Here is a 72089-nt window from a genome sequence, read left to right as displayed (position 1 = left end):
TCATTGTGGCCAAAAGTCTGTGTATTTTGTGCCTTTATGGTCATTAAATTCTAGGAAGTCTTTAATTTCTTTATCTCTGCCTTGACCCAGTAGTCATTCAGTAGAGAGTTGTTCAATTTCCAATTGTTTGAAGGTTTTGCTAATCTGCGAATTGCCAATTGTTTGAAGGCTTTAATCTGTGTTGGTCTGATAGAAAATGAGATTATTTCAATTTTTGTGTATCTGTTGGGACTTACTTTGTTCCCTAGTATATGATCAATTTGGAGAAGGGATTGTGTGCTGCTGGGGAGGTATATCCTTTTACGTTTGGGTGAAAAGTTCTGTAAATATGTAAATATGTTAGGTCCATTTGAGTCGTAAAGTCTACTACCACCATTATTTCTCTGTTTGCTTTTAGTCTGGATGACATGGACGTTGGTGAGAGTAGGTTATTGAAGTCTTCCACTATTAATGTGTGGGGTTCATTGTGTAATTTAAGCTTTAGTAATTTTTTATACAAATTTGGATGTCCTTGCATTTGGGACATAGATATTGAGAATATAGATCTCATATTGGCGGATTTTTTTTCTTTGATGTCTATAAAGCATCCTTTACATTAATCTCTTTTTATTAATTTTGTTTGGAAATTTCTTTTGTTAAATGTTAGAATGGCCACACCAGCTTGCTTCTTGTGTCCATTTTCTTGGAAAATCATTTCCAATGCTTTACTCTGAGGCAATGTCTATCTTTGATGTTAGAGTGCATTTCTTATATTCAGCAGAATAATGGATTCTGTTTTCATATTCATTCTGTTAGTCTGCATCATTTTTATTAGAGTATTGAGCTCATGATACTGAAAAATAGAAATTACCAATAACAGTTAATTTTTGTTGTTTTAGTGGTAATGGAGAGAGAGAGAGAGCGAGAGAGAGAGAGAGAGAGAGAGAGAGAGAGAGAGAGAGAGAGAATGTATGTGCACAGATGCATATTGTACTTCCCTTCTTTTGCTTTTGCTGGTATGAGATTATTTCTTTTGCTTTCATGGATATAGTTAGCCCCCTAGGGATGGAGTTTTCCTTCTAGTATCTTCTGTAGGGCTGTATGTGTAGATAAATATTGTTTAAATTTGACTTTGAGGTGGAATATCTTGTTTTCTTCATCTGTGGTGATTGAAATGTTTGCTGAGCCTAGTCATCTAGGCTGGCATCAGTGATCTCTAAGACTCTGCAAGACATCTGCCCAGGGCCTTCTGGGTTTTAGAGTCTGTTGAGAAGTTGAGTGTCATTCTAAAAGGTCTGCCTTCATATGTTTTTTAGGTTAGAAAAATTTTTCTTCTATAATATTGTTTAAAAAATATTTTCTGCATCTTTGAGCTGAGATTCTTCTCTTTCTTCTATTCCTACTATTCTTAGATATGTTGCTTCTTTCTGTCCCAGATTTCCTGGATGTTTTGCCTCAAGGATGTTCTTAGATTTAATATCATCTTTGGTTGATGTATTACTTTGTTTCTACAGTAGCTTCTAAGCCTGAGATTCTCTCTTCTATCTCTTGTATTGTTAGTAATTCTTGTGTCTATAGTTCTTGTTCATTTACCTAGACTTTGCATCTCCAGGATTTCCTCCCTTTGAGTTTTATTTATTGCTGCTATTTCCATTTTCAGTCTTAAACAGTTTTATTTCCTTCAACTGTTTGTGATTTGGGGGATAGGAAGACTTTCTTTAAGAGATATATTCATTTCCTCCCACTGTTTTCCTGGATTTCTTTAAGTGATTTTTGTCCATCTTAAAGGGTTCTATCACCTTTCTAAAATTGGTTTTAAGATCTTCCCTTGAGCTCCCAGCTGTGTTGGAATATCCAGGACTTCCTGAAATTGGAAAGCTAGGCTCTCATGGTGCCATTTTACCCTGGCTATTGATTGTGTTCTTATATGGGTTTAGAATAATTGTAAGTTTATGATGGTTTCTGAATTGATCTTGTTGGATGGAAAATTTCCCCTTGGTTTCTGGTTCCTTTCTTATCTTATGACCTGAGTGGCTTGTGGTTCTGATGACTGGCATATCCTGTGTCTAATACTATGTCTTTGCTGGTGTTTTGCTGGCCTATGTGACCTCTGGGTAATGATGTGGCCTCTAGCATGGCAGTAGGTTTCTGTCAGAGTTGTGGGCCTGGATATGGAAATGAGGAGAAAAGGTGCTGTTGGGGAAGCTGGGCAAGTTCTCCCAACATCGGATTTATATATCTTCTGAATCACTTGTGAGCATACAAGCATGCTGTATGATTTGAAACATGAAGTGGCTATTTTCCTTAATCTTATGTGTCCATTAATTATTGTGTTTGAAATAAAATCCAGAAGTTGACTGTACCCACTCTCTCCATTGATTCCTTTTCTATATACTATTGGCTTAGACAGGCTCTCACTGATGCACATGCACCAATACTGCTGTTCTAAATGTGTCAGGGCTTGTCTTCATTACTAACACAGCCTTCATATGCCAACCTACCTGGTATTTAATACTTTACCCGACTCCCTTTGCCAAATTACTTCCTTCTTCACTTTTGGGGCATGAGGTAGTAATGTTGACTACTGGAAATTCTTCTTAAGATCCTTCTTTGCATGTTTACTACTGTTCCCACAGCCAAGGATCAGAATGCCTGCCAACTCAGTCTTCATTCTTTTTTAATGTGACTTACTTATCTTTATTTTATGTGTACAAGTGGTTTTCTTTCATGTTTGTATGTGCACTACATGCCTACCAGATGCCTGAGAAGGTAAGAAAAGGATATTGACTCCCCTTTGATTATAGTAATGTTGGTCCTAGGAACCAAACCTCGATCTTCTAAAAGACCAACATGTTTTCATAATTGCTGAGCCCTCTCTCTAGTCACCAGCTATGTATATTTTAGATGATTTATATCATCTAGGCTTTCAGTTCTAAAATCATTCCTTTTTTTTTTCATCTTTATTAAATTGGGTATTTCTTATTTACATTTCGATTGTTATTCCCTTTCCCGGTTTCCAGGCCAACATCCCCCTAACCCGTCCCCCTCCCCTTCTCTTTGGTTGTCCCCCTCCCCATCCTCCCCTCATTACCACTCTCACCCCAACAATCATGTTCACTGGGGGTTCAGTCTTGGCAGGACCAATCATTCTTAATGATACCAAAATTGCATTATTTGAATCCTTAATATGTATCTTTAGTCCCACTGTCCACATATATACAAACAGCTCTCCCTCAACACAAACTTCTTAAAATGCTTAAAATCTGTCCTTCACCTTACTGCCAGTCTGATTTCACTGCCAGTATCAGTATTCTCTTCACAGTAAGCCATGTCATTTCCAATTAGCATTCTCTTTCTTCCTCCTTCTCTTTCTCTGCCTCTCTGTGTGTCTCTCTGTGCCTCTCTGTCTCTCTGTGCCTCTCTCTCTCTCTCTCTCTCTCTCTCTCTCTCTCTCTCTCTCTCTCTCTCTCTCTCTCTTGTGTGTGCTAGGAATAGAATGTGAGCTCTCAGGTACTGCTCCAAGGCCATGTCTGCTTCCTTGCTATCATGCTCCCCACCATCATGAACATTGACTGACCCTGAAACCATAACCGCCCAAAATCTTTCTTCAAAAATTGTCGTCTACATGTTGTTCTACCACACAATAAAAGAGTAACTAAGATGCAAGCCACTCTCACAGACATCCTTAAAGGTGTACCTCACCAATCTTCAACATGCTTCTGAGTCTAGTCAATTAGACAAACATCATAGCATATGACATCACTTATAGGCAGTGGATGTAGGTCAATGTCAAAATAACTACAGTTAGGAAGACTAGACACAGGAGCTCTATAGTTAACTATAGAAACTATAGTTAATAATGATAGAGTCCAATTGTGAGAACTACAGAGTTGAATAGTTACTCTCGCCATGGTAATGTTAAGTATATAAATTATTTTTATCACTGATCTAGGATTTTACCATTCCAAAATGTTTATATACACCAGAATTTCATGTTATGCATGAGTATATTCATTATCTCTTAATATAAAGATGTTAGTAGACTCAGTCTTAAAACTTATTACATTTTCTTTAACAAAACACTATGATAAAATAATTTATTTTTCTATTTTTCTGAATAAATCAGATGGCTACTAGTTAAATACCTATGAAAGCTAAAATCAAATGAACATGAGGTCAACTATGACCTCCATCTTTGCAACCTAAGGACTAAGCAAGACACAGAATAACATAAAGACAATATACTTAAAATTATCCATAGGGTATGCATTATGATACATTATAATACACTAAATACAACCTCTTAATACTGAAATATCATTCTGAATTGATAGTTTTGTTTCCTTTGCTATATGCACAAAAATTTGCATCACTGATTCATCCATATTAGACGGTCTGATAAAACAGACATCTCATTAAATAATAAAGGTGCAATGTAAAATGTTGTAAGAGCAGATGTTCAATTAATGTTTAATAACTGATTTAGCAAGGGACTGAGTGTGAGGCTTAACTTTTATCATCTCTTCCTAAAGAGGCCAGTGTAATGTTATCCTTTATCACATTCTGGTAAACACAGTTTACATGTATTTATCACACGTAAATATATCACACAATATACTACATTTACATCTGTGGCTAGCATGGGGGAAGAAAATAGAGTATGGATATGAAGACTCAAATCCTAAAATGACACCATGGTTTAGTGCTTAGAAAAGGAAAATAGAGGGTTTCAAAACTAGAAAATTCTTCAGTGACTTTTTTTTTGATAAATATCCAGTTCTATCAATAGTAGCACATTTGAACTGTTATATAAGGAAGTACAATTAGCACAAAATGAAAACAAAAAGGAAACAAAAAACCCATAAGATTTTTAAATCCTCTTCAACTATTTTATCCCCTTAAATTTCCAGTAAGCACTTAATACGGAGATAAGGCACAAGTCCAAAATACCACCCTGTTATTTTTCCAATTTCAAGAAAAATAGACATCATTAAATTTAAGCCTAAAAATATTATACTCACTTATCATCATCCAACATTACTTAAAAAACAAAAGTTAACTATCCAAATAGAGCTCTATTTATTCTAGACTCTCACAACCAGAAGAATGGCTTTAGATAGATGCTTCGTCAATGACAAATTAGTCTTGAGGGAAATACAGCCACCTTGGGGAAAACCATAGACCCAACCACTTTTAGTTGCAGAAACACTTGAAACTGTTTTCTGTTCTTAAATTTCTAAATAAACTTTTGTTAAAATAAATATTAAGAACATTTTAAAATTAAATTTAAATAAATCCACTGGAGGCTAAGATTACAGTTTTAAGTAACCCACTAATCAACTCTCCAATTTTCATGGCAATAAAGTTACTGGCAAGATTTTCGAGTGGTCGATGGCATCAGCCACAAAGCTCTGTTTGTAAGCACACATTATCACATTAGGGGTGCACTGTTTCGATATTTTTTTTTGAGAATTCCATTGAAGTTCCGATCTTGAACTGATCTTATTAATACTTTTGCTAGTAGTAATTTTTTTTTTAAGTAACTCAGTGAAAATCTTTGGTTCTGAGAAAACTCAGAAAGTTGTTCCATCTCAAATTACAGATTCTGCAGCTCTGCAGTAGGCATGGACAGCACCAAGGCATTAATAAGAGCCAAGGTGGGGGGAAGAGATAGAGAGAGGTAAGGTCTCTGCTCAGCAGAAGGAAACTCCCTCTAACTACAGAGCTTTAACCTCAGGTGCTCATGTTGGATACCCTGCAGAGCAGTGGGCTAGCAGAGCAGTGGGCTAGCTGGCCCTCAGAGGTGCTCATGCTGTGTACCCTGCAGGGCAGTAGGCTAGCCTGCCCTCTAGCTATCCCTTCCATCTATCAGTTTTGCTATCTCACTTACTTTGTTGTTCACTACCTTGAGACCTGCCTAAGTGCTGTGTGAAAAAAACAAAATCAATTGAGCAACTCTGAAATAATCAAAAACAAAACAAAAATCCCACAGAACCAATTTGCCTATGCTTCTCTTAACCTTACAAAAGATGTGTTCTTGCACATTCAAACATAAGTGTATACAGCATTCACAGGGTTAAACAGCTGGCTGTTTGAATGCCAAAGAAGACTTAAAAACTCCTAGGGAGTTGACCAAAAATAAACAAATAAAATTTATGTATTTATTACCTTTAATGGAAGAGTCCAATGAGTAAAAGGGGATAAATTATAACAAGATTCTCCACTCTTCCAAATTACCAGTTTATAAATTTTACAGCATAACAAAAAACACTTTTCTGTATGGTCTGTTCTCTCAAGGCATTGAGCAAATCTTCCCTCTCTCTAGCCTTTATAGTTTCTCATCCTCTAGAAATCTCTCATTATTTGACAAGTATCTTAAGGTTTCTTGACCTGGAATCGTTTACACAACTTCTCTGTCCTTCTCTTCATGTCCGAATAGTAACTATTCCTCATCTTCATCCTCTTCTTCATCCTCACAAGTTGAACATGCTTCTGAGGGGTTGGGGGACAAAAACAAACTAAGCAGACTCAGAGATTATACTATTAATATAAGATTATGATTTTAGAAGCATTCTAGCCTCCAGCAGTCTTAACTCAATTAACATACAACTTCCTGGAACAAAGGACACAGTCAGTAGTGGATAAATCAAGGCGATAAAAATTACAATTCATATTTTATATTTATATTTTCTCAATAGCAATCTGTTATTTTTTTTCTAGCTTGGTGTCCTCTGAGCATGTTCTTCTGAATATTTGCAATCACACCACGAAGGGAAACAATGCACCCCAGCCAGAAGTAGGACTTTGTAGTTCTTTGGTCTGTAGTTCTAACCTTTGCTTTAGTAACTTTCTCTTCTTGCTGTGTCAGTCATCTCCATTTCTCCAGCAATTTTTTTGTATCCAGTTCTTATTAATTGCTTTTGTTCTGCTTACCAGTGCTACTCTCTCAGGGTGTTTGCCTTTCTCGAAACTTTAGGCTCTTCATTCAATTATCATTTCAGTTTCGATTTATTTTTAACTTCCCTCAACATTGTCTATTCAAATATCCCAACTGAGTAATCTGACCAAGTTAAATTGGCTCTTGAAGATGGTCTTACCAATATGGATGATTAGTCAATATGCAGATTGGTTAAACCTGAGGCTAAACCTAGTTCTCGGTAAATTCTCATATATGGATTTTATGGTTTCACTATATAAAATGACCAGCCTCAGTTGCTATTTGAACAGTTGCCTGTGAATGCTTTCCTCTTAGCAGATCAGTCAAGAAGCATGAAACTATCAAAATCAATGAGATCTTTGTAATAATAAAGCCTCTTTCCTTGTTGAATGCAATAGTATGGTAGTCCACAGTCCTTATCCCAGTTTACCCATCCACTGATTTCGGTGAGTGTGACTGCTAAAGTCTCCTCCTGTTCATGGAACTAACTGCCTTACCTCATAGCAGACTACTCTTTCACCAATTATCATTTTTTCTACTTATATTTTTCCATTATATTTGTTTTATTCAAATAGCATTACCTTAGTAAATCTGTCCTTCAATGTTGTCTCAAGTTCTCCTTGTAGGAAACATAATGGAAGAAAGCTGTTCAATAAGCCAACCTTCCATTTTGACTCTCTTGGACATAAGTAATCATCTGACTGTGCTTTATAGGAGTAATACTTACCTAGCATTGTATATTTCCAAGTCAAAAATAGTCTCAATTTGATAACAATCACAGTAGAATTCAAGGGTAAGGTATAACAGCAAAAATCACCTAACAAAAGAGAAATATACCACACACAAAAATAACTCTTGTGAGGAAATTAAATGAACTACAACTAGCTTAAAAATTGACTTACACTAAGCACATACTTTAAAATAACTTCTAAGACCAGGCTTTGAATTGCCAATCTAGTTGAAAATAAAATGTAAACATTCTTAAATTAAATCTATAAGACAGCAGGATCACAATATTTTCCATCTAGAAACACTAGACATGGGAGTAAAGGGAACCAAAATAGAAATTTACCTTTCGTATCTAACAGAGTCTAGTATTATATTTAAATTTAATTTAAAACTAAATCGTTCTTCAAGGATTGATAACTAAATATAAAACATGCTGTAGTACACACACACACACACACACACACACACACACACACACACACACAATCTTCTAAAAAGCTGTTTCAGATAACTGTTAACAATTAAAAATATTTTTTCAGAACAAAAATTATTTATGAGTTGAATGCTCCTTTTTATTCTCTAAATAACTTTTCCATCATTACTTGATTAAGGGAAACTGAATTTTCTTTATTTAAAATCATGAAAAGCTTATATGTCAATTTAATACTATTGTCAGTATAGTTTACATCATTAACACTACTGCTTCTGAAACCTCTAAAACTGTTTTCTTTCACTATTTAGTTAGCACACTACTAGTTTGGTTTCTCTATAATAACTATTAAAATAGTCAAATTCTCAATATTTCTGCTGGTTTCCTATAAAATATAGGATAAGTATGGTATTGTCCAACAAGATTCATCTCTCTGCACTGTTCCAACTTCTGTACCATAAAATTCTCTGAAATTCTACTCATTGCTTCCCTCTGCTGGTGTCATCATAGTGATAGCTACATTCCAGGTCACTTGTGACTAATAAAGAAAAATTTTCTCAAACAGTAAAATCAATAAACCAAAAAGAAATACCATAGGCTAAAAGAAATATCATAAGATAAAGTACAGATCATGCAGATAATTGATGAATGCATTTATTATACAAATTCTACATCTGTCTTTGAAAAACTTAAGATTCAATGTTTATTAAACATCCTTTCAGTTGAATATAGAAAATTGATCTACCTACTCCTTCTCACCTCCACCTGCTTTCCTCAGTGAGATTCTGTGAAGTCAACAATGTAAAACTGAAAGGTCGTTGTTCTATGCTGCAGAGAAGATTCTAAGTAGAAGTCAGGTTTTGTCAATAAGCAGGACATGTGAAAAGATCCTGAGGTTGAAAATAGCTTGGAAGCCAATGAACTATTCCATTCCTGTTTTCTGTGGGCATGTTGTCAAGGAAACATATTCTGTCTAGCATCCGTCCTGTTACTCTTCTGTTTCTGGGATCCATGAGGTAAGCAGACTTTTCGTCCTCGTGATCCCACCTCCATCATGTGCTCTCTGCCTTACCACTGGCTCTGAATCAACAGAGCCCAAACTGAACTGAAACGTGTGGCTCTATGAGCCAAGATAAATCTTTACTCCTTGGGTTTTTGTTTGCATATTTGGTCACAGCTTCACCTGACGTGGCGTGGTGATTTCAGTCCCTTAAGTGTGTCTATGGGAGGCGGGTCTTCAAATCCTCAAGTCTGCCTTTGTTCTGTGTGTCGTTCTTGAGAATCCTGTCTAGAGAGACACTCTGTCCTTATTTTACATCTTTTTCAGCTTCAGCAAGGATTTCTAAAACTGTATTCTAGCTAACAGGAAGAGGGGCTTGTGAAAGAACAGCTTAGGAATAGCTGGGGTCAATCAAAAATTTTGAATTGGAAGTTGAAATCATTTCCAAAAAGCACAGTCATTGAAGATCCAACTTTGTCGTAGCTGCTGTGTCTGACTGAGAGGCAATAACTGATTAATAGTACTGATATGGAATGCAGCAGGAAGCAAAGGGCTGAGCCTTTGAAGTTAAGGCAGGAATACACAGTCTAATGGGTCCCTAGTTAGGGAAATAGTTTCCAGACAGTCTAAGGAAAATGCAACTAAATCAAAGAAGAAACTTCTCCTAAGATAAAGATCAAAGGTCCCTGATCACCATTGAGAATTCAGTGTGCCAGGCCTGGGCAGATAGCCCATGCTAAGCTAGAGCAGGTGGACCAATGAGAGTAGACCTTCTCATGATGGCCCTAGAAGGAAGGTGACCATCCAGAACTCTTCTGTTGACTGTGTTAAAAACTGGCTACATAGCATTGGATACTTTCTTTAGTCTCTGAGCCTCGATTGCCATGCTTTTAAAATATGCATGTTCACACTATACATGTAAGGGCTTTTTATTAGAAATACTGTGTGCAAAGTTTCTATGCTAAAACATGCTGTGTGTTCAAAACTCCTTAACTACATCTTCAGCTTTTAATTTAATACCCAGCATAGCCTTTAAAATAAACACAGAAGCAGAAAGAATGAAATACGAGAGTTGAAATATAGGAATGTGAAAAGATAAATAGCTAGAAATAGATCCAGGAGGACTAATGCTGCCTCATGAGCCCTGGGACATGGGGGAAAAGGAAATATTTTCCTATAGTGAGAAGAAAAGAAATAAAGTGGTCTGGGGCCATGTGGGATCTCAGCCATGCCCTCCTGCTGTGTTAACATCAGGTGACTAGACCCCTCAGAAGCTGGGGAGTGTTCAATGGTTCCTATTATAATTCTCTTTTCACTCAAAAGTTGGCAATAATTTTCCTTCTGAGATTTTCTATAGCTCAAATTGTTTCTTTAGGGTACCTTTCTGAGGAAGTATGATTTTGTTACTAGAATACAAGGAGGTAGAAGAGACACAAAATAAAATGATGCCTCCCATAAAAGTTAACCATGCTAAGGAAGAAATCTCAAGGGGACCCACACCTACATAGAAAATGACAGGCAGTGAAGGAATGCTGAGAGAGGGAGAAACACAGCCTGCTCCCCTAACTGTCCAATACCAAGAGGTCAGCCTAAAATTCATATATACACAAGTGACACTGAGTGGGCTACACTGTATACTATATTAATATACATTAATTAATATAATATACCATCAGTTCAAGAAGAAGTAAGTCATAGAAGTATATTAGAAGTAAAAAGGAGTAAAAATGATGTATTATATTTTACTTTTTGAAAATGAAAGCTTTTTTAAAGCCCTGTTAGATTGCCCACACTATTAATTAAAATATATCTGCTTTTTCCATTGAAATTCACCATGGGGAAGAATCCAATGAGAGATTTTATTCTTCTTCTAAAGATTTGAATATAGAAAACACTATCAGACTTAACAATGTGAACTTTCTGGCTACGCCAGCAAATCTCTGTGCTTCTTTTTGCCAGTGTGACTTGATATGTACCATGTTCACAGCCTGAATAGACACAACTTCTGCTGCCAATAACGCATGACGATAACTAATTCACTGAGTTTAATCCATCAAACCATTGGTCAGTTGAGTATAAGAAAACACTACAATGATCCTCCTGTTGCAAATCAAGCTTGTTTGTGTATAGACAGATCTTCAATTTCCTAGATAATTTAATTTCCATCTTTCTAAAAACCATGTCAAAATGGTATAATGCACGTATCCTTGTTATAAACTCTTTAAATGTGGACTCAACCAGAAGTTTAGAATGGCTAGTCATATTCAATGAAGTTTAATCTTCATCCGATGACATTTACCTCCAAGAAAGTTGACATTAATTGGACACAAGGAGATCTGAACAGTGAAACTGTCTGGAGCTTGGCTCGGAACTCCAGGGTTCTCTGGGAAACTTTGACTTCTGGACCCTTCAGCAGATATCAGCAAACAGCGCAATGGAATGGATCTGATTTAGAGGCCTAGCTTACTTTAGTACCATTCCATAAGTCTTCAACAGATTGAGAAGCAGGAAATTAGGTACCCACAGTGAACTACATGGCCTTGAGTACCTACCTGGTTATGGCTACTCCATATCTGTGACCTCCTTGTGACAGCCGGGGGGATTACAAAAGCTCCTCTACTTATACATGCTACATTAGTCACTCTTTGCTTTAGCCAAACATCCAATGAAAAACCGAAGAAAGAGATAGTTTGCTTAGGCTTACAGTTTGAAGGTCTAGTTCATGATGACAGCACAGCCATTGCTGCAGGAGCATGGAGTCACTATCACACAGCAACTTCAGTCAAGAAACAGAGGAAGAGAAATGCTGGTACCCAACTTGCTTACTTTGTGTTCAGCTGGGGACCCCAACCCAAGGGCTGGTGTCTCCTTTATTCATAGTTACTGTTCTCTTCTCAGTTAAACTTCTGTGAAAACATATTTACCAGTAAACAGGCAAGAATGTTTCCATGGAGATTCTAAATCAAATTAAGTTAATGATGGAGATTAATCATCAGGATGCCAACCTTGTCTCTCATCCTATGGTACTCCAAAGAACTTCCAAAAATTGACTTTAACTCATCTCTGCTGAGACAATGCCCTCTTCTCTCCTCAATTCAAGAGTTTTCTCTTACCAACCAGCATGATGGTAGAATGGTTCCCAGTTCCCTAGAAGTCATATCCATGTGGATAAAAATACTTTTGCAAGAGTCCAGAACCATTTGGGGTCCTTATCTTAAGCAACACTGGCCTTTTTGTCTCTCAGAGTTTCTTCCTTGACCTCCTGCCAGGGCTCAGGTAACCAGTATGTCTGATGTGGCATTATATTGTCTTGTAATCAGTGGGCACAGTAAGAGAGATCATGTGGCTGGCAGCATGATCATTTCTTGCTATAAATTCATGTGCCTGAAGTCAGGACCCTGGCAATCTGACCTTCCCAATGCACTGCAAAAGTGTCAAAAATACCAGCATGTGAATAGAAGTGAATAGCACTTCTAATAAGCATGATTATGAGTGATTATGATTATGATTTTGAGTGATTTTAATTATGATTGCTTTGTTTGGCTTTGTTGTTGTTCCTTTTTCATTTGGTAGAATCAAACTCAAGGGTTGGCATGTTGAAGAATATTTGATCACAGTATGAACCCCGTTATTTACTGGAAAAAATCATGTTATTTACTGGAAAAAAATGTTTCTAGCTGTGGTGTGGCTCAGCCCTAGCACAGACCTTTAATCCAAGAGCTTTCTGCTTATTGTAAGGAAGATTATAAATAAAGTCAACCATAAGTCAAGAAGCAGAGAAAGAGGGAGTGAATACGGTGGGGGAGATGGATACTATGAGGAAGGCAGGAGGACAGATAGAGACACACAGAAAATAGAAGGGAAGGACACTGAGTTTGAGGGTTTTTGAGACAGCCGGAAGATAACTTTGCAGGAGAGGGTGTCAGTTGAGGAGGAAGATCAGTTGAGTGCTTCTCTGCCTCTCTGAGCTAGCAGGCTTTCACCCTAGCATCTGTCTTCTGAGTCCTTATTTATAAAATCAAATGATGGAGATTTTGTTTAAAACACTACTGCATAGGCAGGCCAAATTCCTACCAAACTACTTCCCTAACACTTTTATTTTATTTTGTTCATTTAGACCAGGGATTTCCTACATTGTACCATCTGACCTCGACCTTGTGACCTTTGGCTTGAGCAATGATGCTACTTTTATGACCCTCCATTTGCTTCTTCACTCCCTCATCTGCTTTCTTTCTTGATCTTCTTGTCCATTCTGAAATACATGTTGTATCTTAATACTAGATTAAAACTTCAAAAGTATGTCCTCATTCTGATTCAAGCCTGAACAACAGTTTTACTTAAATATCAAGTCCATAAATAGTTCAAGCACATCTGCTGTAGCAATGAAAATGTAATTTGATTTGAGAACAAAGAGGAAAATGATAGAATTACTTTATATTTGGTGTTTACAACATTCCAGGTACCACAATAGGTACTTTGTTTACACAAAAAAGTATAAAATGATGGATAAGAGCATCTGTTTAATATTAGCTAATAAGTATGGGCCTCAGTGTGGGCATTTATGGGTTTTAAAATTAGAAAAAATGACTGAAAAAAATTTCAATTTTCTCTTTAAAACAAAACTGCAATTATTATCTACCCTAAAGCTATTTGAAAAATTAACTGATCCCAGCTATACCACTTTTGGGCATATACCCGCGAGATGCTCTAAAATATAACAAAGACACGTGCTCCACTGTGTTCATAGCAGCCTTATTTATAGTAGTCAGAAGCTGGAAAGAACCCAGATGTCCTTCAACAGAGGAATGGATACAGAAAATGTGGCACATTTACACAATGGAGTACTATTCAGTTATTAAAAACAATGACTTTGTGAAATTCTGAAAGAAATGGATGGAACTAGAAAATATTATCCTAAGTGAGGTAACCCAATCACAAAATAACACACATGGTATGCACTCACCGATTAGTGAATATTAGCTCAAAAGCTTGGGATACCCAAGATACAATTCACAGACCACATGAAGCTCAAGAAGTTGGAAGACCAAAGAGTAGATGTTTCAGTCCTTCTTAAAATGGAGAACATAATTTTCACAGGAGGATATACAGAGACAAAGGGTAGAGCAAAGACTGAGGGAAAGGTCATCCAGAGATGAGCCCACCCGGGGATTTATCCCATATGCTGTCACTAAACCCAGACAGTATTGTGAATGCCAAGAAGTGCATGCTGACAGGAGCCTTATATAGCTGTCTTCTGAGAGGCTCTGCTAGAGCCTGAGAAATACAGAGTCAGAAGCTCTGAACCAACCATTGGACTGAAAATTTGGTCCCCAGTGGAGGAGTTAGAAAAAGAACTGAATGAGCTGAAGGGGTTTTCAAATCCATAAAAAGAACAATAATATCAACCAACCAGACCCCCCCAGAGCTCCCAAAACTAAATCACCAACCAGAAAGTACACATGGAGGGACCCATGACTCCAACCACATATGTAGCAGAGAATGGCCTTGTCAGGCATCAATGAGAGGAGAGAGGCCTTTGGCCCTGGGAAGGCTCAATGCCCCTGTGAATGGGAATACCAGGGTGAGGAGATGGAAGCGAGTGGTTGGGTGGGTATGGGAAGGGGGGAAGGGATAGGGAGATTCCAGAGGGGAAATCAGGAAAGGGGATAACATTTAAAATGTAACTAAAGAAAGTATCTAATAAAAAATTTAAATGAGATGACATATATTAAGTGTTAGCAAACATAGTGCTTTAAACAAAAAATGCCACACAGCATATTAAGTCTTTAAAAACAATTATTTGTATACGCACATGTGTATATGCATGCACACATACACATGTGGAAAACAGAGGACAGCTTATAGAAGTCTAGTCTCTCCAACTTCTACATGGGTTTCATGGATTAACCTAGACTGTCAAACTTAGAAGCAAATGGCTTAACACATGGCCTCATTTTATGGGTTCACCCTATTCCTACTGATGGCAGTTTTTAATCTTCATTGATGAGGACTATCATTGAGCTCTACCATGCAGAAGAAATCAAAGAAAGTCTATGTAATTTCCTAGCTGACTGTACAAGTATAAGTTGGCTGCAAAAAGTATTCTTTCTGGTCTGGTCGCAGGACCTGAATTCTGACACAGCATGTGCATATTTGACCTTTTATGGTCCATACTTGTCCATGGGGCTTCACTGCCATGAGTCTGTAAGAGATAATTGGACTTCATAATTATTATTTAACTTCATGTATAATTTTAATGAGGGTACACAAAGATCCCTGGCTCTCACCTATTTACACAGACACACACACACACACATACACACACACACACACACACACACACCCCCACACACACACACACCCCCACATACACACACACTTCCTTTTCCTGGTATTTGAGGAAGATAAAAATGAGAAAGGCATTTGAAAACAACTTATAAAGTGTTGGCTTCTCTTAACACCAGCTACATGGGAATAGGCATTTTTCTAATTAAAGGATAAATGTGATTCTTAATAGATGCACCACCCCCCCAATACTTATAAACAGTGCGTGAGCAGGGCTGCTTTGTGTGCTGTGTATTCTAACTCCAGAAAGAAAGGTCTTAGAAGATATCAAACGTTTGCTCTCTGGGACATCACAGGAATCTTAATCCCTGGGGTTAGACTCACTGAGACCCCTGCTGACTGCTGCATCAGGAACCAGAGGCTCCCTTCACCCTGATCCCTGGTCCAGCCCATGCTATAGCAGTCGCTGAACTGCTTTATTTCGGGCCAGCTTCTCTGTCCTTTGTCATTGCTCTTAAGTAATGACAAGCAACTGCTCACTTCTCTTTGGGAACAATTTAGGAGTCTGCAACCATGTTATAACTTCCCTACTCAATACCATGGTCCTGCTCTAGCTTCTTTGACTAACTCAGCAAGTCTCCCATTTGACAGTCAAGGAAGTCATAAACAGGTCCCAGCACTAACTTCCCATCTCTTTCCCTGAGTCATATCTCATTGTTTCTCTCAATTGTGCTTTTAAGTATAATACCCCGCCTATCTGCAGATCCTGGCTACATTCCCACACGTTCAAGGTTTTTTTTGTTGTTGTCGTTGTTGTTTTGGTTTTTAGGTTTTTGTTTTTGGTTTTGATTTTTGTTTTCTGGTTTGTTTTGTTTGTTTGGTTGGTTGGTTTTTTGATTTCTACTTTTAATGCTATGTTCTTATACCATACCATTTATTTTTGTATGTGTGTCACAGTGTCTTTTTTTTTTTGTTAGCACTCCAGACTTTATTCCCCTCCCAGTCCACCCTTCAACTGTTCCACATTCCATACCTCCTCCCTGTCCCCTGTGCAACGCCCCTGCATCCCCCCCATCTCCACAAGGCTGTCCCATCAGACCTCTAAAGGTCCTGGGGCCTCCAGTCTCTTGAGGGTTAGGTGCATCTTCTCTGGCTGAAACCAGACCTGGGAGTCCTCTGCTGTATCAGCTCTTGTATGCTGCCTGGTTCTTAGATCAGTTTCTCAGCATTCTCCCTGATTCCAGTAAGCAAGTGTTGTTTCTTTCACCTGAGGAGCTCGTGCCTCCTGTTATTTATTAATTACTAATAACCTCTAGTCTTATAGGAGGGAAGCAATTTTATTTACCCATCTGGATCTTCTAATAGCATCCTAGGGACTGCAGTAGGCATAACCAAAAGGAAAACATGAATACATTTACATCTTCATTAAGCATTAAAGCAAGAGGGCAAGCAGCAGTGAATAGGCTAACAAGGTCTGCAGCATGTGGCCTTAACAAAGGAAAAGGGTTTTAGGAAATATGGCCAAAGGAGGCAATTGTGGGAAAGTTGTAAGAAAGTATGGTAAATAGGTATTATAGATCCCTGGGGAAAAGCATTTTTATACATGGAAACTTTTCTCTACACAGGAAAATATGTGTCCTATTTTGAGAGCTTTGCTCACCTACATGAAATTTCAATGGCATTTAACTTAAAATAATCCTCATATCACAGAGGCATATTTTGGCAAGACATACATTCTGGTGCTGGTACTCTGTGAGATATTCCTACATATGAATTGCCTTGATGGGTCTTGAAGTTCAGATCTCTGGACTTCATTTGGGAAACGATGCTTTAAAGGAATAAAAAAGATGAGGCTCTTCGCCATTCAAAGTGGCTGGGGAGGTGGCTGGGGTTGGAACTACACAATCTAGAAACATCAACACATTTTCCATGTCTTCCAGAGAGAAGCATACTAGTGGTCACTAAATCTTCTTTACTAACTAAAATATTTCTGTGGCTGAGTGGCTCACTGTCCTCTGAAAGACATCACAGACAGCAAAGCTATTTCTACTTCTTAGTTTAACATCAGAATGACAGTTCCAGGGCTGGGAGAGATAGCCTGAAGCTCAGGGATCAGGTGAATGTTAAGCACAGCCCTAACACTTGCCCAGAAGCTGATCTCTAGTTAGAAAACCAGAGGAACTATGAAAGAATGCCAGCCTCTGGATTCATAGGTTCTCAGAACCCTGCAGAAGAGCTTCAGAAGAGCATGTTTTAGAGCTCTTGGAAACTACTAGGTAACTAGTCTTTCCCAAGGTCCATTCAACCATCTAGACATGTGTATGGCTAAGAACCCACATTGATATCCTGGAAGAGTAAAGGGAATAAGAATAAAAAAATAAAACTCTTTCAATGGATGGTTTCTGTCCCATCCTCAGAAGTTTACTAGAACTTGGCATATTAAATATTGATACTAATGGAATAAACATTATCTATCCATGCACCCATACCTATTGGAGGGGAGATATAAGAATGATGGTGATAAACAGTCATAATTCCTGAGCCCAAGAAACTGAAGGCATTCAGACCAGTTCTATCCTGAATACATTGCTAGTTATGATGGTGATTTAAGTTTAAAGGAAAATATTGAGTATTAGCAGATGCTGGTTGGGTTTCTTCCTTGACGTTCCTTCCTTCCTAAAACTCAGATCCATCGAAGATGGACGCAGTTGCCACTACTTTTTAGGCTGGATAGTTTTATGTCCACTTGGCAAAAGCTAACATCATCTGAGAGGAGGAAACCTCAATTAGGAAAATGTGTTCATCATCAACCAAAGTCCATACAAGGGCTGGACCTAGGCCCCCTGCACATATGTGGCAGATGTGCAGCTTGGTTTTCATGCGGGTTCCCTAACAACTACAGTAGGGGCTGTGCCTTACTCTGTTGTCTCCCAGTGGATCCTGTTCCCTGAACTGGATTGCCGTGTCTGGCCTCAGTGGGAAAGGATGTGCCTAGTCCTGCAATCACTTGGTTGGTACCCAGGGGGGGGCCTCTCCCTTCTCAGAGGGGATGCAAAGGAACCATGTGAGGAAAGGGCTAGAAGGGGAGGCAGGAACTGTGGTTGGTATATGAAGTGAATGAATAAATAAATAAATGAACAAACAAACAAACAGAAAAAAAAGAAAATATGTTCATGAGGTTGGGCTGTAAACAAGCCTAATTGTCACATTTTATTAGTGATCAATGAAGGATGAACCAGCCCATTGTAGTTGGTGTTATTCTGGGCTGGTGGTCCTTTTTTTTCCTTTTAGAAATCAGGTTGAGCAAGCAATGATGAGCAGGTTAGTAAGCAGCACTCCTCCATGGACTCTGCATCAGCTCCTGCCTCCAGGTTCCTGCCCTGCATGAGTTTCTGTCCTGACTTCCTTCCATTTGTAGTCTATGATGTGGAAGTATAAGTCAAATAAACCCTTTCCTCCCCAGCTTGCTTTTGGTCATGGTATTTCATCAGAGGAGCAATAACTTTAACCAGGATAGAATTTGTACCAAAAGTGGAATATGGGTATTGCTGTGACAGACATTACCATGTTTGGTCATGTTTAGAGGAGGATTGAGGAAGGACTTTGAAACTTTAGACTAAATGAAACACTGTATATTGAGGCTATTCTGTCAGACTTTAGATAAGAACGTTGAGAGTGGTGTAGATAGTATAGCCCTTCTTGTAAATTTTCAGTGGGAAGTTTGAGAGTCCTTAATTACTTTATCAGGACAATTTGCTATTTTGAGTTGAGAATCTGTGGTTTTCGTTAGCTGGTGCGGAAGAACCATTGAAGTGAAATCATTGATCCGCTGGGGAAATTGATGACGGTCAGCAGTGGTGATTAGCAAGAGAGTGGTGTTATTGAGGTGAGATCTTTTTTCTCAGAGTTAGCACATGCAAACTGTGATCATGGTGGCCAAGCTTGTATCGTGTGCTGGAAACCAAATTTGGTCATTTATACAAGTCTCTGGGGTTACCAGTTTTGAAGGCATGAAGGGATCTTGGACAGTAACTAAGGCTTTGTACTGTGAAAGGCCAGGAGAGGCTTTTGATGAAAATGCATCTCAGTTGCAGCAGATGACTCCAGCATTTTGGAGATGTCAGTACCATGTGACAACCATCAAGAGAAGCAGCAGCTTTGGAGTGGAACTGACCTAAGTCAAATCAAGCTGTGTATGCTGCAGAGGGTGGGGCCTGAGAAGAGGGTCAGGTCATTTTGAGGAGCCCAGAAGATTATAAGTGAATTCCAGATGTTGGACATAGAATGATTGACATAGTCAGAGTTTGATTTCACATTGATCTGATTCTGACAGTGCCCTGTTTCTTTCCTCTGGAAGTAAATAAGTTAAATAATTTCAATTTATAGGAGCCCACAGTTGAGTGACTATCAATTTTAACAGAGACTGGAAGTTTTTATAGGACTGAATATTTTAAGAGACTAAGGTGTTTGTAAGACTGTGAAACATTTTAACTTTGTAAACTGTCCTATGTGATGTTTCTATCAATCTGTGATCTTATGGATGAACAGTAACATAAGGACCATGGCTTTACAGTGACTTCTTTGTGTGTTAAGGTGACAATGGTTTATTTGTGCAGGATAGTTTTATGTCAGTTTGACATAAGCTAAGGTCATCTGACCGGAGAAAACTTCAATTAAAAAATGCCTTCAAAACATCAGGCTGCAGACAAACCTGTGGGTCTTTTTGTTTTAAGTTAATATTGAATAGGGGGCATCCATTTGTGGAGATGCCATTACTGGGCTTGTGAGCATGGATTCTATAGGAAAGCAGGCTGAGCAAACCAGAAGGAGTAAACAGCATTCCTCTGTAGGCTCTGTGTCAGTTTCTGCCTCCGAGTTCCTGTTTTGATTCCCTTCCACAATGGACTACAATGGGTGGGGGCATATAAGACATATAAGCCCTTATCTCCCCAACTTGATTTTGGTCATGGTGTTTTAGCACAGTAACAGTAACCTGAACTATAACACCTTCCCTACTGAAATGTCATTAGCTTAAAATGACTAAAACTCCTGCCACAGAAGGGCATGAAAGACAATTGGCATATCTAGAACCCAGAACACACAGCATAAATTACTACCCTTTCCTTCCAACCATTTGTCTTCCCTAAAACATTCTTTACTTTGTCTCTAAAATTGTATATCTGGCCCACTTCTCACTTCTCTATGAAGACTTGTATGTGAGCTGAAACTCCTTGTGTTACAAAGTACTCTCTTTTCCCCTGAGCCATTATAAATAGGTTCATATGCTTTATTGCTTGTTAATCTTCCCATTGTCAGTTTATTTCCATAGACTTAAGATTTGAGATTCCCTATACAAGGGAAGAAATTCTTGTCATACACACAGATACACACCAGAATGAATGATATATTTAGATGAGCAGTCATTAGCCATTCATGTATGCAACCTTTATCTAGTTAAGCAGACATAATTGAACAACTGTGCATCTCTATCCTTCTACTCAATGTCTGATAAGGATATGAAGGTCATAGCCCTGCTTTTCAACACACCTACTGAATAAGACAAAATTCAGTCTATAGGTATAAGTTATAATGAGTAATGAGAAGAATAAAAGTAACAGAAAATTAAGCACTGGCATGGGGGAAGGAGACCTTCATGAGGAGGGGAGGCTTCAGCTGGGATCTGAGGAAAGAATCAATTGTGAGAATTGTGGTTCTAAGAGAGAGAGAAAAAAAACCAGGGTCCTGAAGACTCTAAAATAAGAATACTCAGGCAAACTTTCTGCAATTTTAAGCTGTCACAATGGTGAAGGTATTTGAATGTATTCTCTTCTCCAGGTACAGAGTGAGTACAGGGAAGTGGACTGCGGGGTGACTATGAATCAAAAGGGCCTCCCATGGATCTCACACTAAGATGAGACCTGGAACATAAAGTTTCACACCATGAGAAACTCATGGTGCTATGACATAAGTGGATGAAGCAACTGGATTAAATAAGCTTAGAAAAAAGTGTAACATACTTCAACCAATCTGGTATCTAAGACAAAAATCTGAAAGCATAAGAAGTCTGAAAGCATAATAAGATTGCTTACAAAGAGAGGAACCACAACCTTCAGATAGACAGTTTTGCATATGTGGATAAGTAAATCCATAATTTCCTGCATGCTCTTTCTTTGAAATTATGGATTTGATATTTGATGGAGACAGAGAGGTTATGATACTGAATATGAAATCAAAGACTGAAATAGGGAAGTAAATAAAAATGGTCAAATATGCAAATGTTTTGTACGAATCAACCAGAATATTCTTGGCTGGCAAAATAATTTGGCAGATAAAGTTGCTTCCCACGCTAATCTGGCAACTCAGGCAGTAATGACTGACTATTATTACTGGAGCTACTCTTCTGTTGCTGTGAGTAGACACTATGACCAAGGCAACTTATAAAGCAAGATATTTAATTTGGAGAATTGCTTACAGTGTTGGAGTGTTAGTGCATGACCACCGTGGTAGGGAATGAGGTGGCAGACAGATAAGCATGGGGTTGGAGTGGCAGTTACAGACCACATCTGATCCACAGTAGCAGGTACAATGTGAGAGCAGAGGAGAAAAGGAGAGGGGGAGGGAAGGAGAGAGGGAAGAAAAGAGAAAGGGACAGAGAGAGATACTTGACATGACATGGTATAGCATGGATGAGCTTTTGAAATATCAAAGCCTATCCCCAGTGACAAACTTTCTCCAACAAGGCCATACCTCTTCCTATCACGTATCATCCCAAAAATGTTTCACCAACTGGGGAACAACCATTCAAATACATGAGTTTATGGGGGCCATTCTTGTCCAAACCAACTACAATATCTAGTAAGGGTAGGAAAAGAAAACAAATTCTACAATTTGTGCTTTACCCTCTACCTCTGAACCATAGTACAGACACGCCCACTCACCAACCCATATGCACACAACATGCACACACATACACACACTCAAGAGTAGTTTAAAGGTTGTTAAAATAATTCGAATTTTACTATCTGTCATTGGCTTAGTTTCTCATGCCTTTGGAAAGAGATATCACAATACATGTTTAATTCTTTAGAAAACTGCTAGCAACAAGACACTTGGGACTTTCTTACTAGGGTACCCTGTTTCTTACTATTATACAAAGTTGATTTCCTAGGGGAAAACATGGATCAAATTTGTAAGACTTAAGTATGTCATAAAGCAACAGTATATTCTTCCCCTATGCTACTAAAATAACTGAATTCATAACACCTCTGATATTCTAGTTACAACAAAGAGCATACATGAAATTAGTTATAGAGATTGCTAAGTTAAATGTGGTCCTCAACTGGGCAGTATGCTTTGAGGGAAGGAATCAAATACTTATTGTCTTTCTAGGAGCTTTACTAAATAAAGCAACATCAGTACGATAATTAGTCTGGTTGTTACCATTATGGCTTTAGATTGGGATGTCCAGATTTCCCCAGCCTCTTTCAATTTTAGGAAATCCTTTAAATGCAGATTTGTGATATGAGAACCATTACATCAATTTTTATAATGTGTTGCATCATATCAGCACAACTATATGCAAGTCATAGAAAGACCAGAAACCTTGAACTCCATGACTCCTCCGTAAAGTCTTCTTGGAAGAGGTGATTCCTTTCTATATGATCACAGCCTACATAACTAATTGTAAACATGTCTCGTATTCCTGCCTTTCACAGTTAACTGAATGATTATCATACTTTTATTTGAATAATATTCATAAAACTTAAAAGGTGATGTTCAATTAGAGACCCCACTCATCCCCCACAATTGAACCAATATCCAAACATCTCCTGGGCCATTTTGAAACTTAGTTCTTTTATATGTTTTCTCTCCTACCATGTCTTCACTCTCATGAACCAGTCTAGTAAGCTCAGCCATGTTTAAACATCTGGGATTCATCATGCTGGTTCTGTTAATCAAAGTTCTGGTAATCAATTCCAGATGCTGACTAAAACTACACAAGCATTGCTCACATTTCTAACTGCAATCAGACCTGACTTCTCTTATCTAGAAAGTAGCTTAATTGTATAGGTAGGAGTTATCCTTTGCAGTATTTTTTAGATTAATTTTCCATACAGAGATAAAACTGATAAGTTGCCCTAGAAATGAGTGAATATCAAATAAAATTTCAAGAAGTATCATTGAAAATTATATCTTTAGTCACATTAATTAAAAGATTGTTGTAAGAAGAGGAAAATAAGTACTTTCCAAGTGTTGACTATGTGTTGCATATCATGATGAGCAATTACATACATGTTATTTTATTGGGCTGATTTAATTCTCACAATGAACTGTGAACTACAAATTATCTCCATCATACACATGAGGCTATACAGGCCCATCAAAGTTAATTGCATCTAGATTTTGGATACTGAAATCACTACTCTTTCCATGGACTGCATTTCCTACAGTTTTAGACAATAGGGTCCAGAAGGATGAATTTGAAAAAAAATTAATGGTGTATAACCTGCTTGAAACTTCTTCTCCAAGGAAGTTTATAAATGTAAAATCTCGTCTCATTTTCATATACAGCTTAGTGTTTTGCTCATATTTTATTAAAATAGGTTAATTATCTGATAACATTATTAAATTTTCTTGGATCCCTCAGAAGTCTGGCATATGAGGGAAAGAAATTGAACCAATCTAATTCCAGTGTTGGAAGCTCTGTAATAAGCACTTTATATTCCAGACATGGTGCAGAGCTCTAAGGAATCCGGTGCTGTAGACAGAGGCACAACTGACTCCTCATGTGAGGAGTGCTGCAGGACACAGTTCCAAACGGTTCAGCCCTGACAAGGTGACCTGACGCTCTACAACTTCACCAAGTATGTCTAAAATAGTGTATGGGACTGTAAAGGGTTGTAGAAAACTTTCAAAGATGAGGAAAAACAAAGACATTCAGGAGCAAAGGGAAGAAGTGTACAAACCAAGAGGAAGGAGGACTAGGACTGTGGGCTAAATCCTGAGTGATACCAGCAAGCCATCTGTTCTACAACAGTCTTGAGTTCAAGACTCTTCTTCAAGGTCCAGATCCCTCACATTAAAGCAGGAGTCTACCCAGGAGCAAGCATGTTTATAGATTACCATCTTTACAGGAAACCATGTGTAGCAGTGAGACATAGAACCTCAAACCTTCAAAATTAACAGAGATTAGATATAATTAAAGTAAAACAAACTCACAATATCGTTAACTCAAACATCAATGAATTAATAGATTGCCATGAAAGACCACAGACAATGAAACAAACCAACCTTCCAAATTGAAGATGCAGTAATTGTCTGGAAGAGAAGAGAATCACATTCTGAAATATTTGAGGAAAGTTAAACTTCCAGTGACAATCAATAAAGATCCTATACTTTAAAAAATAAGAAGCCTCTGATGTTTAAAAGATCAAATATTGGAAGTTTAAAATAGAAAATGAAATATTCATTGGCTATAGTGAACAATACATTTGACACAACCAGAAAAACAGAAACTAAACAGTAGGATCTAAAGACCTCTGACACTTGGATATAAAAGAGAAAGATAACCTAAAGAAAGAGGTCACAGGCTAGGAAAGAAAAAATTGATAAGCTCAAACTTATATCTAATAATAATTCTTACAAACAGCACCAAGAGAATGAAAGGAGATACTGTAAGGTTAAAAATTAAAATGAGAATTGCATCAGTGAGTCCTATGGAAAGAATCTAGTGGCAGAGAATACACAGTATATAGTAAGCAGATCAAGCAAAACACAGCAGTCTTCATTGTCAGCTTGACTGCATTAAGAAAGGCCTAGGACATTCATATATCTCTGGGTGTGTCCGTGATGCACTCATATTGTGAAGGCTCTAACATGGTGGATGTTTTAGTCCTTGATGGAGTCATACTATGATGCACTATTGGGAAATTGGTAAGTGTAGGTGAGGTGTGGTTGGAGAGAATTGAGAATCTTGCCCTTGCCACTTGCCCATGCATCTTCTTGTTTCTCTTCCTTGTCCCACCAAGAAATTGTTAGGTTATTTTTGTTGAGTTTGTTTATTAACTAATTAGTATACTTATTTACATCCCAAATGCTTCTTCCCCTCCCAATCGCTCCCTAATAGAGTCCCTCACCCCACAACTTTCTCCCCTTCTCCTCTGAAGAGGGTACCCTCTCCCCTTTCTGAAGCATCAAGTCATAGCCCGATTCAACAACTAGGCTAAAGAAATGTAGCACTCACACACTCACGCTCACACACAAATTTAGAAAAATCAAAGATAAAGTATCTAAAACATCACAAAGAGGAAACCAGAGCACCTTTAAGGGAGCTGATTCCCTTGAAAGTACATTCTCAACTGCATCTTTGGAAGCCAAGAGTCCTAAGAAACTGAGATTTTTGTTGTTTGAGGATGGGAGATGGCTTAGTGGGTAAGGATATTTGCTGTGCAAGGTTGAAGAGCTGAATTTAAATCTCTAGTACATAAAAGCTCGACATGGTCAGCTGTGATCCCAGCATTAGTGTGGTAGAGAACTGTGGACTCGAAGCTCACTGGCCAGCCAGCCCATCCAAAATGCTGAGCTTTGGTTCAGCAAGAACTTCAGGTACACAGAAAGAGAGTCAGAGCCTGTGAGTGACAAAGGCAGTCACATAATGTCATCTGGTAGCTTTTGCATGCATAGATGCTGAAGCACGTGCCCCTTCCCAAATCCAGGTGCACCATACACACAAAGAATTGTTTAAAAATTTACTTTTCAAGGACTTCATCAAATAATATACTACCAAAGTTATCACAGATAGACCTTCATTATACATTCTAAAAGAAAAGAGGTTTCTAGAAAGTTCTGAAATGTGATCAAGACTGTTGATGAGGTGATTGGTTAAATGTAAACATTACAGAAAAGTGATCAAAATAATAATAAAATGAACTTCTAGGTTCACAAAATCAAACTACATGTTAAGCCTTACACTAAAATACATAGTGTTTACTGGCTGCAAGATGCTATTTAAATATAAGTAAAATTAACCCAAAAGTTCTGTTCTTTAGTAACATTGGACATATTTCTGTCCTTCCTTTATTAGTAGCCACATAAATAAAGACATAAAAAGAAATAGGTATCAAATATTTGTATTGTCACCCATAGTTGTACAATGTTCTTTGAAGGGGATGAATCGGAAGCAGGTTACTTACAGCCCTGTATTCTTTAGAAGACTTGCTGGGAGACTGGCTATCTCTAGATTTTTTTAAATATTTACTAACTATGGCTGGTGAGATTTTATAACTTTTACGTTTAGAATGGCAAAGAAGGCAAACAAAGGAATAAAACTCAACCAAGAAAGCAAATCAAAGCAGACATGAATCAAGAGAAAAAATCCCAAATATATCCGTAACCGTAGCAAAAATGTAAGTGGATCTGGAAGTAAGGAATAAAAATTATTATCCCTTTACATTAAGTTGTTTTGGCTAAAATAAAAGGTTGATCAAGTTTAAGTATGCATTCAAGAATAACTTTATAAACAAAAATTTTTAAACCTATTAAAAATGGAAAGGTTTGAGTAAAGCTCTGGACAACCAAATATTTTCAGAGGAGGGATATTAACAGACTAGTTTTGGATTGTGAATTATTTAAGGCTGAGGAGCGAAGCTCGCCAGAAGTCTGAGGTTTAATATAGCAGCATCTGTGTTGCTCCAGTTTGCTAGTTGGAGCAGGGCTCAGTGGGGACAGCTCCTCTCTGCACTCACTGTTCATCACTGGGAACACTCATTAGCAGGAAGCCAAGAGCCTTCGGAAAGCTCAGTTACTCACACATCTGGCTGATTGAAGTGTGACCTTGGTTGGGGCCAACTGTCAGCTAGAACACCTGCTGTGACTTCTTCATGTGGCTTAGACTCCCTCACAACATGATGGCAAAGAAGCATCCCCAGAAAGACAGCCAAACAAAAGTCACTTGGCGTCTTAGTACTTAGCCACTCAGACACAAGTTCCATTCCAAAGTGGTATTGAAACCAATTTTGGAAAGTACAGTTTGCCACAAATTTCAGTAATATACAAAATCCATCTGACAACTGGAAAAGACTAGATTCCTTTCTGCTTTTTTATTTTAATTTTAACACACACACACACACACACACACACACACACACACATACGTTGCATACACATGCACACATGCATGCACTAACTACAAGTATAGGTCAATTGTAGTTTTAAGCATCAGTCAAAAGCTGGAACTACCCAAGATGCAACCCACAGACCACAGGAAGCTTAAGAAGGATGACCAAAATGCGGATGCCCCCGCTCCTTCTTAAAAGGGGAAAAAGTATCCATAGGAGGGGATATGGAAGCAAAGTTTAGAGCAGTGACTCAAGGAATGGCCATTCAAAGCCTGCCCCACATGTGGTCCATATATACATATATACAGCCACCAAAACTAGATAAGATTGATGAAGCTAAAAAATGCTTACTGAAAGGGACCGGATATGCTAGCAGCAAACCACTGAACTGAGAACAGGACCCCCTTGGGTGGAATTAGAGGAAGTATTGAAGGAGTTGAAGGAGCTTGCAACCCCATATGAACAACAATGCCAACCAACCATAGCTTCCAGGGACTAAACCACTACTGAAAGACTATATATGGACTGATCCAGGGCTCCAAGTGCATATGTAGCAGAGAATAGCCTTGTTGGGGCACCAACAAGGAAGGGTAAGCCCTTGGTTCTGCCAAGGTTGGACCCCCAGTGCAGGGGAATATGGGGAGGGGCAGTAAGGAGGACAGATGGGGGGAATACCTGTATGGGGGAGAGGGAGGGGATGGAGGCTTATGAACAGGAAACTGGGAAAGGGAATAACATTTGAAATGTAAGTAAAGAAATCTATCTAATAAAAAAATCATAAAAGAGAAATACTAGTAGTCCAGGTGCAGCCCCACTGTGAAAATTAAATCAGTGCATCAGAGAGCCATTTACATTTCCAGGTTTATTGCAGAACCACTCAGAAGGGCCCAGATATAGAATCAAACTACGAGGTGTGTAGGTAAAGAAAATGTAGCAGTGCTATACAATGTGATGCTGTTCCTCTTTTAAGAGGGGAATTACGTCATTTGGGACAATGTAGCTGATAGTGGGGGACGTTATGTTTGGACATAGTAAGCCAAGCATAGAATACAAATGCCAGATGATGTGACTTTGATATGAAGACTACAAAAATGAGTTCATGTAATCAGAAATATGGATGTTGGAGACAGGGGACTGGAGATGAAAAGAGTGGGACAGACAATGCTGCTCAGAGAATGTACTTCTGGTGATGTCAAGATCACAAAAGAGTTACTTCCCAATTCAGTCGCTACAGTTAGTAAACGAAATCTGTGTTTTCTACACACACACACACACACACACACACACACACACACACACACACACACACACACACACACAAACACCAAATAGTTGTAAGTTTGAGAGGTGCTACATAAGTTAAGGAGCTCAGGTAAGCCAGTGCACAAGGTATAGCTAGTTCAAGCATTATGTGTGTGTGTGGTGTGTGTGTGTGTGTGTGTGTGTGTGTGTGTGTGTGTGTGTGTGCATGTTGGTTATCATCTTAACACAAACTAGAGTTATCTGGAAAAGGGGAAATTCAGTTGAAAAGTTGCCTTCAGGAAATCAGCCTGTAGCCAAGCCTGCCAGGCATTTCCTTGATTGATGATTGATGTGGAAGGCCCAGTAGATTGTGGTCACTCGCAGGTGCTCATGGGGTGTATGAAAGAGTAGGCTGAGGAAGCCATGGGATGCAAGCTAGTGAGAGCAGTCCCCACCGTGCCTATATCAGCTGCTGTCCCCAGGTTCCTGCCCTGAGGACTGCTACCTTGTAAAGTAAGATAAAATAAACCCTTTCTTCCCCAAGTTTCTTTGAGTCATGGTATTTTTTTTCACAGTAATAGAAACTGTAAGACAATGTGGGAGAAAAAGTACAGTTTCTATATCTGTCAGTTGGTATGTATTGATTCAAATGCAAGAGCGAATTATTTAAAAGTAAAGGAAGGTGATTGAACATTAAAATTTATAAATGTAAATCACAGTATTCGAAGTTAAATGAGAAAATGTATATGATCAGATTATTAAAGTCAGAAAAGTGTTTGAGATAACAGAAAATTCTTTCAAACAGAACTGAACAGCATTCTATATAAAGGAGGGATAGAAGAGAAAGTCTTCCTGATTGGATAATAGATTTGTACAAGGAAAGGTAGCAAGCAATATTACACCATTGACGTGACATTGATAGCATTAATTTACATGTCATGATTAAGAATGAGGGCCATGAATTACTGCTTGATTACAAATTATATTTCAGGCCCTGGCCAGTGTCAAAGAGAAGAATTATGAATATGGAAAGAAGTTAAATTGTCAGTATTAAAAGATACGGTTATTCACATGGACGTGCAAACTGTGCAGATAACTAGAGGAGAGTGCTTAGTTTGGCTAAATAACAACATCCTGAAATTAATGTGCTAATCATAGCTATGAACTTAGAGAATAATTTTAAATAATATTCAATAGCAAACATTACCAGAGTGAGATGTCTATTTTTTAACATTTTATTGATTCTTTGTGAATTTCACGTCACATGCTCCAATCCCACTCACCTCCCTCTCCTTTCGTATCCACCCCCTGCCCTTGCAACGTTCTCCCCAAAAGAAAAAGAACAACTCACTGTGGGAGCTTCAGTGTGTCATGGTGTGTTTCTTCTTTCCTCCTTTAGCCCAAACAGCTTTACTTGCAAACATTCATTGCAGTGAGTCGCGCGTCTGGATAAAGACCTATTTCTAGTGAGGGTATCTAAGAAACACCAGAGAAAAGACGGAAATCAGTGATAGCTGTTTTTAAAAGTTATAAATATAAAAGAAAACATAACATAGTCATGATTGACAGGAATAAATATAAAATGACATTGTAAATAAATTTAGTTTATTTCAGTACCATCATGATCTCAATATCACACTAAAGTGTCTTCTCAAAGGTTTCCAGTCAAGTGAGAACTGAAGTTAATCATCTCAACCTCCTTCTGCCTTACCAGTGGTCACCACAAGAGAATTCATTCCCACCCATTCTCCTTGCCTTTCTCTATAGGTCTCTGCCACAACCGTAATGAGTTTTGGATATGCAACCAGTTCAAAGGTCACTGTGACTGCTGCTCTGAAGGTTTACCAAAAGCCTTCTATGCTCGAAAACATCAGATGTGAAAGGGCGAGTGATGACTTTGACAATAAGGATGTTTATCCTCATCTAACGGTAAGAGCATGGTTTGAGCAAGGAATTTCTCACACAGGCGAATGCATTTGACACCATCATCCTTAGCTGATAGTGCTGCTTCAGAAGGTCGTAGACCCTAGGTCATGGGACCTAGAGGACAAAAGATAACCACCAGAGTGGCCTGGAAGGCTCTGCTCTCTAATTCTGCCTTAGCGTTCTCTGTTTCACATCTGCTAGTCGGTAAATAAGCAGTTGTGTCATCTTCCCGCACCACAAGGACTAGGCTGTTCCCACCGTGTCTTCCTGCCATGAGGAATAGAAACCCATCTTACACTGAGAGCCAAAGCAAACCTGACTCTCTTAAGTCGTTCTGACAGGTACTACTTTTCACTATAGTGAACGGTAACTAATACATCTACAAATTGCTTAAGTAAGATATAATACATTCATAAAGGTAATTTATTAAGAATGTGAAACTAGGGCTGGAGAGATAGCTCAGTGGTTAAGAGCACCTGCCGCTCTTCCAAAACAACTGAGTTTGCATTCCAGAACATGTACCACAACTCCAGTTCTAGGGTATCCAATACCCTTTCTGGCCTCCTCAGACATAAGGCACAAACCCTCATACACATAAAATTTTAACATTTTTAAGAAAATGAAACTTTAAGAAAGTATATTAGTTTTAAGTTTACATGTATTTATTTTATTTATACTAAATACTTATTTATATTTATAGCACATTGTAAATATTATGTTTGTAGATTTCTTTTATATTGTTATATAATTATTATATAATAATGAAATCCATAAAAGCTGGATTTTATAACACAAAACAGGTCAGCCAGAAGCCAAAAATAAACTTCCGGACAAGGGCAAATGAGTGAAATAAATTAAAATATAAAAGAAAAGAATAATTAAATTCTTAGCTTCTGAAACAAGCTTGGTTAAAAAAAAGAGAGAGAGAAACTTTAAATTCAAGAATATTTACACAAGTAAAATTGAGACGTTTCCTCCTGTGATCAAAACAACACAGTGAAGTTTCACCTTATCTTTAGGTCAGTATAGATGGAAAAGAATAGACAAAAGGCGAATCTTGATTTTTTTTTTAATTGACTGGAAAAAGAGGGTAAAAGACAAGATAGCATTCTTTCAGCCAAAAATACTAAGAGGAGACCTTGATCATCTTAATAGTAAAAAAGTAAGTGAACCAAATAATTGAACAACCGGAGGATTTGAAACACTAACAGTTTGGGTTTTCATTACTACTTCTTTGAGCTTTTCATTTGATTATGACTCCTGTGATATCTGAATCTGAAAGAATCCTTGCCCCATAGACCAAACACATAAGCAACTGAACAAACAAATGATTGCTCTGTTCTATCCCACTCTTCCACTCTGAAGCAGTTAGTTAAAGGTTTAATACCAATGCTACTAGATTTATATTCTCAAGTAACTTCTGATTAGCAAGCCAACTGACATTCTGCCACTGTGGTTAGAGCCTTGCATTGCTTCCTTTTATCAAAATAAATTGTTTTGATCATAAGTGAGGTTGAGCGTTCTGGAGAACATGAGATCAAGACAAAATAAAGTGCTTTTTCCAAACATGAAGATGATTTAGCATACAGGGAATTTGCCATCATAATCCTATCTTAACTGTTTTCTCTTGCTATAAATGAACTCCAAAGGCTAGACAGGTATTAGGGCGAGGAAAATGGCTCAACAGGTAAGTGCTTGCTGGTCTACACAAGCTCGGGGAAAAACACTACAAATACACCTAAAGTAACCAAGGACTGCGGAAGCAGAGACAGAGGCAGGATGTTCACAGGGACTTTGGGGCCAGCAACCTTGCTCCAGGCTCATTGAGAGACCCTTCCTCAAAAGAATAGCAGGGAGATTGATAAAGGATACTGACACCAATATCCTCTTCTCGCCTCCATCCATGCATGTGGGTGCTCCCATCTATATATCCCTAGGTACATATGCCACACACAGCATTCACACATTTACACAATATCCACACATTTACACAAGAACACACAGAAAGAAAACCTTGCAATGATTACAGCATAACTACCATCAAATTACAAAGATGAACAAAACCAAACCTCTTGCTGCAGTTTCCATAGCCAAGGCAGAACTGTGAGCTAAATAAATGGGTTTAGCTAGGGTGAAGGCTCTAAGAGTGTGATGCTGATGCCTGCAGGGAACTTGTCCATTTATCTGTGTTCTTAAAAAATGCATTCACGGGTGCCTTATGCTGTCACAGGAACTCTCTGATGAGTTCATATTACAAATGCAGATGTATAAATGATGAATGTGGACATTGCAAAGACTAGAATAAAGCTGTCTTAAAAGTAGAGACTTAAACAAATGAATGAGTCATTGTTAATTGTCAATCTCATTTGAAGGAGGAGATAACAATGAAAATGGGTAAAAAGGGAGATAAGAGACAGACAGACAGACAGACAGACAAGAGAGAAAGAGAGATGAGTTAATGTTAAAAAAAATGCTATATTTCCAAATATAGCAGTAGTATTCTAGTGAATGAATGTTTGTGGGGTAAAAGTATGTATTCTATGGCCCTCTCCCACTACAAAAACTTATATAGTATAGGTAACCTTTTCTAGAAAAGACAAGGAAAGGTTCTGCTATTATGCTTTTGATTTTCTTTCCGTTTAAGTGTCAGAGGGATAGAAGCTCCAGATTAAGAAGCTGTATCTGTTGAGTATGTCTGTTAGTGGGGAACCTATAGAGTACCAGAGCAGCTAGGTCATCAACTGATGAAAAGAGCTTGCTAACGGAAACCGGGAAAGGGAATAACACTCGAAATGTACATAAGAAATACTCAAGTTAATAAAAAAAAAATTTCAGGGTCAAGAACTGTTAAACTAAGAGTAAAGTAGTTAATAGTTATGAGATTTTATTGAGAGTGCCATGTATTCCTAATAAATAAAAAATGTTGTTGATACATACATGAATAAAAGAAGTGATACTGTAAAAAAAAAAAAAAAAAAAAAAGCTTGCTAACTTAGGTCCTCCCTCCGTATATAGCCTCATCTCATGCAATTGTGGCAATCCTACCTTCATATCCTCATGTAAGCCTAATTCCTTCCCAAAGGACTTGTTCCTAACTACCATTGATACATGACACCGAGGAATACATTCAGTGAATTCCTAGAGACACAACCAAGTCAGTGTTTTTCCTTCCAACATTTGGGTTCCAGGAATCAAAGTCAGGCTATCAGGCTTCATGACAAACACCTTTATCCACTAAGTCCTAAATGTATATAGTTGTGTGTGTGTGTGTGTGTGTGTGTGTGTGTGTGTGTGTGTGTGTGTGTGTGTGAGAGAGAGAGAGAGAGAGAGAGAGAGAGAGTGAGTTTAAAGTGGCCAACTTTTGCTTATGAGTAAAATGAATTCTGTGTTAGTATATTCCATTATCTTGACATGCTCTTTTCCATGGAGGTAGGACTAAGTGATATCTACTTACATCTTAGTTGTTTCATTGTAGCAATCTTCCCTTCTTAGACCTGTGCTTTGTTCCAGCTTCTGTGTACACTCTCCTCCTCTTCATTAAATCAATGAATACTTCAAAGTACATAATAAATTTATTAGTACATAATGTGTTTTGCTTTTTTTTTTCCCTAGTCCCAAGGTTACCTGGCAGACATAGCTCTGGGCTCTCTCCTCCCACACAAATCAGAATTTTCCTTTATGATGAAGTAGACAGGGTGTTTACATCTGTGCAGTATGAGGGTCCAGATTTCTAAAAAAAAAAAAATCAATGTAAAACAAAAAGGTCACAGATTCTTTTCTCGAAGGGAAATACAAATCAGTTCCTGCCTTTTATCCAGGCAGAAAGCCAAACCTAAAACAAGGGAACGCATATGTATCTATTTGAGAGAAAGTTGTCTACATAAGTAAGGATTTTCCCCCAAATAATCAAGTTAATGTTTTGATGGCTTTTGTTGGATGATGGAAATGTAATAGTCAGACTAAAAACTTAATTTTTTTTTCAAATACCTTGAGGTTATTTTGGGGAAGAGAGAAAAAGCAAGATAAAAAAAAATAGTCCAGCATTCACCAGAACTGATTAATGCAAAGAGGGTAGCCATGGTATTTAAAGGTTCACTAGTTTCCCTCCAGTGTAGTGCGGCTGAAATTTGTTCCCAGATATTTTTGTGTATGTCCAAAAAGATCAAAGATCTCTAAATAAGTGGAAGGCAAGCTGTAAGCCTGCCCACTCTCATGCCTCAGATCCTCTGTGCTTGGAGATGGCAAAGAAAAGTTTGTGGTAACTTGTCAGGACACTTCAGGTAGACTGACCCAAGTGACTTTTCAGACCTTCTCGCAAAGGGGTTCTTAAGCGAAGGGTTACACTTCACTCTTTCAGAGACATTTTTGATGTTTGTAATTAGAACTGGAAGAGGTAGTTGCCACAAGCATGTGATAGCAGATGCTGGGTGTGCTACAGGGCATCCTACTCATGAAAGAATTCTCACACCAAAAAACATGTGTGATGTTGAGAAATAATTATAGAAAATTCTCAAATAAGGTCCTCTAAACAAACTGATTCCAATCCTATGGGTCCCATGACACGAGCCACATTGACCCTGCCCTACTGCCATCGCATCGCTGCAGCTTTCTTCCTCACTTTAAGCTTGGAGCCACTGTGTGTAAGCAAATATTTGGAGTCCTAAGATCCTTTCCTCTAAAAGGCCTTGTGCTCAGATATTGATCTATTCGCTCCTAAAAAGAAAGACAAAGAAAGCATCAGCTATACCTGTGTTTGAAGCTATTCTTTCACTTTCTCTCAACCTACCTGGAATATTTGATGTTAAGTGAAATTGTATTTGAAATTTGAATTTTCTCTAGGTCACTGACAAAGTATACTTGAAAAATACATGAAAAATAGATTTCAAAATAATCCAAATGCTTACACTTTATTCCATATTTATTCTTGTATTTGTGCATTCTCAAGTTAATAAATGAAGAAAAAATACCATATTCCAAAGGCAGAATTTGGTAAAATTCTCTTTATTTTACGTTAGAGCTTTTGTTTTATTTTGTGGCGAGAGGCATGTACATGTGTGGGAGCACATGTGTCTCCATGTGTAGGTGTATGTCAGAAGATGAAGGGTAGGAATTGGTTCTTTCCTTCCACAACACACAATCAAACTCAGATCATCAGGCTCTGGGACTAGCACCTCTATTTACCAAGTTATGTCACCAGTACCAAATGTAAATGCTTTATTAAAGTATTGCTTTAAAGTGTCCAACTTTCATTTATTAGCAAAAACCAATTCTATGTAAATGTATTTCATTCCTTTGGTATTAAAATGCTCTTTTCTTCCATGTTGATGAGAATAGACAATATCTACTTAGGTTTTGGTTGTTTGGTTATAGCAGTCCTTAGAAAACTAATATTCCATGAAAGAATAATAAGGAAGAAATTCATTGATTTTTTTTAAGTCTGTGTATCCAATTTCTAGAGTCACTGTTCTAGATAATAGTAACCATTTTTATAGTAAATATTTGTCTTCATCAAGTATTTGTTTTAAGCAACTCAGTGCTAAGGAGCCCACTGCTTCCTGGGTACGATCATGCACCATGCAAAGCCCACTGCTTTCTCGGGATGGTCACGCCAAATGGAGCCAATCCAGGCTTTTCCCATCCTTCACAAGCCCTCTGTGTTTAGATAACATGCAATACCGGAAATTACTTGTAAATTCTATCCCTTGCAAATGTGTTTCATCATTTCAGGACATATCAAACAATCCACACCTCGATAAAGGCTCTCCCAACCCACCTGAGCCTTATCCTAAGCCACCTGCCCAGCAGCCACCTATCGTACAGCTTCAACTCCTTCCACTGCAAGGACCATTTCCTCACACACGTTCTGGGATCTCCATATGGAGCAATATTTCCTGATTCTGCAGAGTTGAGAGTGAGATCATTTTCCTATTGAGCGGCCTGTTTTCACACTGTTCAACTTCAGTATGAATTGGATTTGTTGGCAGGTTTTCATAGTATTGATATAAGAAATTATAGTCAAACCAAATCTAAATACTTAAACATATTCTTATTTTAACCCATATCCCCCCCACTGTGTAAATACCCAGTCAGTAAGACTTCCATTTAACTCAAGATTAAGGATTTCAAAATTCTTCTTTCTTAAATTTTATCTTATTATAGTCAGCACATTGTTCCACCCTGCTGAGATTTTTTTTAAATATTTTGTTATAAAATATTTCAAACATATGGAAAAATTAGGGACTAATGCAATGAAAACTCATGTTCCAGATTTATAAATATTAACATTATATTATGTTTTCTTTAATTTTAACTTTTTTAGAAAAGCAAACATTAAATATACTTGCAGCATATCTACAGGTCAAATCCCAACCTTCCCCTTTTTCTCTATTATACCTTCTCCATCCAAATATAAAAGTCTCACTCCACATATGCAGCTATCAGTAGATCACAAGAAGCATAGACCATAAAAATATCAGCATATCTGCATCATGCCGTAACTTATTTCTCTTTATATAGTGACTTAGCTTTTCTCTGTCTCTTAACCTTGTTGAAACATGAAGCAATAATTTCATGCTCACCCTATCTGTCTTCTCCAGTTCTAGCATCTTTTACACATTCCATCTTAAGCTCATGGGTAGCACTGGTTTGAGGGCAGAAGCAAGAAGAAAACCGTCTGGATTACAATTACAGACCATTTGGGAACTTATCACCAAATGACTTCAAAACAATGGCAATAACTTATTTCCCACCAAGTGTGTATAAAAGTTTGCTATGCCCTGTATCCTTAGTGACGATTGACGACACAGACTAAAGTATAAAGTCCCTTCAAACACTATGCTGGCATCTTATGCCACAGCACCTGTCAGTGTGACTATGTTTGGAAAGACCGTCAGAACAGGTAGAACTAAGGTAAGTTGTACTGGAAGAGCGTTTGCTTTCAGTCCAATGGACTGTGTTCTTAGTCAAAGGGAAGCACAGACACAGATTTGCAGAGAGAGAAAACCATGTGAAGAAGAGAGCAGGTCTCACAATCACTCAGCAGAGTTCGGGGAAATCTGTTGATGACAGCAAATCCCCTACAGCAAGGATAGAGGGGTGAAAAGATTCCCCAATAAGAGGATTGCCTTGATCTTAGAATGCTTGGTCATAAAACTAAAACAAATTTTTATTTTCGAAGGTATCGAAAATAAAAGGTATTATTTTCTCTTCACTATGAACATCCTAAAAATATACAACTGTCTGAAATTATCCAGCTTTTTAAATGACTGTCAAACAGAAAGTTATTAAACAGAATAATTTTTATTTGCTTCCATGGATGATACTGAGTGTGTATGTTACACATTTTTCTTCAGAGAGCTATCTTTCTATATCCTTTGCCTACTGATTTAGCTCCGATTCTATGATGATGACTTTTATATAAGAGAATCTTTAAAATTATTTAAAATTAAAGACTTTTTTCTAAGCAATGGATTTTAAGTGTCATGGTTTTAAATGTTTCCTATCTTGTCATAAATATCTATGTCTATGAATTTAAGGTTTCGATTTTGAAATTTTGTTCCTTAAATCAATTTGATTTCAGTTTTCCTATGGAATGATAAGGGAATTTAATGTTTTACACATTAGAATAATCAGTTGCCTAGGGGCAGCTGTAATTCTCAATTCGCTATTCATTAATGTAAATTGTTTCTGTATTATAGGTCATGTGATCCTTGGTTTACAAATAAAAATATGTGTTTATCAGTTTATGCTAAAATGCCTTAACTATCTTAGCTACATATAATCCTCTCCATAGGTTTCCATGGACCTACTTTAAGCTGAGTACCGTTTTCTTCTCGATTTCCAATTTCACTTCCTTGTCACTAGAGAACATAATTATTAGACAGTCTAAGTATACTGAAGCTAGTTTATGAGAAGAGTCTCTGAGGTTAAGAATAAAATGGTAGATTCTATTTCAAAGCAATGGACTAATTATCTGTGAAACATTCATTAAATATCCAGAGACATTTGTAGTAATTATTACATACAGATAAATGATTACAGGTTAGAAGCAAAACTCTGCCGTTAACCTTTGAGAGTGCTGCGGTCATCTGCTTACTTGTCTGCTATAAAAAACAATTTAGACAAGGTTTCCTTATCACTTGGGCGTAGCTTCTCAAAATCACTATACAGCTTAACAATGGTTCCCTGGATTTAGAATAGCAAAGCCTCTAACAAAAAGTAGGGGCATTTACCACAAGAGGCAGAAACTGGGCATGGAAGGGATCTTAGTTTGCTTTTCTGTTGTGATGCCACTATGACCCTAACACAACTTGAGGAGGAAAGGGTTTGTTTGGCTGACAGGTTCAGGTTTATCATCCAGGAATGCCATGGCAGGAGGTCAAGCCGGAATCTGGGAGCAAGAACTGAAGCAGATTTCTCTCCAAAGACTGCTCTGATTTCATTCATCTGAGATACTGGACCACCCGCCCAAAAGCTGGGCCCTCCCACCTTCACTATTTATCAAGAAACTGCTACATACACGTGTCTACAGGCCAGTCTGATAAAGACAATTTCTCAGTTGAAGCTAACAGAACACTAGGCACAGATATAGCTCAAATTAGAGAAATAAAGCCAAATATTTCCAGCTGAGAATCTTTGAAGAACCCCTCAAACTATGCTCTGGAACAAGATTTCAAATGATTGAAAAGGAATCAGCACAAATCCTTCATAAATTCTCCCAAAATGGGAGGAAACTCTTTCCTCAAAACTCTTTCTAGGATGTCTTCATGCCAACTTCACAGACTGAAAGCCATCTCAAGAAAACTACCATCCAGCATCGACTATAAATACAGACATTAACGACTAATTATTTTAAGAATTCAAGACTGATTGAACATATGAAAAGCTATCAGAGTAACTTACCATATTAACAGCTTAAGGGACAAAAACAATCTTAATAGACTGAGGAAATTTTTTGAAAAAAAAAAGTGTGCTTTATTCCAAAAAAGCAATAAATTAGGAGTAGTTCTTTCCTCAGTTAGATAAAGGGTTTGTATGGAAACCTCACAGATAACATCATGGCAAAACGCTGGATAAATGAACAGTTCTCCCAAGATGAGGAGCACAAACAGTGTCTTGGCTTTCACTTCTTCTGCTTACCTTTGTGCTGAGGTTGGACTAGTGCAACAACACACAAGACAGAGTAAAAAGGATCCACATCTAACCCACAAACATACTTCAAAACAAAACCCGAGTACCTCTCAGCAACACTATTGTTTAACGTAGTGTTAGAACTGGCCAGTACTCAATGAAATGATTATGTAAGATATAAACCATGATGGAGGTGATAAATAACAAAACATCAAAATAAATAAGCAATAATAATTAATGAGAAATTGAAACAAGACTTTATAAACTGAAGTTTTTAGATTGTCACCTACCCCCAAAATGTGTATACCTAAGTTTAGCCGTCTAATCAAGGCTTCAATGATTGTAAAGAGTTGGAATGCTGATCCATAATCAATATATTGGATTATGTTTAACCCCTGTTTGATTTAACAGTGTCATGTAAAATTTTTTGAGATAAATTAATTGACTACTACATTCCATTAGTCTAAAAGCTGAGAATGTTCTCATTTAGCATCTAAGACCTACAGCAGTGTTTCCTACTCGATTGTATCTAATCTTCTCACTAAAGTGACTTGCGTAAATTTGTTTTTATTCTGTAACTTTAATATCTTCACAAAATGATTACCATGGCGTTTGCCAGATCTGTGTCCATGGGTCATAGTTACTCACTTTGACTCCAGAATAAACCATCTCCATCTCAGCGTTTAACCATCAGTTATCAGAGGGAAAAGTTAATTTACAAAATTAAAGGCATTCCCTGTACCATAAAAAACTAGAAAAGTATAATGAAACATATTTTTCCAGACATGATTTCCCTCATTTAATATTTTTCTTTTTCATCCATTTTCTCTCATCCTGAGTGTCTCTTATTTGTGTAATATTGACAGCCACCAAGGCAATGCCACCAGTCCCCTTCTTCAACATCGGTTTTCTACCTGCTAAAGAATTGGGAAGGTATAGGAATCGACATCAAGAGATAGAATGGGTTTTGTAGCATGAGCCTGTAGTCCTAGTATTTAGAGGTGGAGGCAGGAGGGTCATCCTCTGTTATATAGGGATTTCAAGACCAGCCTGGTTTACACAGAGAGAAATTGGGAGAAAAATGGGAGTGGGGGAAGGAGAGAAAGAGAGAAGACAGAGACAGAGGTAGAGAGACAGACAGCGAGACACAGAATATGAATGGACAGTAAGAGTAGTGGACAGTTATAGTTGGAATAAACAAGAACCAGAAATGTGCTTCAACAGCAGAAATGTCCTGTCTCAACACTGGAAGCTGAAAGTTTAAAACCAAAGCATAAGTGGGCGATGGTGCCTTCAAAGCACCAAGGAAGACTGGTCCAGACCTCTCTTCCAGCTTCTATCGGCTCCTCAACTTGTGCCAAGGTAGCTCCAAGGTAGCGCTCTGCCTTCATTTGTCTCTGATTCCCAGTTTCTACTTTTTATAATAAAGGTACTGGTCATATTGAATTAAGGTCTACACTACTGACCCGATTATGATGCGATTATCCCTGTTAAGATCCTACCTCCATGGTCGCATGCTGAGTAACCAGAAATTAAAACTCCAACAATCCATCCCACAGGTGAGTGAAAGCTTTGATTTAGAGGCCAGGTGGTAACGATTGCCTAATTGTACCCGATCACATCCTAAATTAAGTGGTATGAGTATGAGTTCAAGAGCAAAATACAAAATGAGGGGACCAAAAGCAAATGTGTTTATCAATAGCAAAAACATTGGTGTAAGTAACAGGGTCAGAATAATTTAAACTATAATGCTTTACACGTGTTTTGTTATTTCTTTTGGAAATTAGGAAATTTGTAGTTCAGGTCATGGAAGATCTACACCAAAACACAGATTTCAGCAAAAGCTCTACTGGCACTCTCAGAAAAGCAGAACCAAAAAAAAAAAAAAAAAAAAAAAAAAAAGCCATAGCAAAGAAAACTGCTGGAGGATACACAGAAATTCTGCATGCTCTAACAATGAACAGCAGATGGTACTAAGCTCAAAGAACATCAGCAAATAGAATAGCCAATGGTTTCAATCAGTTGGAAAACTGGAATGCTGACTCCAAATCCTATGTAAACCAGTGTCTACAGAGAAACTTTTTTTTCTTTTTAAATGAAAAACATATTTGCATCTTGATGGTGGTGCATTTCCTCCAAGATGTTTAAAGTGATTCCATGGGTGAGTTTTTTTTTTTTTTTTCCAGTCTTACCAGTCTTTCTGGGCAGATCCTTTTCAAGATACTGTTCCAGAGTAGTTCTCATTGCAAGTGCAGAGGACCTTTCTCAGAAGAACTGCAGTTTCCAGAGCTGGGAACTAGCTTTCCTGGGTAGGGAAGCGCCATTAGCAGGATACTTACATATGAAAAATGAATACAATATATGACTAAAGTGCAACGTGCAAAAATTCAAAGTATAAATCTACAGACTTACAAATGTGTTGGTATAGAATGTATCTGTGTGTTCTGCGAAAAGGTTTGACACTAATCTGTGAATAGTGATAGGTTACATGAAAATTAATCCTACCCATATTAACTCTACAAAAATTATCTCTAACATAGGTTAGCTCTAAAACAAAGAATACGAGAGGAAAATTGCTTTTGTCAACATTGTTCAGTGTACCCAAACCCTCCAGCATACAATATATGCTTTCATGTGTGCTCTCTCAACAAGGACCAAATTGCTGGTTTGCTTTCGTTATTTTGCCATTTGAATGGACAACAACAAAATAATTAGCTATGATCTAAGGTCCATATTCTAGCAGATAAATATCAAGCAGATTGCACAGTCCAGTCTAGTTCCAGGGACAAACCTGACTGAGGTGGGAATGGAATAAAGAAAAGACAAACCCACAGACACACAGAAAAGCTGAAATAAGGCTGATCTTATCTCTCAGATGGAGAAACAGCAGCACCCTGGAGCTCAGGGTGTTTATTATATCCAATTGAATAGAGAAGGCAGGTTATAACATACAAAGAAGAAGACATGGATATGGTATACAGACGGATCAAGAGGACAAGTTTAGCTAATCTCAGTAGAAGCCTACAGGGAAGTAATCCTTGGGCCATAAATGTGAGGGATGGGCAAATTTGATGAACATTTTCTACATATTATATACCCATAACCACATGTAGAATCCCTATAAACATCTTGGCATTTCCCTAGGGTCTTTGGCATGGCCATGCTCATGTTAACAACCCTTCATTCAGTTACTTACACACCCAGGACTTCCTTCACTAAATGGTTTTCCAATCATTGAACAGATATAGAGGAACCTGCAAAAATGAAACAGTTGTACCACTTTCCTCTTAAAGCAGTCAGCATGATTAGAGTTCACTTCATTTTTAGATAAGTCAATCAAATATCCTTAAAGTATGGGCTAACATGCCCATCTCCCTTTACTGTCTTGTTATGGTTAAGTGCCTTGCTATGGATATGTTCCCTTGTTATGGATAAGTCTTAAATTTTTATTTATAAACATGGGTATCCTTGTGTTTCAGGCAAAGATGTTAATAATTGAAATGTCATCTTGGTAGATTTTTCTTTGGTGTGTATGGAGTGTCCTTTTCTGCCCTTTCAATTCATTTTTGTAATATTTGCACGACTACATATGTTTGCTTCTTAAGTTCATTTGCCTGGAAATTTTTATTCAACCTTTACTCTGAGGTAATGTCTGTTTTTGATGAGGAGGTATATTTCTTGTACGCAGCAAAAGGGTGGATTCTGTCTTGCATCTATTCTATAATCTGTCTTTTTGCTGGGAAATTGGGTGCACTAAGATATCTGACCAGTGATGGGCCCAACTTGGAATTCGTCCCGTGGGTAGGCACAAATCCCACTATTTCTGATGCTATGTTGTGCTTGCAGACAGAAGACTAGAAAGACTGCTCTCTGAGAGCACCACCAGCTGACTGAGACAGATGTAGATATTCACAGCCAAGCGTCAGACGGAGGTTGGGGACACCTATGGTAGAGTTAGGGGAAGCATTGAAGGAACCGAAGGGGATGGGAACCACATAGTTGGCCAGCAGTGTAAACTAACCTGGACCCCTGACAGCTCCCAGAGATTGAGCCACCAACCAAAGAGCATACTCAGACTGGTCCCAGCACATATATAGCAGAGAACTGCCTTCTCTGGCCTGTGAGAAAGGATTCACCAAATCTTGTAGAGACTTGATGCCAAAGGGTAGGGGTATATCCAAGGAGGCCACCCTCTCAGAGGTAAAGGGAAGGGGGAGAGGGTAAGAACTCTGGGATAGGGAACTGGGGAGGGGCAATATTTCAGATATAAATAAATAAAATAGTTAATTAATAAAAGAGATTGAAAGATCTCAATGACAAATGATGATTGTTAATTCCTGTTATTTTGTTATTGTGATGGTGGTGGTGGTGGTGGTGGTGATGTGTGTGTGTGTGTGAGTGTGTGTGTGTGTGTGTCTGTGTGTGAGTGTGTGTGTGTGTGTGTTTCCCTTCTTTTGTTTTGTTTTTGTGAGATTATTTATTCCCTGTGTTTTTATAAATATACATAACTTCTTTGGGTTGGAGTTTTCCTTCCAGCGTCTTCTGCAGAAATGTGTTTAGAGATTTTCTTTTTGTTTTGGGGCCCACAGGTCATGGAAGGCATTTGCTGATTTGAAGTGGTGTTAAACAGGCTCTGCCACTAACCACTTACAAGGTCTGGGGTCAACAGACGTCTCTGATTGATAGAATGAAATCAGAGCTAGTGTCTCTCTATGTGTTTTAGATATAATAGAGAATTTATAAATCCAACATCTAAGCAAATAAGTAGATACGTATAAAATAGCACCTCTCTCAGGAGACAAGGAAATAAATCACAGAGAAATTAAGGCCAAGATTACACTGATCTGAAATTGTGGTCAAATACTTTAACTCAAGCTTTTATGACTTTAGGGACAGAGTTTTTCACTCCTTCATATGTATAATTAAAAAGTCACAGATACAACATACCTTCCAACCCAAATATAGTAGTGAACTTAGAATTAAGCATGTGCATCTAACAGGTGAGACAACCAGGCTCTCCTCTTCTGCTTTCTGAAGATTTGTCACCTAAATTACCACCCTCTGCAAATCCCCCCAATGATTTCAACAGAACACAGTCACATAAAGTATAGGAAAGAAGTAAGCTCACTGTGATGTGAGGCATGGACAGTAGCCCCAGGAAAATGTACAAAAAAAGGCAATACATATGTATACATAGTCTTAATAATACATGCACAGATATGTATGTGTAAATACATATACAAATATATATACACACATATATGTATACACATGTACATATATGTTTGTGAGAGAGAAATATTGTTTGGGCAAATTTTGTAAATCACTGTAGTGTCCTTTCTAAAAGGATTACATATAAATCATTTAATATATCATTTTAAATAGTTTCCTTCCTTAATAAAATAAAAGCAATCTTAAAAGAAATTGATACAAATCATCATAAATTGTAAGAATTGTTCTCAATAATATTAGCCACAGAAAAAAATAAAATTACTGCATGCCAAAATCAATTTAGAGAGAAACAACAAAATCTCTGAATTAAGGAAATAGGAACAAAACTTAATTGTGCTCTTTGTTTTTCATTCTAACTAGTTTAGTTTTGCTTGGAATGATCTTTGAGGATGTACACAAAAATTTCCTGGGATGAGGATGATTTCGGGACTTGGCATCCATCATCAGTGGCACATACACTGCAAAAATAATGAAGCAAATAAAAATACTGACTTTCTAGGTGATGCCGACTTAGATGTAATAAACTAAACACTTGGCAACAGGCTTTTAAATTCATACTTACTCAAGATATTGAAATGACAGCCGTTAAAAGAAATAAAATAATTTATAACCCTGATCACAAAATAGCATATCTTTCCTTAAATTCTCTACATTTAAAAACATGGCAGGAATAGTGAATTCCTTCATAATCCCCTTTGAAGTAACCTCAATTTCATTTAAGCATTATCAAATAAAACAAACCAAATTCAAATGACAAAAACAAGCCAAAATTTAATAATAAAAACAACTAGGCAAATTGCTGATCAAAATTTGGTTTCAGTTTTTGTTGTTATTTGTTCTTATTCTCCTGTGTCAGGAATAGAATCTTGATATTCATGTGTGCCAGGAGACATTCTTCCTCTATTGCTTTATTTGTGTATTTTAAATAACTTATACCTTTCAAATTAGAAAATCTCCAGTGGAAAATATTCCTTATTATCATGAAGATGGAGATACACTCTGTTCATCTGTTCAGTGGGCACTGGGTCGACAAGTACTTGTTCTCTATTCAATAAATATCTATTTGAAGGCAAACACTAATCCTCAGGCACTTTTAGGTTATGAGAATGAAACATGCAAATTCAAACTTCTACCCTCAAAGAAATTACATTCTAGTGAGGGAGGAAGGTAATACATACAGAAATGTGGTTTTAAACTGTGACTATAGGAAAAGGTGATAAATGTCTTGAAGAAAAATGAAGCATAGGAGGGAGAAAGAGACTGACTAGAGGGAACTATCATAATTTATGGAAAGTGGTCAGGGAGGCTTTGGCAACAGCAAGATAATAGATGGGAAAAGCTTAAATAGATGACGAAATGAGTCCTGTGTAGCTCTGAGAAAGGGAGTCCAGACATTTCTCACGTGCCCTTTGTCACTAGCTCAAAGGGGAAACATCAAAAGAAGCTTTAGCAATAATGGTGACTTTCCATTTGCAGTAGAGAGCAGAAGGTCACTGCCCACCATTTGTCATAAATGAATGTTTCATCAGACATTAACTACCCACAATCCAGTTTACCTTTATTCAGACCAATCTATTTTCAACATCTAATCAGTTTTTTCATCTCTAGGAAAATTCAATGCTACATTCCAAACAGCCTTAGACAGCTCAGCCATATTTTAAATTATGGATTTTAAAATATTTAATTATAAACAAATTATAAAGTCTTCTCAGAGACTTCTATACTCTCAAAGAAAATTTATAGTGCATGTATGATGGTACTTAGCGTTAAACACTGTATCTGGTTGAAGGAAACCATCACAAGAAATGTGAGAGGAAAAGCTATGTTATATCAAGTGTTCATCTGTGATGTGGTTGTGGTCAATTACTATCACTAAGTAATACACCATAAAATATGTGTATGGGGGAGGGGTTGTGTGTGTCTGTATCTGTGTCTGTGTGTGTGCCTGTGTGTGTGTGTGTGTGTGTGTGTGTGTGTGTGTGTGTGTGTGTGTGTGTGTGTAGAAGGAGTTGTAAGGAGACAAAGAGAAACAGGGAAAAAGACAAGTTTGTGTTTTGTGATATAAGGTCTCATGCAGCGACAAGTGGGCTTTTTTAATTGTTTTATTTATTATTATTTTATGTGTGCAAAGGTTTTGCTGAAATGCATGATTTTGTACATGGTGTGCCTACAGAAGCCAGAAGAAGGCATGATATCCCCCAGGAACACAAGTTAACAACTGTAAGGCACTATGTATGTGCTGGGAATCAATCCCAAATCCTCTAGAAAACCAGAAAGTGCTCTTAATTGTTGAGACATCTCCCAAGTCCCTGACATTAAATTCCTGATTCTGATACCTCTACCATCCAAATGTTAGAAATATAAGATGTTTGCCGTCAAGCTTAAAATATTTTAAAGAAATAGAAAATTCCCACAATTGGATTTATAGACAGTATTTTCTCAATTTTGAACTATGTCAAATTTCAATTAAAGTTGAAAGACCATATACCAATAGTAGAAAGCCAAGTTTACCATTGGTGTTTCTACTTGAAAAACCTGGGCATTGCCTTAGAAGCAGCCCAACAGCCATTACTTTGCCCTTTCCCAACCATACCATGCAAAGACAATTTTGATTTTGACAAGATAGACTGTGATGAGATATGAACTAAACAGAGAATTTCAAATGGATCCCAGACCATTTTTTAAGAGGAGAAATTGGTAAAGGTCATTTTTCCTACATTCCAGATGCAGACTTTGAAAGGTTACAAGATTTATGTCTAACGAGATATAATATAAGACAAATGCACACAAAAAAAGTCACTAGATAAACCTGTGATGTCCGATGTCCAAATACCTCACCAACCATAGAGAGAACCTGATCATGAGGGATGATCAGATGCATTGTAGACAATGCCTTTGAATGGGGAACTGGATTGCAAACATGTCTTAAGTTTATAATAGGGCTGCATAGGTACTGAGTTGGTTCACACTGTCATAGGAAAAATCTATTGCTAATGTCTATTTCCTGTGTAAGTTGAATAGAAGAAGCCAATAGAAAACTCACTAGCTCATAAGGATAGAAGTCCTCTGAAAGACACCAGTCTGCTTCTCCTTAAAGCGACTCATTAGATTTAGACCTTCTCAGCAAGCAAACTGTGATGGTTTAAATAAGGTTGGCCCAGAAAATGGCACTGTTGGGGTGTGGCCTTTTTGGAGTAGGTGTGGCCTTGTGAATGTGGGCTTAAGACTATTCTTCAGGTGCCTGGAAGTCAGTATCCGCTAACAGCATCCAGATAAAGATATAGAACTCTCAGTTCCTCCTGCACCATTCCTGTCTAGATGCTGCCATGCTCCTGCCTTGATGATAATGGATGCTTTGAACCTGTAAGCCAGCCCCAGTTGAAAGCTGTTTTTATTAGAGTTGGTCGTGGTGTCTGTTCACAGCAATAAAACCCTAACTAAGACACAGATGTACCACACTTTCAACTTTCCTGACCACTTTTCTCTAAGGTAGTCATAGGGGTAGTTATACGAAGCAAGTTAGGATTACTTACACATAATTGGATTGCAAAGGAAAAAAAGGATGTACAATGTTTAACCTTTCTCCGGGTCAGTTCTATATCTAAAAGTCAAAGGTTCCTTAAGCTTGGTGGTTTGTCAGACAATTCATCCTTGCACTGAAGCAAAGAAAGCTACAGGGACTGCCATTTTGTAACTTTAGAAGTACAACAAGGTAATATTAAAGATGAGGCTAAAATTGCTCAAGTGGTTTATAATTCTGTCAGTTGCTATCCCATTGCAATTTGCATCTAAATTCTTAACTACTAGTTGCCTTTAATAGGACTCCAGCTCGTGACAGCAGACATCCCTTATGGGTGTGCCCCTAGTAATCCAACTCTCTATCTGACCATGCTACATGGCCTTAACAAGAGGGCATGAGAAAAATAAGTTAGATTTTAGCCCACTCGAGAAGAATATATGATGATGACAGTGTAAGAATTGAAGTTTGTCATTTCTAAGTTTGATGGTTGCAACGTTTCGCTGATTATAGCCACCTCAGAGGTATCCACTGAGAAATCAGCTCTCTACATTATGTTCTGAAGTCAAAACTACCTTTGAGTTGTGATCTAGGGAAAATATGTAAGTTGTAGATATTTTACTTCTAGTACCTATTCCTGGAAATTAGTGTTTCTTAGAATGTGGATCTTAATATTTGATTTGTTATACAACCTCATTTTATAATATTCTCAAATATGCTCTACTTACTGGATGTATGTAGAATCATCTTGGAATGTATGTGTTTCAAAATGGAAATGTAGAGCTTGGGCATCAACACTTTCCTTCAATAATAAAGTTCTTTTTCATGAGCTCTCATAAGAAATCTACAGCTACCCAGACAATCCTATTGTTAAAGTCTCCATAAATCCATGAGCAAGACTATGCTTGTCTGTGAGTGTTCCTTTCTCTGCCTTTAGTAGGTTTAAAAAAGACTAAATAGACTCTAACAGCGCTTGGCATCAATCTTGGCCCCTGCATGTTAATCGTAAATGATTCACATGTACTTTGCCAGTCTTCATTTTGTGCAGGTAGGCACATAATCACATTAGTCTTTTAAACTAGTAGCTAAATGCCTGAAACAAGGAAGTCATAAATTTGAGTCAAAAAACAATGGCCTAAATTTGGATGAAATGGCAAGAAATATGAGCATTTTTTTCTTTTTATTTTCTTATATGTGACACCCCAAGCATAGTCCCCTCACAACTCTTTCCAGTCCCTAGCTCCCTCACACCTTCCCCTCTATCCAAGATTCACTCCTCTTCCATTTCCCTTCAGAAAAGAGCAGACCTCTCAGGGACGTCAACTGAACATGACATAACTTACAAGGCTAGGCGAGGCAACTTAGTAGTTGGAAAGGGGTTGCAAGATCAGGCATTCTTTTTGGGCTGAGAGAGCTCCTAGATGAAGGCAGTAAGGAAAAGGGTAACCTTGGTCAAAAGGAATTGAATTTTGTTACAGTAAGAATGAACTTAAGAAATGTATTTTTCTTCAGAACATCCATTTTAAAATGTGCCCATGTGACAAGCTGATTTTAGCCCCAGGAGACTGTAACTAGAATATGTACACCCTGCCTGACTTCTGACTCTAAGAACTGAACATTGAGTAGATGTTTTAATTCCCTAAAGTAAATTAGCCCAGTAATGTTTCTCTATTTCAATTTCTAGTTTGATTCTCGTTCTACACTCTGACAAAAACTCAGTCATTTCCATTTTTTCTCAAGATTGTTTCATGTTACAATATGTGACAATCTCCAAGGCCACAGAAAAAGCTTAGGCACGATTTGCCTGTATTTATAATGACATCATCCATGAATCTTTTTCCTAGTTAGGTATAATACATTTAATTCAAAATTGAGCTATCATTTTCTTCTAAGTCCTCCTCTTATTATTTTGTGCTCTCTGTTTAGGATTATCAAATGTCCAATGTTCTTGGACATTACTAAAGCTGTGAAATTATCCTCTTTCCTGACAAAGCACAGATTTAGCCCAGAAAGACTCTATATCGCTCTATAAAGCAGGTTCACCTTCCCTGGAATTTTGAGCAAGGGGGCAGAAGCTATAATAGAAAAAGCAAAATCTATCCAGTCAGGATAGTTCAGATCCCCAATCTCTGCTATATCGATCACTATGAGTCAAAAGCCAGCCTAGGATAAAGTATAAGACTATCTTAAAAGGACAAATAAATGCATTCTCTCTCTCTCTCTCTCTCTCTCTCTCTCTCTCTCTCTCTCTCTCTCTCTCTCTGTCTATGTCTCTCTGCCTTGCCTCTGTCTTCTGTCTCTCTGTCTCTGTGTCTGTCTCTCTCTGCTAGAGCTGGCTCACTTTCTAAAACCCCAAGGCACTAACCTATTATAATACACGTCTCTCCTAACTTTAGGCATCCCATAAAAGAGGTATAATTAGACTCTGCATAACCCATGCAGAAATATAACAGGAGAGCCCTGGCACCTCCCTCTCCAGTAGCAGTATGGTCTGGTGTGAATATTGCCAACTCCAGAAATCAAGAAATAGGGGTGATTTCATATTTCAAGTCCCTTGGGTGTAAGAAATCCTCAGTAAAGTGAGGAGCTTGGTAGACTAGCATGTTATTTCTGTCCATACCCAAGCTCAGTAGCCAGCTAAAGGTTAATAATCATGAAATGAAAAAGGAGAAAGAAATATAAAGCAGTGCTTCATGTAAAACAAAGCAGAAAGGAGAAGCAAGTAGGTAAATGGAACCTATGGTGAGGATAATGAGCACCCTTCTGGTAGTACTGTGAACAAAACGGATATTGAAGATAGACCATGCAGATATGGTTAAGAATCTTAGGATCGAGAGATTATTTTGTATGATGTAAGTAGATGCCATTTAATCAGAGGAATTCTAATTGGGAAAAGAGAGAGGCAAAACCTGCTTTGAAGGTGTAAGTTCAGCAACATGGGCAGCCAGACGTTAGAAAAAGCAAGAGAACATTCCCTGCTAGAGCCTGCGGAAGGAATGCAGCCATGTGATACTTTAACTTTACAGTTCAGCAAGTGTCATTTCAGATTTGAGAGTTTCTGGAAGGCAAGTTTTCAAATTTCAGATAAGTTGTAAGAGCAGCAATCACAAATTAACACTAAGAAGATGACCAGTATCAATAGCGACACTGAGGTGGCAGCCAATTCAACAAATGGTAGAGATCTTACAAAAGCCATTCGCAGTGGAGTTCCAGGTATCCCATGCTTGCACTGTTTTGCTGCTACTTTATTATACAACATTATTAATTAAAATTATTTTGATGGTGATGGGAATCAAATACAGAGCTTTGTACCAAATGAGCTCTCTACTTGTGAGTTCCAACAATTACAATACCCACTATCCCTTACAAAAACAAAAAGTAAGACCTGCCCAAAATATTGGCCAATAGAATCCATTTCTTAGAAATGAGAAAAGTACTCTCTCTTTGTTATAGGCATTGACACAAATGAAAAAATAGTGTTATTTGTTTATTTATGCACACACAAGAAAGGGGAAAGATGGGAATGGAGCAGAAGGAATGAGAATCCCCAGACGCCCTAGTGCCTGGCTCAAATCTTCTGCAAAGCCAAAATGCATTCCTGCCTCTCGCTCCCATGAAAAGTTTTTATTGGTGACCAGTTTCATAAGCCAACTTCAGGTGGTTTCTTTTAGTTAAAATACCAAAGTCCTAATGACAGTAGACAAAAGACAAGTGTGAGAGAAGAAATGACTGCGCCTTTCAGCTAAAACCACCAGGCAATATACTATAGCCAAGTGTGAGAGAAAGTGTCAGCCACCTCTATGAGCAAGGCATGCAGGAAGGTACTGTATTTACATTTAAATACTAACCATCAAGAAAAAAATGGCTAACCCTGCATAGGTGAAATGTCATGTCATAACCTAGTTCATGACTGTTGGGAATCTATAAAGAGATGAAGGCTATAGAAAAGGTCAAAGTGTAAAAGTGCTGTTATTATGAGATCAATGAGGAGAATGTTCAGACACTGCCACAAAATACTGGACAACCTAATCTCGAAAGGAAAATACTGCGAATCACATTCCTATAACTAGAGATGCCACAGAAAAGCTTAACCTGTGGGCACTGAAGTTAAAAATCATAGCAAAATGAGATGTTGGCAGGGACAAACGATGGTATTATGGTGAGACACAACTAGACTATAAATTCTAGAAGGAAGACCATCTGGTTAGGTGCTCTGGTTGTAGATCTAAGATAAGATCTAAGATCTAAGAAAGCTATCCACTGTTATTGGGTATATACTTAACATTGGCTATAACAAAGGGTTTGTGTGTGCATAATACAGATTGATCTTCTCATCTTGTATGATTTAAACAAAAAAGAATGTGAAGGTATTGGATATTCTGGAAGGAAGAGATCTTGCAGCAAAAGACTAAAGGTACGGGTGTGCAATCTCAGGGGCCAATGAAGGAGGCTCAAAGTCATTAGTCTGCCTCAATTTGTCTCTTGACTCAAAGGAATGGCAACTAAGAGAGCCCCATTCAAAACTGCCTAGAATCCAACACAAGAAGAGTGGGCTGCAAATAGGCAAAACCCAAAGGGCGCATTGCCACCCAGAAAAGAAAATGGAGCTCCCCTTACCTCTCTTCTCTCTGCATGCCTCATCATGCTGAGATAGAGAACAGCCTCTGAGGAATAGAATAAGAAAGAGGGGTGTACAGATATCCGTATCTTACCCAGGGCAGGAGAAGTCTTATTAAAACCTCAAGTGTTGCTTTCTAGATTGGGCTCCATGCTGTCAGTTCATGTATTATGGTCATGCTTTATTACATAAACTGAGGCCAAGACTACCTTTTACTGTTACTTCTATTAAAAGCTGGGGAAATTCTTCCCCTCTGCATGAAGTTGAAAGGGAAATTGAAAGACAAATCATTTATCACATCTCACGGGCCATGCATTCAGTTTTTCAGTGACACATACTTACTCTATGTATGTAATCTTCATTATAAACATTGTGGTTTTGATTCTTAAGACATCTGCAAGTAATTATGTATGCTTTATGTACATTCCATAGTCAATATAATTGTACTCATCCATTTAGTTTGTAATCAGTTCTTAATAAGGAATGGATGGTTCTCAGTCTACATAGAAACTATGAAACTGATGCCTCTCCTCTTTACCACAGGGCTCCGAATACACCTTTGTGTGAGGTACATTTCCCTGAAAGTTGACAGCTTTCCTTTTCAAAATGATGTTATTTCGTCCAGGGATTTAGAGATCACTAGGAGAGAAATGCAGCCAGAAATTGTTCAAATAGAGAAAACTCGTTCCCATTGGAGAATAGGACTGTGATGGAAAGGGGAAAAGCTGGTAAATATAGCTCTTCCTCAGGACTCCTGCCTGCCTGCCCATGTCTTCCTCTCACTTTCTCATTCCTTACGATGCCCAATAATATATGCTTCTCAAAAGAAAGGGTTTCAAGATATGCCTCTCAATTATAAAGTGCAGAAGAATATGTGTATATTTAGTTGCAGTAAACTAAATGCCCCAAAATGAACATGCACATGCACACACACACACACACACACACACACACACACACACACACACACACACACACACACACTTTAATGAGCCAACTGTTTTTGTTTCATCTGGACCAGTATTATGACCTTTTCCAAAGAAGCAGCAAGACTGATGTGATGATCCTGGGAGTAAGGAAGAAGGATCCTTCTTCTGATCCAAGGTTTTTGAAAGAGGGAATGATGCCGTAGTAATGAGAGCCTTTTCGATTTATACCTAAACCGTAGGAAGCATATTTAATAGGTTCAAGGGAAAGCTGAAAGGGGGGCGGTCCTAGCCAAATAGTAAAGCACACTCTGAATAATATCTTCGAGGCTGTTTCCAGGGGTCCTTAACTAAGGGAGAAAGACCTGGAGGGGTAACACCCTCATAGAAGAAGGGGAGGGGATAGGGGGCTTATGGCCCAGCAACTGGGACAGGGAATAGCATTTGAAATGTAAATAAAAAAATCCAAAAAAGAAAAGGGGGGCCTGGCACAAATGTAATAGCAGTGGCACTTTCTAATAGGCTGGGACTCTAATGGAGCAAAAGGAGAAGACAGTGGATGCTACTCATCTCCCTCCTGCTCATCAGGCAGTGAGCAGGTTTGTTTGCCGGTGTTCTCTTGCCATCAGTACATTCCAATTCCCCACAGACACAAACAATGAACCTAGACAACCATGGACTGAAACCAGCAGTTAACATAAAGCCTTTCTCTTTTCATCTGGTTTCCTCAGGTATTTAAAGAGAGCAAAGTAAAACCTGCTAACACTGCAGGCAGGGATAGGAGGAAAAGCAGAGGAGTAGAATGAAGTGCTGATCGGGGAGCCAGCCATGCCTCACCACACACACGTTATACAATGGAACTTTTTATACAGTGAACAGCCACAGAGTTCAGCCACAGAGCTGGGAGTGGCCTCCGAGACAATAGTCATTGACATGCAGAGTTACACAGGGCCTGAGAAACAACTGTGTAAGACTTGTATGCAGTCTAAAACCTCCCATGCTACTATTAACCCTCCACCATCATAAAGACAGAGTCGGGTGACCCAAAATGAAGTGGGAAGTTTGTGAGAGGTTAAAATAGGTATTTTCCCCCTCAGAGACAATGTTGTGGAATTACTCCTATGGGGAGACTTCCCATTCCTTACTTTTACAGAGGTACAGAAGCATGCAGCCCTGGTTCTGTGTTAGTATTACATCATACATGTAAATCCTAGTCAGCCAGTATGAAACCAATTAATCAGAAGAGCATAAGGTTTACATTGGGCTAATTAACTTCAAAACAAACATAAATCTTGAGAACATGTCCTACCCACAACAGCAAGAGCGAGTGGAATGTTCCATCGTTACCCCAGCAGCAGCTCTGTAGTATTTCAAATGGCTCTGTTCTCTCTAATGGAAGATGACCAGGTCGTTGCTTTTTACTTTAACGCTGTTATTTTATTCTTAATGGCAAAACAATGACCTGAAAACTAAAGTATCAGCCATATCAGTGACCTACTTCAAAAACATATATATACAGTAAGTTTCTCACTCACCACATTGAATGAATTCTCTATAACTTAGAATCTGAGCTAAGAGCATAAAGCTGGTTCTGTTCTCATTAAGGATGCCACTGCAGAAGGAGTGCAGGTTATAATGAACCATGGGTGACTTTTCCAGCAGGTTATGAATTGAACACAGAGGCAGTTTGTCCTCCAAGAGGAGCCATCCCTGCAGCACATCACCCTCAAAGAATATGAGTTTTATAGGCTAATAGATCTTAATTGAATATATATATGTATGTATGTATGTTTATATATGTATATGTATGCATATGTTTATATATGTACGTATATGTATATGTGTCAATGTATATATATGTATATGTATGTATGTGTTTATTTATGCAAGAGGCATTGGTTTTTAGTTTAAAAAAAAATTAAAGCATAATGGCCCATACAATTGCAGAGTCAATACACAGCAAAGTTTACCAGCTACCCAACTCTGCAGTAACTGTCACACATAGCTGTCCACATTTGCCCCTTAGATACCATGGCCACCTCTGGAAAATGGTCATTCTTTCGACCCATACTGCTTCCATCATTCCCCTGTAGAAATTGTTGTTCATGCCTCTGTTTTGTGGGCATCATATTACCATGTAACTCCCAGTGCCTTGTGTCCACGTTTTAGCTTTGGGAGTACTGAGAAAGTGAAGAAGGAGATGGTCTGTGTTCAGCAGGCATTTGCAGAGCAACACTGACATTATGTAGGTGTCAGTTATTTCCAGGAAGAGACTTTGATTGAACTTACCTGGGTTTGTTTCCTTCTTGGTGAAAGATTAATGATTTGGGTCTTTATATATAAGCAAGAGACATTAATTTTTAATCTTCATAGTTTTTCAATCTATAGTGTTACAAGGCATATTAATACAACCTTACCAATATATAATTAGTTTGGAATTCTTCCACATGCAAATATAATTATTATGAATATTCTAATCTAAGGCTGGAATATAATGATGTTTAGTAAAACCTGCTGGCAATTGCAAGGCAGGGAATGGATGGACACAGATAAACCCTTACTCTCTGTATACCTTACTCTACACATAACAGACATGTGATGAAGGAGTCATGAGTGCCTTGCTTCTTCTTAGTCAACACAGACTTTGCCACAAACTACTTTGCATTGGTTCCTTATATGTGGCAATGAGAAAAGTTTTATGTTGCATAGTTTAGTATTTTAGGTGGTGACTCTATTCCATGTTATATCAGTTTAACAACAGAAGGAAAGGCACACAACTATGGCCAGAGTTTAATTTGATGAATATTTTTCATGTGTAGTAAGTTCTACAAGTTATGTACATCAGATTAGCTTTTACATGCTTCATTAATATTGTTATGCTATAATTACATGCTATATAATAAAACTGCCTCCCAACACTTTTTAATTATTATTTGGCAATTAAATGTATCACACATACATTTTAAATTCTTTCTAATCCAAGTTTGAAGCACATAGTTTAGTTAGCGCCTATGATAGTATTAGCACTTCGAAAAGCACAATGATTAATGATTTTTCACATTTAAGCAATAGTATTTCGTTTGAATAGGAAGAAATGCTATTTCAAAGTGTGCAAAATACTTCTAAATAGGCTCATTTATTATCTTTCATTTGTGCAATGAAATTCTCCTGTCCTTTGAATTAACATCTGCTATACTAATTATGTGATCTTCATGATGAGCCAAATTCTCACCCTAGTCCGTTGCCAGAATTCCATAGTTGTATTTCAAAGATATTATGATTTTTCTAGGCAAGACATTTAAAAGTAGAGGGAAAATAATTTACTATAGGAACTGAAAATTGTTACCTACCTCTGAAAAGCCAGGGGCGAGAGAAACTATAAAATTACAAAATAAATGGAAAAGTAATTCAAGATGTTCTGCAGCATGGCAAATCAGAATCAAGCAGACCATGCAGCAAAGCTATTCACTCAGCAGAGCATTCGAGGCCATCTGGATCATCTTTAAACCCAACTAGGCAAAGCAGTGAAATGCACACAGCCAGGACCAAAGCAGCCCCTAATGCTTACCTCAGCTCTGTGCATGGTTCCACTGATGGAAACGACCTAAGACAAAGGCCTTAAGAAATTAAGTGGCTTTTATTTAAAAACAAACAAATGAAAAAGCTTATAAAACAACAACAATAGCAAACATACTCCTCTAATAGACGTTAAAATAAAATGCAAATGAGAGAAATCAAAACAAAAATCACTAGAATTCTACCACCAGAAACGCCCACTGTTTTCATCTGGGCGTATTCCCCTGTGGGTGGGAATTGTAGGGGTGTGTATATAGATGATATTATGCTTTGCACAGCTTAGTTTCCCTACCTAACAATGTCTGTCGTTATAGTTTTTCAATCTATAGTGTTACAAGGCATATTTACACAATCTTACCCATATATAATTAGTTTGTTTGGAATTCTTCCACATGTAAATAAAATTATTATCAATATTCTAGAATATAAATTCTAACTTCATTTTTGATGTTTGGCTGCTGTCAAATACACTCCTCCAGCCTCTTCATATCTGGACAAACCAATTAGAAAATCTAGATGCTGCTTCTTTTGACAGCAAAGAAAAACTTCAGAAACCACACAAGGTTCACAAATCCTCACACCCTGTTCCCAATCCTCAACCACAAAGCCACCTGTCCCTCCTTTGTTTGGGCTTTTCTACGCCATCCTGTTATTTGGGTATTAAACTTTTCCTACCCTTCTTGTGCATGTCTGAAATCATCTATTTCAACATCAGAATCAATTTTGAGTGAAAGCTTAACTTGGCCTTCCAGGGGGGCAACCGCAGCACAATTGGCAGTGTAAATAGGATAGCCTGGGCCATACTTGCACTGCCTGAGATTGTTTCCCTGTTTCCCTTGGCTTGCTAACTGGACCATCTGTCTGCTGTGAGCAGGCATGCACAGTGGGCTCTGGGCCATGGTGCTGTCTGCCGACAAGCTTGCATTTCAGCTGCCCTGTGCCCTGATGCATTTGCAGAGTCCTGCCAATCTTTTGTTATAGATTTTACTCTCCTAAGCCATTCATTTCAGTAACTTGCTTTTACAGTCAGAGGTGTGGATCAGAGATACATCTTAAAACGAACTTGAACCTGGTTTTGTCTAGGTGCTATCTGTGCATCTCAGAAGTAATTGTGTCTATTGATTCTGGAATAACCTGTCATTTAATGTAGGCCTATTGATTGACCAGTAAATTGGCCCAGTCTGAATTAGACTTTTTGGGGGTGTGGAAAAGAGGCAAAATTATGGAATCTATCTCAATTGTACATTATTACCCATTAGGCACCACCATTAGCATCTCCAGAAACTACCTTCCCTTTGAGAATTAATCCTTTACTAAGCTCTTCTTTTGCTTCCTGGAGTCAGTAGGCCAGCTACTATGGTAATAATTGGCCAGGATTGTCTATGAGGACCTTCCCTCCTCAGGAACATTGTGAATAATCAGGAGCTTCTGAAATAGAAAATCTTTCGGAAAGAGAAAGATCTTGAGCCCATGAGCTGTCAAAGTCAGGTAAGTATTATGCCTTCAATAAAGGATATAGGAATCTGATGTGCAGATGAGGGTCAAAGTCTCGTTATTAAGGCAGAAATGGCATTTTAGAACCAAATTTGGACATTCAAGTTTACTTTACCTGTCTAATGCTTTTTCAGTATACAGTGACACCTGTGAAGAGATCTTTTTTGCACCCACTGGCCACATGGAAGGATGTGGAAATCAATGAGGTGGTATACTTCACAGTGGGCTAGCTTCCCTGGGGTGCTATTTTTTACCAATTCACACGGGGACATCATTGATATAAGGTAAGATGTAGTGATAAGTCCATTTTCACAAACTGATCAGATGTAAGGCAATTCTCTCCACAATTGAGGGATGACTATTGTGACCTTAGGCTTTTGCTATATATCTTTACAGACTCTTAGGCTGTGTTCTAATCAGTGGCAATGGAAACAGTTGCCCATCTGTGGATCATCTATAAAGAACTCTGCATATTATTTTCCTCGCAGATAACAGAGCATAAAAAAGAGCACATATTACATTTATAAACACCCACAATTCCAGACCACACCAAAACTTGCCCTGGTCTCTCTAGCTCTAGATATTGCTCTAGATATAGGGACCACAGTCCTCATTTATTCCTCAACTGAGTCACTGCTAGGCTTGCCAGGAAGGCATTTAAAGGAACTGTTTTTATTCATCAGTCTCAGGGTTCAGGCCTCACAAGATGACATGCTGGCTTGCTAAAGACAAGATCTGGATGACGGAGGTGGGGTGGGGGGTGAGCACAGCACATTTCCATCATTTATCAGATCTCAGAAGTGAGCTATAATATATTCTCAGTCTGATGTAGGCATCTATCAACACACACACACACACACACACACACACACACACACACACACACACACACACACCCCTTGTTCTTTTACCTGACAGGCAGGCCTAAAGGAAAGTCTGTCAGTGTGGGCATGAAATTTAAACCATACAAGTGGTTAATCCTGCTCAGAACACTGGTTGGAGCCCCATTCTCTAACTATAAATCTAACCAGAGCCCTCACCTCTTTCTTCACCAAAGCCTGTGCAGACAAGTGTGGGTGTCCGCCCTCATCTCCTCTGTGGGTCCCATTACGTGAATTACAAACCTTTTCATACCTCAGTGTGTGTGGCTTCATTGGTCTCCACATCTGAAACTATTTTCGGTGAGGGGTTGATCCTAGTCCCTAGTGGCAACCACAAGCACAAACTTGATCATCGGGCTCTTGTCTAATTACTTCCATAGGAAAAATTCCCAGAGGTAAAATACTTGCGGCTTATGATTTTTACCAGTTGATTCTTTACCTTGTGATGCAAATCTGTTTCCTACAAAAATCAAATGAGATCCTCTTTAATCTTGCTATTCTGAAAATTAATGGATAATATCTTAATAATCCTGTTAAGACACATATTTTAATAATTATTCTGTCATTCATCAATATTTTATACATGTATAATTTACATAATTTGTATTTTCTTCCTTTTGAAGTCTTTCTCCCTTTTAATTAACATTTTGAAAACATATATTAATGCTTTACACAAGAACACATATATACATATATACATACATATATATATACAAAATTGTATATGCCAAATAAAATCACAAAAATGCAAAATAAAATGAAATGACTATCATATATATATAACGTTTGTTAATTGCCTTATCCAACTAATTTTTTGTAATAGAGTGCATATAAGGTTTTTATACTAAATAAAAATAAAATATGAAAATATATTCAATAGATATATGCTCTGGAGTTAACCCTGTAGCACAGCTCTCAGGACATAAATCCTGCCCAGAGAGAGAGCAGTCTCCCAGGAGTGCTGACACACCTAAGATCACAGGCTCACAGGAGGCACAGGCTCCAGTCGGAGACAGCAAGGACAATTAACACCAGAGATAACCAGATGGTCAGAGGCAAATTCAAAAAGTTAAGCAAGAGAAACCAAGACTACTTGGCATCATCAAAATCCAATTATCCCAATAGAGCAAGTTCTGGATATCACAACACACCAGAAAAGCAAGATTCTGATTTAAAATCACATCTCATGATGATGACAGAGACTTTAACCAGGATATAGATAACTACCTTAAAGAAATACAGGAGAACACAGGTAAACACGTAGAAGCCATTAAAGAGGAAACACGAAAATCCCTTAAAGAGTTATAGGAAAACACAACCAAATAGGTGAAGGAATAGAACACAACCATTCGGGATCTAAAAATGGTAATACAAACATTAAAGAAACCACAAAGGGAGACAACCCTGGAGAAGAAAACCTATGAAAGAGATCAGAAGACATAGATGCAAACATCACAAACAGAATACAAGAGATAGAAGAGAGAGTCTCAGGTGCAAAAGATACCATAGAAAACACTGACACAAGAGTCAAAGAAAATGCAAAATGCAAAAAGCTCCTAACCCAAAACATCCAGGGAATCCAGAACACAATGAGAAGATCAAACCTAAGAATAATAGGTGTAGAAGAATAAGAGGTGTTAAAGGGCCAGTAAATATCTTCAACAAAATCATAGAAGAAAACTTCCTTAACCTAAAGAAAGAGATGCCCATGAACATACAAGAAGCCTACAGAACTCTAAATAGACTGGACCAGAAAAGAAATTCCTCTGGTCATGTAATAATCAGAACACCAAATGCAGAAAAAAAAGAATATTAAAAGCAGTAAAAGAAAAAGGCCACCTAACAAACAAAGGCAGCCCTATCAGAATTATACCAGACTTCTCAACAGAGATTCTAAAAGACAGAAGATCCTGGGCAAAGGCAATACAGACCCTGAGAGCACACAAATGACAGCCCAGGCTACTGTACTCAGCATAACTCTCAGTTAGCAAAAATAGAAAAAACAAGATATTCCATGACAAAACTAAATTTGCACAATATCTTTACACAAAACCAGCCCTAAAACGGATAATAGATGGAAAACTCCAACACAAAGAGGAAAACTATACCCTCAGGAAAGTAATATTTTTTCCAACAAACTCAAAGAAGATAGCCACACAAACATAATTTCACCTATGACAACAAAAATAAGAGGACGCAACAATCACTTTTCCTTAATATCTCTTAACATCAATGGACTCAATTTGCAATGAAAAGACATAGAGTAACAGATTGGGTACATAAACAGGACCCAGCATTTTTCTGTATACATGAAAGCCACCTCAATGACAGTGACAGGACTAACTACTTCAGAGTAAAAGGCTGGAAAAATTTTTTCCAAGCAAATGGTCCCAAGAAACAAGCTGGAGGAGCCATTCTAATATCGTAGAAAATTTGACTTTCAACCAAAAGTTACAAAAAAGATAAGGAGGGACACTTCATACTCATCAAAGAAAAAATCTACCAAGATGAACTCTCAATTCTGAACATCTATGCTCCAAAGACAAGGGCACCTACATTCATAAAAGAAACTCTACTGAAGCTCAAAGCACACATTGCACCTCACACAATAATAGTGGGAGACTTCAACACTCCGCTCTCAGAAATGGGCAGATCATGGAAATAGAAACACATTGAAACTAACAGAAGTTATGAACCGGATGGATTTGGCAGATAGCTATAGAATGTTTCATCCTAAAACAACCAAAAAAAGTACCTTCTTCTCAAGACCTCATGGTACCTTCTCAAAAACTGAACATATAATTGGTCAAATAACAGGCCTCAGCAATACAAGAAGATTGAAATAATCCTATGCATCCTATCATATCACCACAGACTAAGGCTGGTCTTTAATAACAAAAAACAAAAACAAAAACAAAAACAAAAAACAGCACACATACACCTGGAAGCTGAACAACGTTTTGATCATTGATAACTTGGTCAAGGAAGAAATAAAGAAAGAAATTAAAGACTTTTTAGAAATGAAAATGAATGCACAACATACCCTAACTTTTGGGACACAATGAAAGCAGTGGTAAGAGGAAAACTCACAGCTCTGAGAGCCTCCAAAAAGAAACTAGAGAAAGCATACAATAGCAGCTTGATAGAACACCTGAAAGCTCTAGAACAAAAAAGACAGCAGAAAATAATCAAACTCAGGGCTGAATTCAACAAAGTAAAAACAAAAGAACTATACAAAGAATCAAGAAAACCAGGAACCGGTTCTTTGAGAAAGTCAGCAAGATAGATCAACCCTTAATTACATTAACCAAAGGACACAGAGACGATATCCAAATTAACAAAATCAGAAATGAAAGGAGGAAATAACAAGCGAAATTGAGGAAATTCAAAAAAATTACCAGATACTACTACAAAAGTCTATACTCAACAAAACTGGAAAATCTGGATAAAATAGAAAATTTTCTAGACAGATACCAGGTACAAAAGTTAAATCGTGATCAAATAAATGATGTAAACAGTCCTGTAACACCTAAAGAAATAGAAGTAGCCATTAAAAGTCTCCCAACTTAAAAAAAAAAAAAAAAAAAAAAAAAAAAAAAAGATCAGATAGGTTTAGTGAAGAATTCTATCAGACCTTCAAAGAATACCTAATACCAATTCTCTCCAAACTATTTCACAAAATAGAAACAGAAGGAACTCTAACCAATTTCTTCATGAATCCACAATTATGCTTATACCTAAGCTGCACAAAGACCCAACAAAGACAGATGACTTTAGACCAATTTCCCTTATGAATATCGACAAAAAAAATACTCAAGAAAATTCTTGCAAACCAAATCCAAGAATACATCAAAATGATCATCCATCATGATCAAGTAGGATTCACACCAGGGAGGAAGGGATGGTTGAATATACAGAAATCCATCTATGTAATCCACAATATAAACAACATCAAAGAAAAGGAGCCACATGATCATCTCATTAGATCCTGAGAAAGCATTTGAAAAAATTCAATAACCCTTCATGTTAACATTGAACTGCCTGAGGATCCAGCTGTACCTCTCTTGGGCATATACCCAAAAGATGCCCCAACATATAAAAAAGACACGGGCTCCACTATGTTCATCGCAGCCTTATTTATAATAGCCAGAAGCTGGAAAGAACCCAGATGCCCTTCAACAGAGGAATGGATACAGAAAATGTGGTACATCTACACAATGGAATATTACTCAGCTATCAAAAAAACAACGACTTTTATGAAATTAAATAGGCAAATGGTTGGAACTGGAAAATATCATCCTGAGTGAGCTAACCCAATCACAGAAAGACATACATGGTATGCACTCATTGATAAGTGGCTATTAGCCCAAATGCTTGAATTACCCTAGATGCCTAGAACACATGAAACTCAAGACGGATGATCAAAATGTGAATGCTTCACTCCTTCTTTAAAAGGGGAACAAGAATACCCTTGGCAGGGAATAGAGAGGCAAAGATTAAAACAGAGACAGAAGGAACACCCATTCAGAGCCTGTCCCACATGTGGCCCATATACATATACATATACAGCCACCCAATTAGACAAGATGGATGAAGCAAAGAAGTTCAGGCAGACAGGAACCACATGTAGATCTCTCCTGAGAGACACAGCAAGAATACAACAAATACAGAGGCGAATGCCAGCATCAAACCACTGAACTGAGAATAGGACCCCCGTTGAAGGAATCAGAGAAAGAACTGGAAGAGCTTGAAGGGGCTCGAGACCCTATATGTACAACAATGCCAAGCAACCAGAGCTTCCAGGGACTAAGCCACTACCTAAAGACTATACATGGACTGACCCTGGACTCTGACCTCATAGGTAGCAATGAATATCCTAGTAAGAGCACCAGTGGAAGGGAAGCCCTGGGTCCTGCTAAGACTGAACCCCAGTGAACTAGACTGTTGGGGGAGGGGCGGCAATGGGGGAGGGTGGGGAGGAACACCCATAAGGAAGGGAGGGGGAGGGGGATGTTTGCCCAGAAACCGGGAAAGGGAATAACACTCAAAATGTATATAAGAAATACTCAAGTTAAAAAAATAAATAAATAAATAAAAGAGAAAAAAAAGTCTTGGAAAGATCAGGAATTCAAGGCCCATAACTAAACATAGTAAAAGCAATATGCAGCTTTTACTTTTAATAGTACTACCTGAGAGCCCAGCATATACCCAAAAGATGCTCCAACATATAATAAGGACACATGCTCCACTATGTCCATAACAGCCTTTTTATAATAGCAATAAGTTAGAAAGAACCCAGATGCCCTTCAACAGAGGAATGGATACAGAGAATGTAGTATAATTATACAATGCAATATTACTCAGCTTTTAAAAACAATGACTTCATGAAATTCTTAGGCAAATAGATGGAACTAGAAAATATCATCCTGAGTGAGGTAATCCAATCACAAAAGAACACACATGGTATGTACTCACTGATAAGTGAATATTAGCCCAAAAGCTAAGAATACCCAAGATACAATTCCCATGAAGTTCAAAAGGAAGGAAGACCAAAGTATGGATGCTTCAGTCCTTCTTAGAAGGGAGAACAAAATACTCATGGTAGGAAATAAGGAGACAAAGTATGAAGGAGAGACTGAAAGAAAGGCCATCCATAAGTTTCCACACCTGGGCATCCATCCCACACACAGTCACCAAATCTAGACACTATTGAGGATGCCAAGAAGTGCATGCTGACAGGAGTCTGATATAGCTGTCTTCTGAGAGGCTCTCATAGAGTCTGACAAATACAGAGGCAGATGCTCACAGCCAATCATTGGACTGAGCATGCTATCCCCAGTGGAGGAGATAGAGAAAGGACTGAAGGAGCTGAAGGCATTTGCAACCTCATTGGAAAAACACCAATATCAATCAACCAGACACCCTAGAGCTCCCAGGGACTAAACCATCAACCAAAGAGTACACATGGAGCGACCCATGGCTCCAGTCACATATATAGCAGAGGATGGCCTTATTGGACATCAATGGGAGGAGAAGTCCTTGGTCCTGTGAAGGCTTGATGTTCCAGTGTCAGGGAATGCCAGGGCAGGGAGGCTGAAACAAGTGGATTGGCTGGAGTTGAGCACTTATAGAAGCATGGAGAGGGAGGATGGGATAGGGTGTTTCTAAAGGAGAAATCAGAAAAGTGGATAACATTTGAAATGTAAATAGATAAAATATCCAATTAAAAATACATTCAATAAAAAGAAATCAAACATTATATTAAGCTAATTAAATAATATCTGTTGAGTAGTGTAGCATTACTTGGAAACTTCTACACTGAGTCACAACAATGTGGTAATCTCATTGATATTCTTGTTGTTTTGAGACAGTCTCAAGTAGACAAGGGTGGGCTGATATCCATTTTATACCTGGTGATGGCTGCTCACTCTTGGTCTTCTTACCTCCATCCCATACATGATTAAACACATCATCATACTTGGATCAAGGTGCACAATTCTTAACTTTCTATTTTATAATGTGGAATAGATAAGCATATTTAAACTATATATGATTGCTGCCAATTTTCTTTAACTTTGTTTCTTTGCACAAGTTTTGTGTTATACAGGAGTAAGGGTCATTGAGTTTGACATCAGGATTCTTACTGGTTACACTTAAGTTGAAATTCAGGATTTAATTAATTCTAGAATGATTATATGACCTCTCTTCCTCCTGCCAGTTTATAATTCAAATATAAGCCTAAATGATCTTAATAAATTATAAATTAGATAATGCGTCCTCTCTTCATAATGTTTACATGTTTCTCCAATCACTGGAGCAACAGGTCAAAACTGGAGGTGATTTGCCCATCCTGGAGGCACATGAAAGGATACTTAATTTGACAGGAGAGAAACAAGGCTATAACCTACTGATAGAGGTTATATGCACCCACTACTACCCAATGACCCACTACTACATGTCAGACCCAAACAACCCTGCAATTAGAAGTCAGTAGTGCTCTGCTTTAGAAAGTGAAAGCACAAGGCACAGTCCTTGTATTCTGTGTGAACTCTGCTGTGATTGCCTCCTGTTCTCACCTATTCCTCTTTAAAATTACTGTAATGCTACCCCATCTCATTCTTCTCTAGCTATTTGGCCTTCTTACACTTCATTCCACAAGAATATTAAAATAATACCATGCATCCTATCAGATCCCCACAGACTAAGACAGATCTTCAATAACAACAAAAAAGACAAGAAGCCCGCGAATACATGGAAATTGAACACTGTTCTACTCAATGATAACATTTTCAAGGGAGAAATAAAGAAAGAAATTAAAATAAAATGAATTTAAATAAAATAAAGGCAAAACATACCCAACTGACAGAACACAATGAAAGCAGTGCTAAGAGGAAAACTCATAGCTCTGAGTGCCTCCAAAAAGAAACAGAAGAGAGCACATGTTAGCAGTTTGACAGCACACCTAAAAACTCTAGGACAACAAGACACAAATACACCCAAGAGGAATAAAAGGCAAGAAATAATCAAACTCAGGGCTGAAATCAACCAAGTAGAAACAAAAAGCACTATAAAAAAAATCAACAAAAGCAGAAGCTGGTTTTTTGTTTTTGTTTTTGTTTTTGTTTTTTTAGGAAAATCAACAAGATAGATAAACCTTTGCCCAGATGAACCAGAGGGCACAGAGACAGTATCCAAATTAATAAAACCAGAAATGAAAAGGGAGATATAACAGAATCTGAGAAAATTCAAAGACTCTTCAGATCCTTCTACAGAAGCCTATATTCAAAAAAACTGGAAAGTCTGGAGAAAATGAACAATTTTCTAGACAAATACCAGGTACCAACGTTAAATCAGAGTCAGGTAAACTCCATAACTCCTAAAGAAATTGAAGCAGTTATTAAAAGTCTCCCAAACAGAAAGAGCCCAGGACCAGATGGGTTTAGTGCAGAATCCTATCAGGCCTTCATAGAAGACCTCATACCAATACTGTCCAAACTATTTCACAAAATAGAAACAGAAGTAAAACTACCAAATTCCTTCTATGAAGCCACAAATGTTCTTATACCTAAACTACACAAAGATCCAACAAAGAAAGAAAACTTCAGACTAATTTCCCTTATGAATATCGACCAGAAAATACTCAATAAAAGTCCTGCAAACCGAATCCAAGAATACATCAAAATGATCATCCATCATGGTCAAATAGGCTTCATCCCAGGGATGCAGGGGATGGTCAGTATATGGAAATCCATCAACATAATCCACTATATAAACAAACTCAAAGAAAAAAAACTACATGATCATTTCATTAAATGCTGAGAAAGCATTTGACAAAATTTAACACCCCTTCATGATAAAAGACCTGGAAAGATGAGGAATTCAAAGCCCATATCTAAACATACTCAAAGCAATATACAGCAAACCATTAGCTAACATTAAACTGAATGGAGAGAAACTTGAAGCAATCCCACTAAAATAAGGAACTAGACAAGGCTGCCTACTCTCTCCCTGCTTATTCAAAATAGTACTGGAAAGGCTACCCAGAGCAATCAGACAACAAAAGGAGGTCAAAGGACTGCAAATTGGAAAGGAAGAAGTCAAAATATCACTATTTGCAGATGATGTGATAGTATACTTAAGTGACCCCAAAAGTTCCACCAGAGAACTACTAAGCCTGATAAACAACTTCAGCAAAGTGGCTGGGTATAAAATTAACTCAAACAAATCAGTAGCCTTCCTCTACACAAAGGATAAATAGGCTGAGAAAGAAATTAGGGAAATGACACCCTTAACAATAGTCATAAATAATATAAAGTACCTTGGTGTGACTCTAACCAAGCAAATGAAAGATCTGTATGGCAAGAATTTCAAGTCTCTGAAAAAAGAAATTAGAGAAGATCTCAGAAGATGGAAAGATCTCCCATGCTCATGGATTGGCAGGATTAATATAATAAAGATGGCCATTTGCCTAAAGCAATCTACAGATTCAATGCAATTCCCATCAAAATTCCAACCCAATTCTTCATAGAGTTAGAAAAACATTTTGCAAATTCATTTGGAATAATAAAAAACCCAGGATTCTAAAAACTATACTCAACAACAAAAGAACTTCTGGGGAAATCACCATCTGTGATTTCAAGCAGTATTTCAGAGGAATAGTGATAAAAATTGTATGGTATTGGTACAGAGACAGGCAAGTAGATCAGTAGAATAGAATTGAAGACCCAGAAATGAACCCACACACCTATGATCATTGACAAATGAGTTAAAACCATACAATGGAAAAAAGATAGCATTTTCAACAAATGGTGCTGGTTCAGCATGTAGAAGAATGCAAATCGACCCATTCTTATCACCCTGTACAAAGCTTTAAGTTCAAGTAGATCAAGGACCTCCACATAAAATCAGATACACTCAAACTAATCGAAGCAAGAGTGGGTAAGAGCCTTGACCACATGGGCAGTGGGGAAAATTTCCTGAACAAAACATCAATGGTTTATGCTCTAAGACCAAGAATCAACAAATGGGACCTCATAAAACTGCCAAGCTTCTGTAAGGCAAAGAACACTGTCATCAGGACAAAATGGAAACCAACATATATTGGGAAAAGATCTTTACCAATCCTACATCTGATAGAGGGCTAATATCCAAAAAATATAAATAACACAAGAAGTTAAACTCCAGAGAGCCAAATATCTCTATTAAAAAATAATGGGTTACAGAACTAAACAATGAATTTTCAGCTGAAGAATATCGAATGACTGAGAAGTACCTAAAGAAATGGCCAACATCCTTAGTCATCAGGAAAATGCAAATCAAAACATCCCTGAGATTCCACCTCACACCAGTCAGAATGGCTAAAATCAAAAACCCAGGTGACAGCAAATGCTGGCAAGGATGTGTAAAAAGAGGAGCACTCCTCCATTGTTGGTGGGATTGCAGACTGGTACAAGCACTCTGAAAATCATTCTGGAGGTTCCTCAGAAAATTGGATATTGCACTACCAGAGGACCCAGCTATACCTCTCTTGGGCATATACCCAAAAGATGCCCCAACATATAACAAAGACACATGCTCAACTATGTTCATAGCAGCCTTATTTATAATAGCCAGAAGCTGGAAAGAACCCAGATGCCCTTCAACAGAGGAATGGATACAGAAAATATGATACATCTACATAATGGAGTACTACTCAGCTATCGAAAACAATGACTTCATGAAATTCATAGGCAAATGTATTGAACTAGAAAATATCATCCTGAGTGAGGTAACCCAATCACAGAAAAACATACATTGTACTCACTGATGGTAAGTGGATATTAGCCCAGTAGCTCGAATTACCCCAGATACAATCCAGATATCACATGAAGCTCAAGAAGAAGGACGACCAAATTGCAGATGCTTCACTCCCTCTTAAAAGAAGAAACAGAAATATTCATTGTAGGGGATATGGAGGCAAGGTTTGGAGCAGAGACTGAAGGAATGGCCATTCAGAGCCTGCCCTACATGTGGCCCATATACACATAGCCACCAAAACTAGATAAGATTGATGAAGGTAAGCAGTGCTTGCTGACAGGAGCCAGAGATAGATGTCTCCTGAGGGACATGGCCAGAGCATGTCAAATCCAGAGGTGAATGCTAGCAGCAAACCATTGAACTGAGAATGGAACCCCCGTTGGAGGAATCAGAGAAAGGATTGAAAGAGCTGAAGGGACTTGCAATCCCATTAGAACAACAATGCCAATCAACCAGAGCTCACAGAGAATAAACCAAATGTATACAAAGACTATACATGGACTGACCCATGGCTCCAGCTTCATATGTGGCAGAGAATAGCCTTGTTGGGCACCAATGGAAGGAGAAGCCCTTGGTCCTGCCAAGGTTGTACCCTCAGTGTAGAAGAATGTTTGAGGGGTGGGACGGGGTGGCAGATGGGGAGTGGAACACTCTTATAGAAGTAGGGGTGGGAGAGAATAGAGGGTTTTTGGACAGGAAACTGGGAAAGGGAATAACATTTGAAATGTAAATAAAAAATACCCAAATAAAAAATCAGAGCCAGAAAGCAATAGTCTTTACTAAGTATTGACCAATTGTACTTCAAAGAAAAAATGTTTATAACTAATCCATTTTCTTTTTCAAAAGTGTTGGCTGATGACTGACAACAGTGTCCTAAGAAATCTGGTGTGACAACAAAGTTCAGATGCACAGCATTTCATTCACAGAAATTCTACAAGAGTAAATGCTCAGTGCTGTAAGCTGCTGAGCTTAGGAAAACTGGGTGCTCACCAGAGGGAAACCATTGTGACTGCCTACCTTAGGAAAGATAGGAAGACTTAAATTATTTGTAATTACTAGGGAACCTATAAACCAAAACCTTATTTTCACTCCTTAAACATATTATGAACACATGCCCCATAAGTTATTGCAAGCTCCTACTTGCAAGAAAATGCATGCGTGTATAATTTGTGCTTATAATTCAGAACACATTTGGTTGCTTTTCAACATCAAAGTGTATTTTGTTTTTCAATTTCCAACTTTAAGTTCACTGGCTTGGAGTCTTAGATCCCATTACTGGTTCTGTATAAACAACTATACCCACCTCACCAATTGTGTTCATTTCCAGTCCTTCTGCTTCTGAAAACTTAGTTCTGACAAATGAATATTCTAATGTCTCCTGTTTTCTCCAGCTTACAGAGTATAACTGTGCTGAGAAATTTAGCTTGTGTCTCTAACAGATTTAACACAAAAAGGTGAGAGAGTTCAGATAACTTTTCAACAAAGAAGGTATTTTTGTAAGTAGTTTTGAGCTGTTGTTTTATTGTCTTTTCCTTTGTAAATTTTTATTTAGAGGATAATTACCAACATTCCTCCCTTTGTCCTCCTTGCATATAACCCTCTCTTCTCTCCTTCAAATTCATGACCTCTTTTTACGCTGATTGTATCTGAATGCATATATGTGTACACATATTTATTTCTAAACATAACCTGCTCAGTTCATATAATGTGACTTGGCATGTTACCAGGACTGGCCATGTTGGTGATTTCATGGGAATAGCTTCTGACATTACAAGA

Source organism: Rattus rattus, chromosome 1, assembly GCF_011064425.1.
Source record: "Rattus rattus isolate New Zealand chromosome 1, Rrattus_CSIRO_v1, whole genome shotgun sequence".
NCBI lineage: Eukaryota > Metazoa > Chordata > Mammalia > Rodentia > Muridae > Rattus > Rattus rattus.
The sequence above is the reverse complement of the archived record's forward strand: the minus strand, read 5'-3'. Positions refer to the sequence as shown.